The sequence below is a fragment of the Hevea brasiliensis genome, chromosome 9 (assembly GCF_030052815.1).
Source record: "Hevea brasiliensis isolate MT/VB/25A 57/8 chromosome 9, ASM3005281v1, whole genome shotgun sequence".
Taxonomy (NCBI): Eukaryota; Viridiplantae; Streptophyta; class Magnoliopsida; order Malpighiales; family Euphorbiaceae; genus Hevea; species Hevea brasiliensis.
Genome location: NC_079501.1, coordinates 97,644,169 through 97,705,116, shown reverse-complemented (window position 1 = coordinate 97,705,116; position 60,948 = coordinate 97,644,169). Strand labels below are relative to the sequence as shown.

Here is a 60,948-nt window from a genome sequence, read left to right as displayed (position 1 = left end):
TGTAATTAAATAATATATTAAACCAATAATATTAACCTTTCAAAAATAATTTTTTAACTTCTTTCCTGATCAAATCATAATATTTTGATTTAATATATTAAATTCTTAATTTTTTTAATTTTTATTATTATAATCAATAGATTTTTTTTAATTTATTGGTAAAAAAAATTAGATATATATATATATATAATTTTTTTTTTAAATAATATATGAAAATATTTTTTTTGCCAACTAAAAATTAAGGGTGCAATAGATTTTTTTTTTTTTCCTAAATAATTTGGTGTTAATATGTATCCTATTTATCCACCAAAAAATCAAAGCGTCCGACGAAAAATCCTGACCACATATGGACATGAAAGCATGCCACCACTACAAGGCAAGAACCAACCAATTCCAACTGTCTTCTTCAGCTCCTCTAACAGTGTTCAGTCTGCGAGGAGAAGAGCCATGGCATTCTCAATCTCAACACCCACTTACCATTTCAACTGTTTTAGCTCATCAGATCTTCCCTCCTCTCCCTCTTCATCCTTCAGGCCTTTCAAATTCCCTCTCTTCTGGTCCTGGCAAAAGGTATGTCATAATCTCACTCTTTTCCTGCTCTGCAGATACATATATGTGTGGTTGTGTGTTGTAAACGATGAGTAGTAGTAATGGCAATGATGGGCAGGTGAAGATGGGTCCTCTCACTGTCTCTCCAATGGGGTTTGGAACATGGGCTTGGGGGAACCAGCTTCTGTGGGGTTACAAGGAATCAATGGACACTGATCTTCAACAGACTTTCAATTTGGCTGTGGAGAATGGAATCAATCTTTTTGATACTGCTGATTCTTATGGGACTGGCAGGTTAAATGGGCAGAGTGAAAAGCTTCTTGGCAAGTTCATTCGAGAATTTCCAGGTCAGGATCTCTTTTTGGTTGGATTTTTTTTCAGAGATAGATAAAGGATCATTGGATTGCTTTTAACAAATTTTCTCAGGAAAACGGATGCAAGATGACATCGTGATTGCTACAAAGTTTGCTGCATATCCATGGCGTCTTACACCAGGGCAGTTTGTGAAAGCTTGCAGGTAAACTTCCTTTTTCTGTTTTCTTGTGCCTTCCTTTGTTTTTATTAAATTTGCCTGTGATGTGTTCGATCAACACATGTACCATTCTCGGAGACACATATTAGAGAGGAAATTGGGCAAGAGGGAATAAAGAAAAAAGGGAAAATTGCACAAGAATTAGGAAGAGAGAAGGGAAGAGAGACTCGAAGGTTGTGAAGAGAATCTGTTGATGTGTTCACTACTGACATAAGCAGTCTGACTAAAACTTGTAGCTAGCTTAAATTTCTTGTTTTTCAACACCTTCTTACCATTCAAATATCTTCAGATAATTTCTGTGGTATGATAAAATCTGATAAGGAATGGTTTTCCAGGGCATCATTGGAGAGGTTGCAACTTAAGCAAATAGGCATAGGTCAGCTACACTGGTCGACTGCAAACTATGCTCCTCCACAAGAGTTAGCTCTCTGGGATGGTTTAGTGGCAATGTATGAGAAGGTTACCATAATTTACTTTTAATAATAAAATCATTCTTTTCTGCAAATGTTTTTCAGTATGGTTAAAGAGACATTGCAAGTGAATATAAGTCTAGTGAATATAAGTCTATCTATGGTCTTGTTCAAGGAAAAATGAATAGTACTTTTATGTACATATGTTTATATTTTGTTGTAATAATTACTAGTTGATAATTATGAGACCTATTCATTATACCCTTTGGACCATTTCTTTAAAATCCAAGGAATAGAATTACAATATCTTTTCCCCATCCTTCTTAATAAAGAATTTTGTCTTCCTTTGATATTCCTAGTATTGACAAAATACCTTAAGCTTTCCAAATTCCCTTCCAGAATCCGTATGGTTAAACTCATGAATGGCATACTTTAGGGTTTAGTTCAAGCTGTTGGAGTGAGCAATTATGGACCGAAGCAACTTGTAAAGATACATGACTACCTCAAAGCCCGAGGAGTACCCCTATGCTCAGCTCAGGTATTATTATGGATTATCTGGTGATGTATGATATGACTTAGTAGACAAAATTAATTGTCACTCTAACATGCATGCCTGAACTCAGAATGATGGTGGTTGGCATTACTCTATTGGTTATTGTAGATTATTTGCCTATAGCATATATAGCACCATTTATCTGACATTCATGAAGATCCTGTCTTAGGTGCAATTTTCTTTACTAAGCATGGGAAAAGATCAGATAGAAATCAGGAATATATGCGACTCTCTGGGAATTGGCTTGATTGCTTATAGTCCTTTAGGACTTGGAATGCTTACTGGGAAATATACTTCTTCAAGACTCCCTCTTGGGCCTAGGTACATGGATTTATCAAGTTTTTACTTCTTGTAGTTGACAAAAGAGGAAGACAAGTCAAGTATGATATATTTCATTTATTATGGACTCCGTCTAAAAATATTTGCTGTCTCCTATTATTCAGGGCCTTGTTATTCAGACAAATTCTTCCAGGATTAGAGCCTTTACTGAGTTCATTGAGAGAAATTGCACAGAAAAGGAATAAAACTCTGCCACAGGTTTTATTTTACACTTCCTTTTGCCATTCCTTGTCATTAATACTTATTGGAATATTGATGGAAAATATGGGAAATTAATTTCAATAATTATTCTAATGGAGTTTCTTGTCTGATAGAATTTTCATGACATCTAGGATTTAAGGAACTTTGGTTGAAATGTCATGGGAACCGTTTCATACAACAAAATGATGGATGCATTCCCACAGTTTATCACAGTGGGACACACATGGAATTCACCATAATCAAATACTTACAACAGTTATATTAAATAATTTTCCAGAGGAAGCAGAGTTCGACAAGCTGTTTTGTTAAATTTACTAATGCACCTTGTATCAAGCATTTAGGCCCCGTTTGGGGTGGAGATTCAGAGGCCAAAAAACACTTTTGAAAAATCAACATTTTAGATATTATTGAAAAAATCAGTTTGAGAGAAGATGTTTAAAACATGTCAAATTTAACTTTAAACCAATTTTTAATAGCCTTCAATTGACATATTTAAGAATGTGGTTTTATCAATAACAGCTCTAACAACAGTGTCAAACAGATCTTTACTCTCTGCTAAAGGTGTAACCTGCCTCCAAGCATTAGGCACTTTAGTTTAACTGGTTCTTTATGTTAAATGCTTCAGACATTCATTTAAAACATTGTGGTAATAGGTTGCTATAAATTGGTGCATATGCAATGGTACCATTCCAATACCTGGAATTAAGACTGTAAAACAAGTAGAGGAAAATTTGGGTGCTCTTGGTTGGCGATTGAGTTCAGATGAGTTGCTTCAGCTAGAATTTGCAGCTCGCGAGTCTCCCCAGAAAATGATCCAGAACATTTTTCAGACAAGGTATGCGTGCTATTACAATTGCCATTCTATAATCAACATTTCTTGATTAACCATGACTGGACAAGCATAATTTTATTCAATTGTATTGCCATTCTTTTGTATCCCAAACAACAGATGACTCTGGGATTACAGCTGCATTGTGGGAATCCTTATGACAAGAATCAAAGACACAGGATTTGAAAGATAGTCAATGTAGGAGGTGAAGATGAGCAGAAATGACTTGTTAAGCTCGTTTGCTCATCTGGAAAACAGTGGGAAAAGGTTCTTGATTATGTCAGCTGCAATGGACAAGAATCTTCATTGAACGATATCATTTTTGATAAATATCAATCAACAAGAGCTGGCTGAGAGAATCCTTTCAGTCTTGGCCAGTGTGATTCTCACAAATTTTTTGGACTCTTTATTTGTAGAATTCGAATGTAGATATTTACAGATATCCGCATATTACTTGAACTTGCTTTATTTTATCTATTTTTTTGATAATTTATATAAAAATATATTTTTAAAATTTTATATTTTAAAATGTAATGATCACATAAATTTTTAAATTTTATTTTTTAAAATACAATATTTTAAATTTTATAATTAAATTTATTAAAAATATATTTTATATTATTATTCCTAATCCAAATTGAAATCCTCTCAAACTCAATAATGTACTTCTTATTAAGATCTAAAAATATCAATATCATTGCTATTCCTAACAATACCCAACTAGAGCAGCTTACCGTTTTAATTGCGCTTAGATGAAACAACACTCTTACTCTATATATTATAATAGGAAAAGATAATTAATTTTTTTAATTCGAGTCTAATCAAGCTTTATTTGGGATCCTAAACTTTTAATTACAATCAATTGAGTTGAATTGAGTCTAAAATTTTATTTACTTCATAGAAAATAATTTTTATATAAAAAATATTTTTTATAAAAATAATTTTTTATTAAAATATTTTCTATAAAAATTATTTTTTAAAAAAATATTTTCTATAAAAATTATTTTTTAAAAAAATATTTTCTATAAAAATATTTTTATTATTTAATTTCAATATTAAAATAATAATATATATTTATATTATACATATAAAAATATTTTATTTTATTATACATATAAAAACATCTTAGTTTTCTTTTTAGCTCATTTTTTAAATATTTTTATCAAAAACATGTTTCGCAAAATAATATTAATAGTAAAATGTAACTTTAGTTTGGATCATTGAGGTGGTGTTAGACGTTGAAATTCGGGACTGAAAAGATAATAATAATAATAATAATAATAATAATAATAATAATAATAATATATTAAAAATATTTATCAATAATAATATTTAATTTGAGAAGAGTAGGAAGAACCTTCTAGTCATATTTTATGTGATACCTCAACTTGTTTCAACTTTAGTATCTCAGTCTTTTCTTTCTGTCAGTTTAGTTAATCTAACATCTTCTCTATTTTTATCTCCTTCTTGTAGAAGAAGTTTGTCTTGCAAAATAGATAATCTTGTTAAGATATCTAACATCCTTGAAGGTGCTCAAGTGGAAGAATATTTTTTTCCCCTTTTAAACCCTTATAATATATACATAAGATCTGATTCTCGCACCAGAAATATTTGGTCTCTTATCTCTTGAAAAAGATCTGTCACTAAAGAATACATATAGACTTCTCCTCTTGACCATTGTGCCCTCAGATCCACTACCGCCGAACAGTATGTTACTCTGGAGATTTCTTCCCCTTTTATCCCTCAATGGAAAAGGCAAGGGTACACTCACCTGCACTTTGGAGCAGTCAAAATAATTCTCACTCTACATGGATGAAGAGGACTACCAGTCACTGTCAGACTCTCTTTATTGGATGTCAAATTCCTCAAATATGAACATATTGTGATTGATACTTGCATCTCCACTCTCCATGCTGGGAGTGTGGTACTTATCTTTTTCTCCAATTACAACATGTCTCTGCAAAGATCCAAATCTTCCCACAGTCTTAAAAGTTCAAGTTTAACTAGTTGGAGCTGAGCAGACGGTATCCTCCATGGCAGCAACTCTACATCACCAAATCATTTATCACTTCCAAGATCATGCTATTAATTTGTCCCAACCAGGAGTCTCTTCAGATGCTCTATATATCTTCTCAGACACAGAATCGACTCTCACAATTGTTCAAATACCGCGGCAGTTATCAAGAGATGAGTTGGTAAAGCTAATTCCCATAAAATGGCTTACCAACTATGAGAAACTTCACAACAATTTTCATCCTGTATAAGCCACAAACCATCATTCCATAGAATATTTGATGGAATTATTAAAATAGTATTCAAAACTCTAGGAAGCTCTTCTAAATCTTCATCAGCAGTTTTTCACACTGATGATCTCTCCTGTTATAGAAAAGAGAGACAAGATTCCTGTGCATGCATTTATAACAAATGGAACACCTATTTACACTAATAAAATCAATGGTCATTTTATTTGGGATGTCCCTAGATCGGAAATGTGTGATGAAAGTTGCAACTACATCCATGAAATTAAAGAATATGATAAGTGCCTCCACAAAAGAAGAATAGTGCCAAAAAGATTCTCTTCATGTAAGACTTACAAACCATGAAAAGATTCTTCTTCAGATTCTGGTCCATGGATCTACATTAGCAAAGAAATACAATGGCATAATCCTTTGCCAATTTATGAAATGGCGTTGGAAATTTTAAGGAAAGAAGGAGAAAAGAAAAATAAGCAAGAAATTGCTCTACCTCCTGCACTTCCTTTAGTCTCTCCTTGCATGATGTTCTCCCAAGAAGACTTTGAAAAAAATTTTCCTCCTTTACACTATAACATTGATTCCATCTAGAAGTTGGCTTCTCGTCCTTTGTTTCAATTATCCACCATTGATCAAGAAGGCCAGTCAAAGCCCTTGTCCCAAGCAAAAGAAGTATTAAATTGGCAGACTTTGAATGCTAAGGCCCAAAATAATTTCCTTGAGAAGATTGATTCAAAAATTGACTTGGTGATTAATCAAACTCAACTAATAGAAACCAAGGTTGATACTCTGTCAACCCAAATTCATCAATTGTATATGAACCTCCAATCCCAGATTAGTCAGCTTGACAAAGATCTCATAGCTATGATCCATCAAAAGAGATTTGGACAAAATTTCATGCAAAAGGACTCAGAATCAAAAGATTAAAATCTCATATTGCTCAAATAGAAGCAGACTTAGCTTACCATAAACAAACCCATACACTTGTTAATAATATGTTTTCATCCTATAAACTATCTCCTTATGAGCCTAAGCCATCAATGTCTTTTGGACCTTCTATTTTTGATACACCTCCTAAATTATTCAAAGAGACTTCCACACCTAAACAACCATCTTTTCATCCCTTTCAGTAACAATCCCAACCATCAAAAAGTATTTCTTCTTCTAAATTAATGGAAAAAGCAAAGCCTTTACCAAAAGACCATAAAATTAAAATGCCTATGTATCCTCAAGACTCACCTCCATGATTTAAAACAGAAGAATCTTATGAATCTTCAAAGGAAGAATATTTTGATTTTGACCCTGAAGCAAACCTGATAGACATTATCAATCTTCTCATGGTTACTTCCACTAGGTCTAATGGAAATGAGATCCCTCAAGAAACTATAGAAGAAGAAACATATCCTGCCAAAATTCAAAAGTCGGATCTTATGCTCGTCTAACTGTTGGACCCTGGTTTACACTTGATGATGTTTCTCCATCAAAATGGAGAGAAAGGATGCTTGAATTTGGAGCTTGAAAGCTAACTAAGCCTGATGCTCAATTATCGATAATCCTTCGAGAATTTGCTGCTCGAATGACTGGATCACTCTGAGATTAGTTCTCTTTCTTGGGACAATACATACAGCTTCAATTTTACCAAATGCCAGATACTTGAACTTTATTAGGAACTATCCATTCAGAGTTCCTTGGAAATATAGACTTTGTAAAACAACAAAAAAGACAAGATTTTTTTGAAATGAAGGGCTATTCCTTAGAAAAGAAAGATCTTGAGTCTTACTATCAGTGTATGTCCCAACTTTTTTATAGGCTCGATGGACTGAATAATGTTAATCTCAAAATTACATATATTGCCTCTCTCATTGAGTAGATACAGTCTAATTTCTATTGAACAATTCAAGTAATTTGTAGGAAATTAACATGAATTTCTATTAGAGAAATTCACTAATTGACCCCGTCCATTCTTGACAAACTATGTGAGCATAAAAAGTTATTCAAAAACATCATAAACAAGACCAAGTCTTTTCCATAAAGCCTGCAATAAGTCCCATCTTTAGATTAAATGCTGTAGAAAGAGATGATTCTCATATATTTCAATTAATCTGTACATGGGTATTTATATACAATTGATTCCTATAATTGTGTTATACTAATTAGGAAGAAATCCTAAATAAGAAATCCTAAATAGGAATACAGAATACAGAATATACACAGAAATAATATAATGATTGACTTTCCATAACACTCCCCCTCAAGGTGGATGTTAGATGTTAATCATGCCCAACTTGTTACAAATGTAGTCAATCCTAGCTCCATTCAGAGCTTTTGTGAAAATATCTCCTAACTGCTCTCCAGTTTTGATATGTCCTGTTGAGATGATCTGTTGTTGAATCTTTTCACGAATAAAGTGACAATCAATCTCAATATGTTTGGTCCGCTCATGAAATACCGGATTAGAAGCAATATGGAGAGCAGCTTGATTATCACACCACAATTTCGCAGTAAGTGGGGTCTTAAAACCTGTATCATCTAGTAATTGAAATATCCACATTACCTCACATACCGATTGTGCCATGGCTCAGATTCGGATTCAAAGACTAGATCGAGAAACTACACTCGCTTCTTGCTTTTCCAAGACACCAAATTTCCTCCAAACAAAACGCAATATCCAAAGAGTTGACCTCCTATCAACCTTAGATCCAAATTTCATCGGCATCTCAAAAACATTCAACATTTAAATGCCCATGATTACCATATAACAAACCTCTTCCCGAGCTCCTTCAAATAGCACAAGATTTGTCCCAAGGCTTCCCAATGAGCAACGGTTGGGAAGACATAAACCGACTTACCACACTAACGGCATAAGCAATGTCAGACGAGTGACAAGAAGGTAGTTCAATTTTCCTACCAATCTCCCTGTATCTCTCTGGATCTTCAAACAACTCACTATCCCTGCTAACAGTTGTAAATTTGGAGTCATTGGTGCACTACAAGGCTTAGCACCTAATTTTCCTGTCTCTGTCAATAGATCAAGGACATATTTTCTTTGAGACAAGAAAATACCCTTCTTACTTCTCATAACTTCAATACACAAAAATACTTTAATAATCCCAAGTCTTTGGTCCAAACTGGTTTGGAGGAAGGTTTTAAGAGATGAAATACCTGCAGAGTCACTCCCAGTGATGATAATGTCATCCACATAGACTACCAGGAGAATTAGACCAGCCTCAGATTGCTTATAAAATACTGAGTGATTACACTTACTCTTTTGCATACCAAATTCCTGTACTGCTTCACTGAATCTCCCAATCCAGGCCCTAGGACTTTGTTTCAAGCCATAAAGAGACTTCCGAAGCCTACAAACTTTACCCAACTCCCCCTGAGCAACAAACCCAGGTGGTTGCTCCATATACACCTCCTCCTGAAGATCACCATGAAGGAAGGCATTCTTGATATCCAATTGGTGTAGGGGCCAATCATATGTAGCTACTAAAGAGATAAACAAGCGAACAGAAGTAAGTTTAGCTACAGGAGAAAAAGTGTCAGAGTAATCAACCCCATATGTCTGAGCATATCCTTTTGCTACAAGGCGTGCTTTTAATCTAGCCACAGAACCATCAGGATTTACCTCATCAGAATACCCATTTTCAACCAATGGCTTTCTTTCCAGTGGTCTAAGTCAACTGTTCCCATGTTCCATTAGCATCTAAAGCCTCCATTTGCTCTTTCATAGCAAAGACACCAAACAGATGAGACAAAGGTGCCTCACCAATGATTAGGGATGTGAATAGAGTCTAAAGAAGTAACAAAACACCGAGAACAAGAATACAATTGATTATAAGAAACAAAAGAAGAGATAGGGTAAGTACATGAACGTTTACCTTTACGAAGAGCAATGGGTAAGTCTATATCGTAATCATGATCGCATGAGGCAGGATCTCCCAACGAAGTAGCCGGTGGAGGATCTCGAGTCAGAATCTCCAATCTCTGGAATAAACATGAACAACGGAGGCCGAGTAGGTCTAGAGACGGAAGAAATAGGTCGTGAGAGAGGACTAGACATTGGTTGGACAAGATATATTAAGATATCATCTTCCTCCCCGACTCTCATACGGATGATTGAGAAAAAATGGAGTGGACTCAAAAAATGTGACATCTGCAGAAACAAGATAACGATTAAGAGTAGGAGAGAAACAACGGTACCCTTTTTGAATCCGGGAGTACCCAAGGAAGACACATTTGAGAGACTTTGGATCCAATTTAGTAACCTGCGGACGAACATCACGTACAAAACAAGTACAACAAAAAATACGGGGTTCAACGGAAACAAAGATTTTGTAGGAACAAAGCAAGATAAGGAATATCCCCATTAAGAATGTAAGAAGGCATACGATTGATCAAAAAACATGCCATAGAAACTGCATCCGCCCAAAAGTGTTTAGGAACTTTCATCTGAAAAAGAAGAGCACGAGTTACCTCAAGAAGATGCCGATTTTTTCTTTCGGCCACGCCATTTTGGGATGGGGTATCCACACAGGAAGACTGATGAAGAATGCCATTTTGTGTCATATAAGACTGAAATTGTGCTGAAAAATATTCTTTAGCATTGTCACTTCTTAATATGCGCACAGAAATATTAAATTGAATTTTGATTTCATTACAAAAGGCACAAAAGATAGAAAACAACTCAGAACGATTCTTCATTAAATATAACCAGGTAACATGAGAGTAATCATCAACAAAAGTAACAAAATAACGAAATCCAGTTTTAGAAGTAATAGAACAAGGACCCCAAACATCAGAATGAACTAACTCAAAAGGGGATGAAGCCCGTTTATTGACTCTAGACACAGAAGGCAAACGATGATGTTTTGCAAACTGACACGACTCACATTCTAGTACTGATAAAGACTGAAACTGAGGACACAACTTCTTCATGGTAGACAAAGAAGGATGACCCAATCTACAATGAGCTTCAAGAGGTGTTAAGGTACTGGAGCAAACAAGCGATCGCGGTACATGATTTTCCAGAATGTAGAGACCACCTGACTCACGTCCTCTACCAATAATCTGCTTCGTCGTAAGATCCTGAAACAAACACTGATCAGAAAAAAAAAGAAATAGAACAATTTAAGGTACGAGTAAGTTTACTAACAGAAAGTAGATTAAAAGAGAAATTTGGTAAACACAAAACAGATGACAAAGAAATTGACGAAGTCGGATTCGCAGTTCCAGAACCCATGACACAAGAAGTAGAACCATCAGCTAAAGTAACAGTAGAGGAAGTGGGATTAGACTGAAAAGTAGATAGAAGACTAGAATTACCTGTCATGTGATCTGTTGCACCAGAATCAATAACCCATTTGGATGAGGAAGACACAAGGCATGTAGTGGATTTACCTGACTCAGCAATCGCAGTGATAGGGGAACTGGTAGGCTCTAGAGATGCCTGATACTGGGAAAACTGTGCAAAATCCTCTGCGGATACCAAAACAGTTTTCTCAAAGGAAGATACTGTAGAATCCTCTGCTGCCATATTTGCCATATGTGATCGCTGATTTTTCCTCTGAAGTTGCGGACAATTATATTTTGTATGGCCAGGCTCATGACAATAATAACAAATGACTCCTCTTGAGTCCTGATTAGAACTAGCCTCTCCATTATGCTGATTACTTCTGTTGCCTGTAATTCCTCCTCTACTTCCTCTTCTATTACCCTGTTGTCCATTTGGATTACGGCTAATAAGAGCACTACTGGCAGGCTGTGAAGATTGGGTACTCTCTGCTGTGAAGGACCCGTGTGAATGTTTCATGCAAAGAGGAAATCTCAGAACTGGAAAGAATCTGAGATTTAGCGATCTCATACTCAAGGAAGGCCTGCAAGAAAACTCATAATGACAGTTGCTCGTTGGGCTGCTGAACTTTCACATCGTAACTAAAAGGCAACAATACATTAAGTTCCTCATATACCCGCTTAAAATCCATAAAATAAGCCGTGAGAGACTTATTCTCTTTCTCAAAGACGGTAGAATGCCTTACAAACATCATAAATACGGAGATATTCCCTTTACTGAATACGTAAAATCTAAGTAATCCATCAATTCCTTAACAAATTCACAGTGATTAATTAAACTAATTACCTCACTGTGAATCGAGTTCCGAAGCTGCAAAAACAACCGAGCATCCTCCCTTAGCCAAGTTTGTTGTGTATCATCAGTAGGTGGATCTTTAGTAAGGTGATCATCCTTATCAATGTTACGCAAATAGACCCTAACAGTCTTACTCCACTCCAGATAATTCGAACCATTAAGTTTGTGTTCCGTGATCTTAGTCATCATCGGAATCACATCAGAAATAATATTCTTATTGTCTGCCATTTGTTGAGACAAAGAAAACTAACCAAACGCTAATCCAAAGTCTTAAAGAACAAAATAATCCAAAATCACAAATCAAGCAAATACCGAAATAGGATCCGAGAGCCAAACCTCGAAGTCCTTTAATGGTGTCTTGGATCGTGCAACAAAGACACGGTGGTGGAATGAGGGGATTGAGGCGACACCGGCAATGTTGATCGGAGACGAAACGGCGGCCATGCCAAGGTCTCTCCTGAGCTGGGTGGTGAGAACAAATAATCACCCTAGATAGATGACCTGCTCTGATACCATGTAGAAAGAGATGATTCTCATATATTTCAATTAATCTGTACATGGGTATTTATATACAATTGATTCCTATAATTGTGTTATACTAATTAGGAAGAAATCCTAAATAAGAAATCCTAAATAGGAATACAGAATACAGAATATACACAGAAATAATATAATGATTGACTTTCCATAACAAATGCAAAAAAAAAAAGAAAAAGTTTCATTAGAAGAAGTATACGCACAAGCCAAAGAAAAGACCCAAAAAGAAGGCTTTTCGATTCTTCAAGAAGAAATCCATTCAAGGCAAAACAAAATCAAACAGATGTTTCTTCTATTGAAAGAATGGCCATTTTTCTAAAGATTATCCTTAAAATTCGAAGAAGGTAGCAAAAATGATTCAACAAATTCATCAAGGCACTCATTTGGATTTGGGAGACACAGATATTGAATCCCTATTCTCAGAGCAAGATGAAGCTGACAAAAAAACTATCTTTTCTCTTGAGATTGCTAAACCAGAATCTACATCAGTCGATGATACTAATACGAATGTCTCTAATATAGACTTTATAAGTATCCATACTGCTTCTTTATGCTCTTCAGCCCAGCTGGTTATTCCAACTCCTTTGGTCCAGATTCATGTTCTTCTATCAAAGCATGAGTGACCTATTTTTTTCATTGGATTCATTGATACTGATGCTCATAAGAGCATGATAAATCTTACAGTACTTATTAAGGAAGCCTGGATCCCTCATTCTGAATGCTTTCATGTAGCAAATGAAAAGATATTCAAAACTGATCTTATTACAAAAAAATTGGAATACAGTTTTCCACTAACTATATTATCTGGATAAAGGTAATCGATAGAGATCTCCATGACAAAGACTTGCTAATTGGTTTTGATGTAAATCAGCAAGCTCAAAAGCTTCAGATTCTACCTACTTTGTTAAAATATAAAAGGCTTTTTAAACATTTTACCACAATTCAAAAGATGTTCTCACTCTCTGAAGCTCCTCTAGACTTTCAAAAATATAGAGATCTTTTAATGCCTTCTTGTGTGGACTTTTATGTAGATTTTTCTTATTAGTTCTTTACTAAGCTTCCCTTTAAGCTTAATGAAGACCTTAATCCCACAAAGGCAACGCATCCTAGAATGACTCCTTTAGATCTCTCTTTGGCTCAATAGGAATGCCAGCAACTCCTCCAACAAGGTCTCATTGAACCTACTGACTCAACATGGCCCTATCAGGCCTTCTGTGTGGATAAAAAATTAGAGGAAAGAAAAGGCTTGTGATTGATTATAAGCCTTTGAATCATTTTTTAAGATATGACAAATTTCTTCTACCCAAGATAAACTCTATGCTCACTCATCTGCAGGAGGCTCACATCTTTTCTAAGTTTGATCTTAAAGCAAGATTTTAGCAATTGGGTATTACTCCAGAAGATCATTACAAAATGACTTTTTTCATTCTAAATGCCCAGTACCAATGAACTGATATGCCATTTAGACTTAAGGTGGCTTCTTCATTATTTCAAAAGGCTATGATTCGAATTTTTGAATCCATCCTACATAGTATCTTATTGATGGCATTCTGCTATTCTCAAAAAGCGTCTTGGCCCATAAAAAACTTATGGCCTAGTTTCAAGCTCTAGTCTAGGAGTATGGGATCATGTTATTGGAAAAAAAAAAGAGAGTCACTTGGCCCAAACCAATATTGAATTTCTAGGAATGCAATTTGAAGATGGAAAGTACCATCCTGGATCCCACATTACTCAGGAGTTATTAAAGTTTTTAGATAAGGATTTGGTAACCAAACAAATCCAACAGTTTCTTAGAATTATCAATTATCTGAGAGACTTTATTTCACATGTGTCTAGATTCACATCCCTTCTATAAAAAATGCTGAAAAAAACAAGCCCCTCCTTAGAGCACTGCACAAATGATAGTTGTCCAAACACTGAAAAAAATCACACAGGATTCACCTCTCTTAAAGATTCCTATCACAGGAAAGAAGATTCTGTAGATTGACATTAGTGATGAATATTAGGGAGCTGTTTTTCTCGAAGAAATATAAGGAAAACAACATATATGTGATCATGCAAACAAACAGTTCAAGGACTCTGAAAAACATTACCACACAGTCTATAAAGAAATCCTGGTAATTAAAAATGGAATAAAAAAATTTGAATTTCATCTCATAGGCCACTGCTTTTTGATCATCATGAACAACTCATCCTTTTCCAGGGTATTAGAATTTAAAAACAAGAGTCTTCTTGAACCACATCTTTTGATATTAAAAAATTGATTTTCCAAATATGAGTTTACTATTCAGCATATAAAAGGAGACCTTAATCTGGTTCCAGATCTCCTCACCAGACCACCTTCTATCTAACTTCTTACTTCTCTTTACTTAATTCCTCTCATCTTCATGGCCAGCTCCTCCAACCCCTCAACTCTAGGAATCTTTCCTTTTAATTCCTGCACTTGTAAGTTTTCCACTAGGATGCAATGCATCAATGACACTTGGCGAAAACATTAAATTTGCAAAAAATCACCTCTTCCATTTCCAAAACCTTACCAATGTTCTCAAACAAAAGCAAGAAACACACTCTATGTTTCGTCCAGATGCTCCATTCTTCATCACCTTATGTCTAAACCTCCAAAAAGATTTGCTCCAGGAAGAAATTTGGTTTTAATGGTGCATGGTCACCTTATACACCATCGCTTTTGAAGTTCTTACCTTAGGGCTCTATAATTTCCTTGGAGATATGAAAAATCAACAGAGTCTGACATGGCGCTTCCTTGAAAGGTTTGCCCCTGCTTCATTATAGCGTAAAAGATTAAAGATAGCCAGTGAGAACCATAATCTTCACCATAAACCTCTACCAGAAGCCATAGCAGCCTGCTCTATGTTCATCTTACACAAGCTTTTTTTCAAGAATTCAAAAGGATTATTATGGACTTAGAACCAATTCTACGAATGGAAGACCTATTCCAGAACTACCAGGACAGGACAAAGCCTTGCACTGCAAAAAGAAATCACTTCCCATCTATGTGAAATTAACAACTACAAGCCCAGGCCCCAAATGATGACTTCCACTTCTATTGAACCAAAGGCTCAACCAGAAAAAGTTTTAGATTTTCTTTTTTATTATACTAATCCAATCTGGCAATATTCTCAGAACTTCACTAAGGCAGAAAAAGAAAAACCGATAAAAGTGCATCTGCTTCTGAACAAAAAAACAATCCATGTCCCTAGTACAAAAGCTTATATGACAAGGAATATGATTCTGATGACTTAGATTATTATCTGAGTCCAAGCCAAAACTCCATGTGAATTAATAGCAGACTATCCCTCTAAAGCTGGAGAAAAATATATCTATATAATTAATTTTCATCAAAATAAGTTATTTGTCTTCATGTATAACTTAGTTAGGCATGAGTCATGTATCCACCTAACTAGTTCCTATCTTATTAGATGTCCTTAACTAGCTATTAGGTAGACATGTGTTTGTATAAAAAGTAGTTGTAATAATTTCAGCTTTCCTCCTATAAAAAGGAAGCTTTGATTTCATTTATAGCAAGAGTTACCAAAAAATAACATTTTAGCTTCTTTATCTTATTGCTTTCCAAATTTCTCTCCCTATCTTGAAAGTCAAAAATTTTATCTTATTTATACCATCCTCTATTAAAATATGAGCATGCTTTACAGTTGCTACTCTTAAATAGAAAATAATTTTAAAATATTATTATAATAATATTATATACTAGTGATACCAATGAAATTTTCTTTTATAGAGGATGCATGTGAGGTTTATTGTGAAATTGATAGCCATGTTTGAAGCTCTGCTTTGGCCCGCTCGTCTTATCCTAACGCATTTTTTTCTTTCTATATTTTTTATAAGAGAATTCGAAGGTATTTAGTTTGATTATTTATTTTAATTTTTCATTTAAAATATATTTTTTAATTTAAGTTAAATTAAAAATAATTAGGTAATTATTTAGTAAAATTATATAAAAAATAATTTTTAAATAGTTTAAATATTTAATTAAAAATTATTTAAAAATAATTTAATTAGTTAAAATTACAAAAAAAAAGATATGTAATTAAGTGTTATAGTTGTTAAAAAGAGGACAATATTAATATTTTTAAAAATTATTAAAATAATATAATCTTTTACTTGATTAAAAAGTAATTTAAAATAAATAAATAAATAAATTATAAGTAATATATTTTTACTTATAATTTTTAACTTATTTAAAAAAAAATTATTTATAAGTTAAAATAAATACTAATCTATTTTTATAAATCAAACCAAACACTCACTTTGTACTAGATTACAGGGGAAAGGAAAGGAAAGAAAAGACAATGGAAGCGAAGGGAAAACCAACTAGGGGTGGCCACGGTTAGGTTTCGAACTGGAACCGGTTCGATCAAAATTGGACCGAAACCGGTCAAAACCGGAACCAATTTCGAACCGGACCGAAACCGTCCTTCTACGGTTTGGTTCAGGTTCATATTTTTTAAAAACAGTGAACCGACGGTTCCGAACCGGATTGAACCGACAGTTCTAAATCGGACCAAACTAGTGATTTAAATACAAAAAAATTCAATAAATACCTCACTCCACTCCTAATTCATTTATATATATCATTAATTCTCTACACAATTATTCTCTATACTTTCTTTAATTCTCAATACTCTTTTAATTTCTCTCAAATTTTCTAAATAATTATTTTCTATACTCCTTTTAATTCTCAATACTTTTATAATTCTCCTACTTTATTATTTTATATGCTCACTAAAATTTTTAATGCTATATCAATTACTCTGTTATTATTTTATATATTCAATAAAATTTTCAATACCCTCTATTTTGATTTTTTTTTTCTTTTATATTTTTTTAATTATCAATTATCATATAATTTTTTAAAAGAGGGCAAGTAATACTCGACTCAACTCAATTCAACTAAGCTTTTATCCCAAAAATTTATTGGGGTTGGCTATATGGATTTTCTTTCTCCACTCTAAATGATTTTAGGTTAAATCATCGGAAATGTGTAATACTTTTAAGTCATATTGTACTATTCTCCTTTAAGTTAGTTTAGGTCTACCTATTCTTCTTTTCTTTCTATTCTCTAACCCAATGTACTTTACATGTCTAACTAGAGTTTTCCTATGTCTATACTTCACATTACCAAACCACCTCAATCTCTCTTCTCTCAACTTATAACTGAAATTTTTGATTCATCTAAATCCTAAAGGGATACATAGGCAAAATTAAGTTCATGCACATTTTTCTAATTTTTTTTAAATTAATTTCATCTCTAGTTTTTAATAAGTTCAAGTCTTTGCTTATTAAATTTTTCTTAAAAATAAGTTAATTTTATTTTTTTTATTCTTATTTTATTTTGATTAAAAGATTTCTAAGAAAAATTAAAATATTTTTACAAATATAACTTAAATTATAAATCAATAAAATTTTCCTCTAATTTTTTCCTTTAAGTCGCTCTTAAACCGCTCCAAAATCGCTTCCAAACCGTCCTTCAAACCGTTTTGAACTATCATTTTTTGAATCGTCTTTTAAACCGTTTTAAACCGGGGCTCGAACCGGAATCGACGGTTCAAGAACCGTTTTCCAAATCGTCCCATGACGGTTTGGTTCAGGTTCATGATTTTATTAAATCTGAACCTACGATTCAGGAACCGTAACCGGCGGTTCCTGAACCGTGGCCACCCCTAAGACCAACTATGTAGCTATAGCTACTCACCCTTTCTTGCTTTAGGAACGCAAAATAATTTCTCCTCTTATTAAACTCCTCCGCTCAAATTGAGATTTCTCTATAGTGCTTGAAATTGACCAGAGAACATTAGTATGGAAAAAGATGGAGATTTAATCATTATCTTCTCCACCATAGTCCTACAATATCTCATTATAACAGTCACACCCAAACATCAACTACTGCTTGGTGCCGCTGATATTGCATTTCACATTCTAGGAGGCAATAATTGACATCAATGGAAATGCACAACACAACAACAAAACTAAAGTGGGACCTTTCACCAGATTAACATTGCTCCTTCCTTTCTCCAGGCCGCCCTTCAAAGCATCTCTCTAGTTTTTGTGATGGTTACTACAATATTCAAACTGCAAACAATGGCACTCTTACCACAATTTGCATAAATTACTAAAATGCCTAAGGTTCCACTGCAGTCGTCTAGATGAATAATATGTAAATGTGAAATTTCTACTGTGAAAAAGAATGGGATAAATGAGAGACACCAATGCATATTTTAAGTTAGTGTTCTCTCGCAATACCCGTCAAGACTTGGGCTCCATAATTACCCTTAAAACTTACAAGACCTGCTCAGCTTTCCAGCGAGGTTAAAACCTGCAATGAATTGATAATTATGTTGCCAGCAAGTATAACAAGAACATGTGACTGTCAACATTGACAATGCACATGCGATGCGACTGTACCGTTCCTCCCTTACTTCCATCACCACCGTTCACTCTCGCTACTTTCTAACCATCTAGCGGCTATAAATAAACCCACTATCCACTCCCTCTAATGGCATCTTCTCCTCTCCGCCGCTCTCTCTCTCTCTCTCTCTTTCTCTCTCTCTCCATCATCTCAGCCTCTGTGCGAAGACTGCGTAGACCCAACGCTCCGCTAATCTCACCCCAGGCAGCATTTGACCTCAAGAGACTCGATTGCTCCACCGGATTGGGACCAGGGGCTTCGGCTGTCATCGGACGGAATCCAGGAGTTCTGATTGCAGAACGAAGGCGTCATCCATGGCTGAAATTACTACTGCGAAGACTGCTGGGAAGAAGAAGGAGGTGGAGGTCTTTGACTCGGAGGAGGCAGTGGCGGTGTCTCTGGCCAAGTATACGGCTGATCTATCTGAAAAGTTTTGTAAAGAAAGAGGCTGTTTCACTGTCGTTTTGTCTGGTGGTTCTCTCATCGAGTCTCTCAGGTAATTTTTTTTTTGCTTCCTTTTTAAAAATAATTTGTAATGATAAGAAACTTAGTGAAATGAATGAAATTGGAATTGGGGATTTTTCAGGAAGCTATTGGAACCTCCTTATGTTGATTCGATAGAATGGTCGAAATGGCATGTTTTATGGGTGGATGAGAGAGTTGTCCCTAAGGATCATGTTGACAGCAACTACAAACTTGCATATGATGGATTTCTCGCTCAGGTATTTTTCTTGATTTATTTTTTCATTTGCTTTACTGATTCATTAATATTACTATTACTATTAATATTAATATCTTTTTTGGTTTTTTCACACCAATTGATGTTACTAGGCAAGTCAAAATTGTAATGACTTGTTCCTTTGCTTGCTTAGAAAAAAATAATTTATTGTAATATAATCTGAATTATTTATTTATTTTTTAGTAGGGGATTGGGAGTAGGACTCAAACCTGAGTTTGTCCGAGTGAAACACCTTTAGTTACTTGCCAAACCTGGCTAGGCATATAATGTGAATTATTAGGCCAATCATTACATAATAAATCCTAGATGAAGATATTCAAATTCAATACAATTAAGCAGAGAAAGAGCAATTAAGCTACTCCTCGACTGGCTTACCACTACTTTGGTTAATATAAGGCTCACTACATATGAAAGTATGTAATTAATTGTGATTGCTTCGTTTGTTTCATTACTTATTTTTACTTCCATCACTCCACCACCAGAACCTTATACTATCATCACCATCCTTCTCCCTATCACTTCTGCCGTGAACCAGCCATTGCCACTGTTGCTACCCTTATCCTTCTCCCTTCTAGCCGTTGCCGCCACCCTCCAGCAACTACAAACATCACAACCACTTCGTTGTCACCATCACTATCAAATAAACTAAATATAGGAATGAAAATTTTTGGTCCGTTCCATTACATTTTTCATTTTATTATATATTTGATTACATTACGTTCAACTACATCTTACCAAATATAGCCTTAATTAGTAAGGGATGCCATCTTTCAATTTCCAATTGGTTCTGGACAAAAACTCCGAATTTTTGAAAACCTCGTTACTTTCTTTTTTTGAAAACAGAACGATAAACACGTCTAATGCTGAACTCCACAGGTTTTTCCTTGTGATTAACCCAATGTGAAATTGCTTAATGAAGAAAATTGAATATAGTCACATACATACAAAAGAATATTCTTTGCACTTCTGGAGGAACATTGATATTTTCTAACTAAGTAATTTTGGAATAAGACATAGTTAAGCGAACTAATCTGTTGGAACTAATTGATACTGGATTGTTTACGATAATTAATGCTCATACTTTCTTTTTTTTTTTCTGTGATGCTGGAAGAGGAATTTCTCTGGTCTTGTTGATTGTGGGCTTATGAATAAAACTAATAACAGACACCTTTTTACTCAAGTAAATAAATCTTTTTCATGCTTAGACTGCATATCCATGGTACCCTCAGCTTTTTCCCTGTTAAATTAGCAGACTCTGCACTTTCATATGTTACATGTGCAAATACGTTTGTGATTCAAGCTAATATGACACTCTGTAATAAAGGGAAGGTTCTTTTTTTCTTGCCCATTCTTTCGCAGGTGCCAATTCTTCCCGGTAATGTTTATGCCATAAATGATGCCCTATCAGCTGAGGGTGCAGCTGAAGATTATGAAACCTGTCTTAAACATTTGGTTAATATGAAGGTGATAGAAGCATCATCAGTGAGTGGGTTTCCAAAGTTTGATCTCATGCTTTTAGGTATGGGTCCAGATGGACATGTAGCTTCTCTTTTTCCTGGGCATCAGCTTTGTAATGAAAATGAGAAATGGGTTACCTGCATTAAGGACTCACCAAAACCACCTCCAGAGAGAATTACCTTTACTTTCCCTGTGATAAACTCGTCAGCATATATTGCCCTTGTGATATGTGGTGCAGCTGAAGCTGTTGCAGTGCAAAGGGCATTGGGAAAGGATCAAAATTCTGATGTGCTGCCTGTTCAAATGGTTTCACCTGAAGGGGAGTTGAAGTGGTTTTTGGACAAAGATGCAGCTTCAAAGCTGTAGGAAGGAAAGCGTCTTCGTCCAAGCAATAATTCTGATGCAATTTGTGTGTTTTATCAATAGATGAACTACTAGCTTATGTAATCAAGGATTGCCAATCTTTCCTCTATGTGCAAATTGTGAGCCCATAATAAATATTTTATGGATGAATGTATCTCTAGCCCATTGAATGAGGTCTAATAAAGCAGTGCTGGGACGCCATTATGATAGAGTAAAGAATTTGGATAATTTTTTTTATTTATAAGGATCAAATATTTAATTTATTTAAGAAATATAAAATTATTTATTACTAGTGTTAATCCATTATTTGAAATATTTTTTATGAATCTTAATATCTATATTATAAATTATTTAATATTTATATATTGTTATAACTAAAATAATTGTATATTATAATTTTGTGCGTGTAAACATGTATTTACAAAACTAATATTTAATAAACAATTTAAATTTTTTAATATTTAATTACTTTAAAATTGTGAATAAGATGGTTAATTAACACACTTGAAATAAATTCAATCATAATTCATTTCAAATTTTGAATTGTATTAAAATTGAATTAAATTAATTTATAAAATTAAAATAGTTTAAAATTAATTAAATTGATCAAAATTAATATTAAATTGATTGACGACGGTAAGTTCAATTCAGTGTAACAAATTTTTTATTTAAAAAAATAAAATTTTTAATCATGAAAATTTATTAGAATCGAATTGAAATAGGATCTGAGATTGGTTAACCCAACGATCCGCCTTAATTTGAAATCGGTCCGGACCGGCCACCTGACTGAAAGGGTAAACACGCGTCCTTCAATGGCCGCCCCTGCATTGTTGTTAACGCTTACTCATCACACCAAAAACTCCCACCCCACCCACCGTTCCTCCCTTACTCCCTTCATCACCGTTCACTCTCACTATTTTCCAACCATCGAGCGGCTATAAATAAGCCCACTCTCTACTCCCTCTAATGGCATCTTCCTCTCTCTCTGCGTCCACCTTCTCATCCTCTGTGCGAAGACTGTGTAGACCGTACGCTCAGCTAATCTCACCTCAGGTAGCATTTAACCTCAAGAGAGTCGATTACTCCACTGGAGTGAGACCCGGGGCTTCGGCTGTTCTCGCAACAGAATCCAGGAGATTTGATTGCAGAACGAAGGCGTCGTTCATGGCTGGGATTACGACGGCGACGACCGCTGGAAAGAAGAAAGAAGTGGAGATTTTTGAGTCGGAGGAGGCTCTGGCGGTGTCTCTGGCCAAATATACGGCTGATCTATCTGAAAAGTTTTGTAAAGAAAGAGGCTGTTTCACTGTCGTTTTGTCTGGTGGTTCTCTCATCAAGTCTCTCAGGTAAATTCGTTTTTTTTTTTGGTTTTTTTTTTTATTTCCTCTCTTTTTATTGGAATTAAATGAAATGAAATTGGAAGACAATGAATTGGGGATTTTTCAGGAAGCTATTGGAACCTCCTTACATTGATTCGATAGAATGGTCGAAATGGCATGTTCTATGGGTGGATGAGAGAGTGGTCCCTAAGGATCATGTTGACAGTAACTACAAACTTGCATATGATGGATTTCTAGCTCAGGTATTTTTTTCTTGAATATTACTATTAATATTACTTTCTGGTCACACGAATTGATATTGGGCAAATGAAATTGTATTGACTTGTTACTTTCTTTGGTTGAAAAAAAAATTATTGTAATGTAATGTGAATTATTAGGCCAATTAACAATTGATGACACACAATAAATCTTAAATGGGTAGATGGAGTGATTTGAATTCGAAACAAGTGGGTGGAAAAAGGGCAATCAAGCTACTGCTTATTTGCTTACCACTACTGTGTGTGTGTGTTTGTGTGTGTGTGTGTGTGTGTGTGTGTGTGTGTGTGTGTGTGTGTGTGTGTGTGTGTGTGTTTTTAATAATACCACTACTTTAGTTAATATAAATATATAATGCTCATTATATATAAAAATATATAATTTATTATTATTACTTCATATGTTTGGTTGCTTTTTTTACTTCCATCACTCCACCACTAGACGTGTGAGATTTCAGTTCTGGTTTGAGGTCTGTTTAGGAAATCTGGTACGGTTTGGTTATTCAATGTTTGAGTTCCGGTTCTAGTTCAATATTGTTTTGATTCAGGTTTTGCTTTTTGAACAATTTTTAAAAGTGGTATTTAAGCATTAAAGTTAGTTATTAATACACAAAATATCATATAATATATTTTTTAGTTATTTTTAAATAATATAATATTAAACTATAAGGTAGATATATAATTATACAATCTTTAACTATAAGATACATATATAATTATGAATTAGTTATATATGTAGTGTGATTGTACATTTATAATTAAGAATTACACGGTGATTTAATGTATTTATATCTAAAATTATTTAAAAAACGTAGAGAAATAAAGATAAGATTAGGTAATATGCATATAACAATCTCTTTTTTTTTTTTCTTTTGGAGCAAATATATATGAAACAATCTTAATTGCATGTAAATATTTAATTTTATTGAAAGTATATAATACATATAAAAAGTTATAGAAAAATCCATGTATAAAATCGGTTATCAGTTTGGTTTCGGTTCGGTTCATAGTGAAGAACTAGAACTGAAGCAAAACATTAAAATAAATTCAGTTCGGTATGGTTCTTTGGTTCGATTCGGGACCCCTGAGAACCGTGCATAGCCCTAATCACCACAGCCTTTTACCATCATCACATTCCTTGTCCGTATCACTTCTGCAGTGAACCAGCCATTGCCACCACTGCAACCCCTGCCCTTATTGCCATTAGAGCCACCATCTAGCTGTTGTAACCACTCACCACCCTCTAGCTACTACAAACATCACTACCACTTGGTGATCAACACCATCACCACTATCAAATAAACTAAATATGGTAATGAAATTATTTTTCCATTCCATTGCACATTTTTCATGTTATTACATTTCAATTTCATCCATAGTCTTATTGTTATTGTCTGTTCATTTTATGTGAATAGCTTTGAAGTTGTCAATGTTCTACCTCTTTGCTTCATGAGTTTAGAAGTTTATAATTGTCCTTGTGTTTAGACTATTAACTTTAGATTCATGCTTTAGACATTGTTAAGTTTGGTCAATTTGATTTTAAAAATGGTGTTAATATTTTGAATTTGTTATGAATTTTAGGTCTTAATTCTGATTTTTTTTCTTTTCAAATTTTATATTTTTGTGCTCGACCTAGGCTTTGAGACTCCTTCCCACCTTACTTCCTTAATAACTTTGTGCATCACCATTTGATTGTGATGCTTGAATGAGGGATTAAAATTTGCTTGTTAGGGTATTTGGCAATCTGCAATTATTTATTGTAATTAAACACTATCCCCATGTTTGGAATCTATAACTTTACAAAAATTGAATTCAATTGATTTTTTTTTTTTTTTTGGTCAATTCTCATATTTAAAATGAAAGAATTCCATTCTTTGTAACTTAAAAAATTTTCATTTTCAAAGAAATAAAAATCAAGTATGATTGTATGAGAATTCATTTGAATTCTTTGCTTTCAAATGATTTATTCCAAAGAAAGCCTATATGTCTTTCGCAATAGCAGAGTTTCATTATTTGGTCCAATTGATATTAATATCTTTAGAGAGAGAGAGAGAGAGAGAGAGAGAGAGAGAGAGAGAGAGAGAATGAGAGAGAGAAAGATGTTCCAACTTTTGATACAAGTAGTTAATTTGAATCTCCATCTCTGATGCTCCACCAAATTAATAAATTGGTAAAGTTCACTAAACTTATAAGGGGATAAAAAAAAGGGAGAATTTTTCACTGAAAACAAGCATTACTATCTCATACTTCAAAGACAAACGTCTTTTTAAAATCAATAAAAATGCTATGGATTAATTAATAAGAGATGCCATCCTTCAACTGTCCTAAATGATGCATCTTATATTCCAATGGAATTGTTTTAGATTTATTTCCAATTGGTTCTGGACAAAAACTCTGAATTTTTTAAAACCTCATGACTATCTATTTTTGTAAAAAGGGAGGATGAACTTGTTTAATACTAAACTCCACTAGTTTTTTCATGTAATGTAGAATCCTTAAAAAAAAAAAGTAGAATTGGCTAATGAAGAAAATTGAAGCTTCCACAATGCTTAATGTATCAATGTAGTTACATGCATGCTAAAAATTATTCTTTGCACTTCTGGAGGAACATTGATGTTTTTGAAGTTAGTACTTTTGGAGTAAGACATAGTTGAATTGAATTAATCTGGTGGAACTAATTAATACTGGATTGTTTATGATAATTAATGCTCATACTCATGTTTTTCTGTGATAATGTCTTTTGTTCTTTTTTTTTTTATTTTGGGTGGTTTGGCCAAAAACTATTGGCATATCGGTAATAATCTCTTATAGGTAGAGCAGTTTGTGCTATACCACTTTTTGGGCAGTTTGGAGGGAATGCAACATTAGGCCTTTGAGGAAGAGGAATGCCTCTGGTCTTGTTGATTGTGGGCTTTGGAATAAAACTCATAGCAGACGACTTTTTACTCGAATAAATAAATCTTTTTCATGCTTAGACTATCCATGGTACCTTCAATTTTTTCCTGTTAAATTAGCGGACTCTTGCATGCTGTTACATGTTACTCAGTGGATGTACAAAATGCTTTTGTGATTCAATCTAATATGACACTCTCTAATAAAGAAAAGATTCTTTTTTTCTCACCCAATTTTTGGTAGGTGCCAATTCTTCCTGGTAATGTTTATGCCATAAATGATGCCCTATCAGCTGAGGGTGCAGCCGAAGATTATGAAACCTGTATTAAACATTTGGTTAATATGAAGGTGGTAGAAGCATCATCAGCAAGGGGGTTTCCAAAGTTTGATCTCATGCTTTTGGGTATGGGTCCAGATGGACATGTAGCTTCTCTTTTCCCTGGACATCAGCTTTGTAATGAAAATGAGAAATGGGTTACCTGCATTAAGGACTCACCAAAACCACCTCCAGAGAGAATTACCTTTACTTTCCCTGTGATAAACTCGTCTGCATATATTGCCCTTGTGGTGTGTGGTGCAGGTAAAGCTGATGCAGTGCAAAGGGCATTGGGAAAGGATCAAAATTCTGATGTGCTGCCTGTTCAAATGGTTTCACCTGAAGGGGAGTTGAAGTGGTTTTTGGACAAAGGCGCAGCTTCAAAGCTGTAGAAAGGAAAGCGACTCAACATTTTGAGTTTGTCCAAATAATAACACTGATACCATTTGTGTGGTTTATCAATAGATGTACTACTACTATGTCTTGTAATCAAGGATTAGCAAGCTTTCCTCCCTGTGCAAACTGTGAACCCAAAATAAAAGTGTTTTGAATGAAATGTAGTTTTCTGATGGAATCGTTGGCCTGTATGGTATGGATATTTTCAATTTTTGATTTCTAGTCTTTGTTGTCTAATTGTCAAATTGAATAATATTAAAATACGTACCTTTTTGTTAATCTCAAATTTTTGGGATAAAAGCTGAGTTGAGTTGAGTATACCATTTTGCTAAGTGTTTTAAAATAGAAAAACAGGCTTCTACAGCTAATGAAAATCAACGAAAGTGGTTTTTACAGAATAAAATTGATACCAAAAAAGCATGCAGATTTTCTTGTCTTCCCCTTTCTTCGTTTTGGCATTTTCTTGTTTTTATTAATCTGAGTCATCTTCTTTTGTCTTTGCCTTGCAATCAATTGCAGATTACTGTGCTACTAACTTACCATGGTAGTTTTTGGGATAAACCAGGATGGTCATAGTTATCTGATTTCATGCACCTAACTTGGATCGGTCAATTTTCTTGTCTGCAGCACTTATAAGGATGAATGTGTTCCTGTGGTCCAAGATTTTAGTATATCGGATGACATATTGAGACGTATATCTTGGGTTGATGTTGAAAAGAAGCCTTGTGCAAAGAGGGTAAGCCTTCAAATGCAGAATTTTACCAAGGTTTTCGGGCCAGGTAAAAATTCTTCAAGATATTTATGAATTTGTGAACACTCCAATACGTTCGTCTTTTCTTTCAGTACTGAAATGATTGTGTTAACCATGTACTGTTGGGAATTAGTCCTTTTCATTATTATGCTTGTTAGGTGTTGCAGGAATTACAACAATCATGTTAAATTTGTCAGTGGTGAAACATTTATCATCTGGTAATTGTTGACTCCAAATTCATCAATCATCATGAACCAACTGGTCAAGAATTCCCACTAATTGGTGCTATTATTTTATAGCCCAAGCATCAAACATGGTGGGGATTTTGGGACCAAAATATCTTGGAAAAGGGGGGGAAATTTATGTCAAATTCTTTGTTGCAAGGTGTCTGTATATTTGATAGGAGATTGGCACATTTTTGTTTTCTTGAAAATTACAGAGACATAATTATTGAACTTTATTCATCATACAATGAAACATATGAAAAAATAAAATAAAATATATGGAAATTTTAAGATGATCCATGGACAAATTACCATGTTTTAATGTAATATTTCATTTTAAATATCTTTAACATATAATAAAAAGGCATTTTAATCACGATTAAAAAAATTTTAAAAAATAGTGAGAATTTGAGGCATTTTAAACAATAGGCATGGTCATGAGTCATAACTTTCAAGTTTCCATAATTGCTTTCATTGGAATAAATTATTTACCAGAAAAGAATCTAATTAAATTTTCATACAATTATATTTGATTTTTATTTTTTTAAATAATTATTTTTTTAAATGAAGAGGGATTGAATTATTTTATTTTAAACATGAGAATTAATTGAGAAAAAATAATTAAATTAAATTTTTATAAAATTTTAGATTCTAAACTGAGTAGATATTTATAAATATAAATTATAAAAAAAAATTTTTGTCATTATTATATCATGTAATTTTTATATTATATTACACTTTAATTTCTAATTTTGAGAAATAAATTATTTAGTCATTAGATTATGCATTATATTATACTTTAGTTCCTGTAATTTTAATATATAAAATAATTTAATTCTTCTATCAATAGATAAAATTGGTGCAAATATTAAAAATTATGGGAACTAAATTATTGATGAAATTGGTGTAAATATAAAATGAGGATTAAATGATTCTATATATTAAAATTAAAAGATTAAATAATTAATTTTTAAAATTTAGGGGCTAAAATTTAATATAATATAAAATTTAGAGACTAAATAATTAATTTTTTAAAATTTAAGAATAAAAGTATAATATAGGATAAAATTAAGATATCAAATTGTAAATTTCTCTAAATAAATAGAATCAATTAATATGAAAATATAATTAAATTCAAAATTAATAGAATTTAAATTTAATTAAATCCAACTTTAATTACTCTTATTGGAAAACAGTACATGTGGTACGTGGAATTTCATCCAACCAAAATGTCTTTATAATTTTATTTTAAAATTATATTAATTGAATATATATAATTAAAATCAGTAAATATAACTGGAATTAGGTTTGAAATGATGTATAATAAACTCACCGCTGGGAGCAAGATGTTGACCTTATACGTTGGTGTAGCTCATCAAGTATCAAGTATTGGTCTACAACTCTATTTTATTAACTCTTTATAATATCTGAAACTATGGATCAGTGCTTCCAGATTTTAATGAATATATTTTATTGATTGAAATCTGTTTTATTCTTCATGTAAGACTTACAAATCACAAAGAGATTCTTCTCTAAATTTTGATCCATGGATCGACTTCAGTAAAAAAATATAACAGCGTAATCATTTGTCAATTTATGAAATGGCATTGAAAATCCTGAAGAAAGAATAAGAAAAGAAAAATAAGTAGGAAATTGCTCTACTACCTGCACTTCCTTTAGTCTCTCTTTGCATGATGTTCTCCTAAGAAAAATGAATCTTACAGACTGATGCTAATGATGAATATTGAGGAGCTGTTCTTTTTGAAAAAATAAAAAGAAAATGATACTGTTTATACTGATAAAATTAATAGATATTTCATCTGAGATGTCCTTGAAAAAAGTCTGTAGGTATTTTTTGGTAATAGATCTTCTTTGAGAGATCAGGGTCATACAAGCGGACAATTCAAGGGAAGCTTAATAAAGAACTTTTTATTTTTTCATAATGGTATAGAATGAGAAAAAACTGCATAAGAGTCAGTATAGAAAAATTAAATCATACATAAAGATAAATAACTTATCTTATTAAAGTTATTTATAAAAATATATTTTTTTTCAGCTTCAAGAAAACAGTCTATTGTTAATTCATACGAAATTTTGACTTAAATTTAAATTATAATTATAATAATTTAAGTCATTAATATTATATTTCTTATTATATAGGCTCTTTTTTAATACCATTAATTAATAATCTTTATAATTAAAGAGTTGGTTGACTAAACTGTTATGCTATAACTATTTTAATAATTGTTAATTAATAAAATTAATGATTAATTATTAATAATTAAATATTTATATAATAATTTAAAATATAAATATTTAATAAAAATAAATATTAAATTAACTATTAAATATAAACAATTATATTTATCTCATTAACCTGGTCAATGTTAATGAGATAAAGCTGAGCAAGCAATTAAAAATCTCCGCATGTTTTAATGAAACATATTGTCTTTTGATTAGTTGCTATCAATTTTGTCTGCCTTGTTTCGTTTCTCTTCTTTTTAGTTTTTACTTTATTATTTTCCCAATTCCAAAAACCCCAGCCAGCCTTTGTTGTCTTTTATTTTTTTTCGTTACTCAAGCAGTTTTTCTTTAATTATTCTTTTATTTTTCACTTCTTAAAAAAAAATCTTCTGGCTGCGCAAGCTTTGCAACTAAGCTAATAACTAAGGTTGGTGGTTACCTCAGCCAATCGATAATGTTTTCCCCTAGAGGAATTGCTCAGTGCAACTTGTACATATACATTATGTTTTTAAATGTACGAGTCTCATTTCTTTAAAAATAGATAAATTATATAAATAATATCTAAATTTTAAATTGCATCGTGAAATTTTTTTATCTTTAATTTAACTGATATAAAATTTATTATGATTTTCAATAGCTAATTTTTAAGTTATTTAAATTGATGTAATTTAAGAAAAAAATTCTAAATTAATAAAGTTTCCATATGTGACATGCTTTAGAAAATTGAGGTTGTGGGTAGAAAAGAGGATAGGAGAAAGAGAAAATAGGGAGAAATTAATTATAAAATATTATTTTTAATTACTTAAAATTTTCTAATAATTTTAAATTAATAAAAAAAAGTATAATTTTTTTAATAAAAAAATACCATATCAATTACTGACGATTCGAAGGAAGCTTATGCTGCTTAAATTAAAAATTAAGAATTTTATATTATAAATTAAAAAATATATATATATTACAATTATAAACCCTAAATTGAGATACCATCTATATAATTTGCTATCCAAAATTCAATTAAAATTTTGTCTTGTGTTATATGCTATTTTTATATATTATAAGTGTTTTGTTATTCAACATTTAATTATATTTTTTTTTATATTTATATATATATATATATATATATTGAAGTTAAAGTTTCACAGTTGAAAAATATATGCAATTGATTGCAAATTATATTTGTTTGGGGATAAAAATTATATATTTAAGAATAATAGTTTATAATCAAATATTAAGAATTAATAAGTGATAATTAACAGTTAAAAATGCAAATTTTTAGCTTTATAAATATAATTTTAAATAATTAATTATTGAATTATTATTTGGTCTAGTAAATATTTCAAAGGGGCAAAACAAATACTTAATTAAGAATTAAAATAAGAGAATTTGATTTTTTTTAATTGTTAATTTTAAATTTTATTTAATTAGTTTTAATAAATTAATTGAATTGATTAAATGCATCAATCTTATATAATGGATTGATTCATTGGTGGATCTAAATTATATAATATAACGGTTTCCAACCACCAGCAACTATAATGCAATCTGATAACCCCACAACCAACAACCCATTATTCAATGCTTTCTTTTTTTGCTTGCTCTTTTATTATTTTCATTGCACCTCCAATTACACCTAGCCTGTGTGAATCGGTTTGGTCTGATTTCAGATCGAAATCGATGATTTTCATATCTAAAAATTTAGGATTTGAGACTGCATTATAAAATTTCTCGAAGTTAATTTTGGCTTAATTTTTATTTTAATTCATCCTATTTCATCTAACTCTGTAATTAAATTTTGAGAAAATTATTTTTTCATCTATGAAGTATGGCGTAATTAATACTTTTCCCATCTATTTGCAAAATCAAATGGTTAGGTTCATGTGTCTTTTTCCCCTCCCAAACCCAATACTTCCGTCCGTAATTTTCATCCAGTCAAAGGGGAAAAGGTGTTAGACGATGAGAGAGAATATTTTTAACCCGAAAATACCCTTACCTAATGTAATAAAAATTGGATAAAAAACACTTTAATCCCTTAAAACTTTTCTTTGCGTTCTTCTCCCTCACCATTTATGCTCCTCTCCATTTCAGCTCTACACAACAAATCTTCATGGATTTAGGGTGAGTGAAAAATGTCTACTTTGAGTGCTTCGGTTGATGAATGAAAAATGTTAGGAATGGCAACAAGATGAGTCAATGGCGAGATCTACCCCTTTCCCTGTCCACTAGAGTTTGGGGTCGGGGCAGGAACTTTCCCACAAAAAATGGGCCAAGGTGGATTTCCTCGCAGAATTTTTTTTTTTTTTAAATTATTAGTATATAATATAAATTTATTATAAATTAAATCAGCTTGATTTTGATTTGAATTTAAACCTAATCATGGTAAGGTCTACCCATTATGAGTGATCATTATATTATACATAATTACAGTGTCGAATTCCAAATTTTTATGTTAAATTCTACTCTTAAATAATTATTATATATAAAAGGAGATCAAGTATGGGACAAGTCTTAATATTTTGTTCTATGAAATTCAATCAAGTTTTTTTAATATAAATTTCTTTAGTCAATTATGCTATAATACCGTTTGAAAATTATATAGAGTATTACATATTTTTTATTTGATTTCTCACCAGTGATATTCAGGTAAAAACTTTCTAATAATGTCTACTTCAAACTTTGAATCTCAGATATTGCATATAAAATTCATCTGAAATTTGTAGAATATTATATATTTAAAAAAAATATGTAATAGCATTTTCTTTAAAAAAAATTCACCAATAATATATATTGCACAGGAAAAAGTAATATTAGGACAAAATTATGGAAAAATGTGTAATTGGCTTCCACGATTAAGACAAAATTATTAGTATTGTCTAAATCAATATAATTTGACTTGCTTTTAATAGAAAAGTTATGTTGGTCACTGCTTATTCCTTGTAAGTTGTCGCAATAAGGATATTCGATTAGAAATGGAGCACGCTCAGTTTTGGTTATAATTCTTAAGTTTATATTTTATTCTTTTTAAAAAATAAAATAAAATAAAATAAAATAAAATATTATTTTTTAATTAAAACTAAAATTTTAGTTTTATTTTAAAATTAAGTAATTTCGATTTAACTTGATTATGATTTTAATTTTTTTATTAAAAATTTTAATATTTTTATATTCTTTTTAAAAGAATAAAATAAATAATAATATTAACATATAAATAACAATACTAAATTAAAATGTATTATGCACCATTCTTAATAAATATGTTATTTTTTTTAACTATTTATTAAGTATATAATTTTTTTAACTATAAGATAAATATATAATTAAGGATTAGAAAATATATTATATAATTAAAAGATGACTTAGTTATATAATTAATGATTATAAATTGATTTAATGCATTTGTGATTAAAATTATTAAGAAAAAGTTAGAAGAATAAAAAATAATATTAAATTATATTCTTATAATTAAAATAAATTATATATATATATTTTTTAATTCAATTTAATATGATTTTTCAATTTGATATTGCTCCAAATAGCAAAATCAGTAAAGATAAACTGGAACTAAAATTCTTATTTTTGACCTAAATAAATATTTTTAATTTAATGAAATTAAATAAAATAAATTAAAATAATAAAAGGATAATGTGAAGTACTTTCAGGAAGATTTTGCTAATTTTTTAGCACAAGTAATAATTTCTGGACTATAGTGAACTCTATACATTTGAGTTGGATTTTAGAGAATGGAGTTAGATTAGATTGTTTTGGTAGATCTCAAGTGAGCACTGTGAATAAGTCTTGTGGATATGAGCCTATAAAATTATTGTACATATAAGTTGTATTTCCTTGCAAGGAGAGTAGGAAAAATTCTGCTGAGTTGAATATTAATTTTGTTTTTATAATTTTAATATTATTATATATATAATGATGTAATTTTATTAATTTATTTAAATATAATTATTAATAAATTAAATTTATTTTTATAAAAATTAAAATTATAATAAAAACTTTTTATATGAGCAGCATCTTTTTGAGGGAATATTAGCAGTATCTTTATTTTATCAAATAAACGTATGTTTGATATTATTATTATTAGAAATAGAAAAAGTATATTTTTTTATAAATATATTAATTATAAAATATTAAAAAATAATTTAAAATTAAATTTAATAAATTTTATTTAAAATAATAAAATAATTTTTTTATATATAATATTACGGAAAAGCTTTTGCTCGATGTTACGTGTCTCGATCGGAGTAAAATAAAAAAAATAAAACACTAAAATAAATAAAAATAAAGGGCCCGCGGTTAATAGAAGAAAGAGAAGAAGACTGCCGAGTGTGCCAATACTAGCATAAGCGTTTCCCAAAAGCAAGGCCTTGCAATGCGCGTGCAAATCCTCAAACGCTGGTTTCGGTCTTCTCTCATCTTCTGCTTATTCTCAGTCTCCATAGACTCTACTCTCTGAACCCAAATCTGGGTTGCTGTTGAAGCTTCTACTCTTCATCCCTTGCTAACCTTAACCCTTTCCTCTTTCAAGACCCCCCACAAGGAGGAGGAGGAGGAGGAGGAGGAAAGTTCACTTCTTTCCGGCGATTTCTCCGATCCGGCAGCCCACTCAATGTCCATCACCGGAAACAACAACATTCCCCATGGAATCCCTCTCTCCAGCGGCGGTGGAGGATTCTGGTGGGCGGTAGCTGGTCCTAACTCCAGAATAGCTTTAGCCGTCACGGCTTTGGCCGGAATCGCCGTGTTCGCCGCCCTTTTTTACACTACTAGTAGGTAATCAATGAGGGGAAAAAATCATTCTCCTTTGCTTTGTAGGTAGCAAGTGAGAGAGATAAGAGAGAGTTAGATTTTGCAATTCTTGTTTGTTCTTTTGGTTTTGTGGGATTTTTAAGTAGTTGTCAGGAAAGTGAAGTAAATGAAAGCTTTAAGACGAAGTCATACTTCGTCGTCGTCATCAAATTCGTCTTCTCCATCATCTTCATCATCAGGGTCGTCTTCGTGGATTCACTTGCGTTCTGTTCTTTTAATTGTTAATTCTTCCTCACCAGCGTCTTGTTCCTCTTCTGATCGGTGAGTTCTCTCTCTCTCTCTCTCTCTCTCTCTCTCTCTCTCTCTCTACCTCCCAATTTCCGTGATTTTTCTTTCTGATTCATGTGGGTTCTTCGATTTTTGTTTTCCAGATCCGATCTGTCATGTTTTCAGTATCTATTTCAGTTCAATGCACTTGCTCCTTTCTTCCACTCAACTAAATTTTGCTACTTGATTTCGATGTTATAGGATGTGAAAAGTAGGGATTTTGTTGATTTGTAATGTTTCAGATAAAAGATGTGGCTTTTGGCCTTGTAAATCCTCTTGGGTTCTTTGACATGGGTTATTGTTCTTACTAAGTAACTTCATCTATAGCTTGCAGTGGCTTTAATCAGTTGAATTTCAAATTTCCTCCTATCTTAATTCCAACGAATTCTGTTTTGGGACATAGGATACGGGCATATCTGTTTTGGGAGGCCACACTTCATTGCATATCATGATACTGCTTGCAAATAATGTCGCAGTCTAATTTGTTTGATTTAGACAAGATTAATTAAGAAAATTTCTTTTTCTATGGACAGTGGGACTTGATGCCATGTTTAGGGAAAAAGGCCTATTTGTTGGTGCTTGTTCGTAAATGATCTGTTGTTATTGTTTTTTTTTCTTGTTTTTGTTCTTTTGCAAATCTACTTATGTTGGTTTACTAGTTGTTGTGTATTATAAGTGCTGGCTTCTTGGTTAAATGCTGATATTTTTGTTTTTTCATTTCAGGGGCCATCTTAAGTCACCATGGTCTCGCAGGAAAAGAAAACACGCCCTTACTCCTCGGCAATGGGGGAGATTGTTTACACCAGATGGGAAACTCCATGATGGTGGAGTTAAATTTTTGAAAAAAGTTCGGAGTGGAGTGAGTAATGATTTTAATTTCTGTATTTGTTTTGCTTTGCCATGATTATGGGAGTGTTTATCTCTTGTATTTCTCTTGTAGGGTGTAGATCCGAGTATTAGAGCAGAGGTCTGGCCGTTCCTCCTTGGAGTGTAAGCATGTTTTACCTTGTTTTATTCCTAGAAATTTTTATTGTTATGTTTTGGCATTTGGAAGGATTATCCTATCTATTGGTTTATTCTAATTAGCTCTGTTATTCTCAATGATATGTTTGATGGTTAGATTTCTACACTGTATAACATGGATTTGCACACACGCATTATCATGCCATCCATCTCAGCAGATTAGTTGCAATTCGTGTTTTGTGGAAGCTTGATGATGAATCTATTTTAAGTACTTAATACTTGATAAATGTTGGCTCATCCTTTCACATTTTTGCTTAGAGAACACCAATTTAATGATGATATTTTTTTCCCTTCCCTTTAACAGGTATGAGTTGAACAGTTCTAAAGAAGAAAGAGATACTATAAGAACCCAGAAAAGGTACCTGTGCCTAGCTCCCCAAAAAAATCTAACTTCTTCCTTTAAGCTATTATGAATCTTAGATAAGTAGATTGGTGTTTTCGGCTCTAGAAACAGTGTCTTGTTCCTCCGTCTTTTTTGTCTATATTCTCATCATTCATTTGTGAAAATCTGTGGGTACAGAAAGGAATATGAGAAACTCCGCAGACAGTGCCGATGGCTCCTCAAACACAGCAATGAGAGCTTTAAGTTGAATGGGAGTAGCGAACCAAGCGGCAATGTGGATAGCGGAAGTCTTGTTCAAGATATGGACTCTTCTAGTTATGAAGATGTGGTTAGTGCAAGGGAATCCCTTTCCAGTGAGGAAAGGAGTCTAGATGTTGAGTACTCTGATGATCCCTCTAGTACACTGTTGGAAGTTGATGATAATTCAAGACAGCAGATGACAAACACTGATGCCTCTGCACTGAACACTGAGTCATCTGACTCAGACTCCTCTGAAGACCCCGAAGCAGTTATTCAGGCTTCCTCTTCTTCAGGACAGGAAAATAATGGTCCTGATGAGCCTTCCAAAGAGTTTACTTCTCCCTCAAGGACTGAGCTCCACTCGAGTGCACCTGCTGCTGAAAATTTTGCTACTTGGCAGCGGATAATTCGTGTAGATGCAGTGCGTGCCAATTCAGAATGGATACCTTACTCTCCATCTCAGGCTTCAGTATCAGAGGATAGAGCACGCTGTTCTGCAGAGGCTGTTGGGTTAAAGGACTATGAACATCTGGAACCCGGCAGAATTTTCCATGCTGCCCGATTAGTTGCTATTCTTGAAGCCTATGCACTCTATGACCCTGAAATTGGCTATTGCCAGGGCATGAGTGATCTACTTTCTCCGATTATTACTTTTATTACAGAGGATCATGAAGCATTCTGGTGTTTTGTGGGTTTCATGAAGAAGGCTCGCCATAATTTTAGGCTCGATGAAGTGGGAATTCGAAGGCAATTGAATATTGTTTCCAAGATTATCAAATGCAAAGACTCCCACCTTTTCAGGCACTTGGAGAAGCTCCAGGCTGAGGATTGTTTTTTTGTTTATAGGATGGTGGTGGTGCTGTTCATGAGGGAGTTGACTTTTGAACAGACAATTTGTCTCTGGGAAGTGATGTGGGCAGATCAGGCAGCCATAAGGGCTGGCATTGGCAAGTCAGCATGGAGCAGGATAAGGCAGCGAGCGCCACCAACAGATGATTTATTGCTTTATGCTATTGCAGCTTCAGTATTGCAGAGGAGAAAATTAATCATAGAAAAGTATAACAGCATGGATGAAATTTTAAGGGAGTGCAATAGCATGGCTGGGCAACTCGATGTGTGGAAGCTGCTAGATGATGCACATGACTTGGTGGTCACCCTGCACGACAAGATAGAGACATCCATCTGATGGCTGCATTTCAGTTATGTCCGCTAACTCATGTTAATTCTTTTTCTTCTTTGGGATATTTGAAGTCTCCTTGTCACAACTTGGAAAAAGCACCACAGTGGCTATTCATTCTCAATTATGCTAGTTAGTTCTCAAATGGCATACTTGAGAAGATTTATTTAGGATTGTTTGCATCTAATTCTACCACTCTTTGGAACCAGAGTCTCCAAACAGGTAGGGCCTGTTATTAAGATATGGAAAATGTGATTCTCAATATTGGATTCTCTTTGTAACTGGTTGTTGGCAGAAGCAGGATTAGCTGCTTTAAGCTTCTTCTAACAGCTGAATAAGATTGTCTTGAATGATTTTAGTACTGAATTATGGTGTAGCAAATAGCAATGCTATAAATTCTTGAAGAGAGATTCCTTTCCAACTAAATTATGTCTATGCTGTGCTTTTCCTTGGATTTTCATAACTTGCAGATGTAAAATGTAAAAAATAATAAACAAAAGAACTACCAATTTAATAAAATAAATGAATTATCCATTCAGAGTTGAAAGACTCCTTCCTAAATTTTACACTTTTGCTTGTAGGATTGGCACAGAAAAACATGTTGGATTCTGGATTCCTGATCTCAGCAATTGAAACCAACAATTTCGACTCAGAGTTGGACCCTCTCATCATCATTTTTTCCTAGGAGCTTTTTTTTAACGAAGCACTTGTCCAAATTGCACATCTAATTCAATTCATTTGGACTGTAATTGACCTTGTTTTTTAAATAAAAAACTGGGCATCCTTGCATCTGATTTGAGTTTTTTTTTTAATTGTTTTTATCTTCAATTCATGAAACGACGGTTTAATATTTTATTTTCTTAAAAAAAACTATTATCTTTACGGCTCCATTACTTATTTAAGAGTATTTGATTCAAATATTAAATATAATTAACAATTGATAAACATCTTTAATAAACTCTTTAAAATAAAACAACTAATAATTAATAAAATTCGCATAATTTGTAAAACACTGCTACTCTCCAACCTCACAAGTGTGCCCGATAAAAAAGTTTCCTATCTATAATTTTTTAGTAGTTAAGTGTTATTTAAGCGAATTTTTCATCGATTTTATTTAATTTATTTTTTGAAATGGGTTATCCATCTTTCAAACATAATTTACACTCACAAAATAAATTATATTATATATACCTTTATTAATTATCATATATATAATAATAATACTTTAACATAATTTTATTAAAAATTTAATATAAATTAACTATTATTAATTATTAATTATAACCTAACAGAAACAATTATCAATTATCGATTATCAGTTATTAATAACCTGTCAAACCAAACATGCTATTATTTCCCCACTAATAACCAAGGACTTCAGCAGTTGGCTTCATACTTTACATTTATTTCAATTCAGCTTTGGTGATTTTTTTATTTTCAAAGATTTCTTTCTTATTCTGGCTTTTTTTTTTTCTGTTTAATTATTAAAATAATTATATAAATCAAATATTATTATTTATATTTTTTATTATTTTAAAACAATCTTTCATACAATACCAAATAATAATTTTTTGGAATGGAAAATATAATTAATACTAAACACACTCTAACTAATGTTATTAATTTGATATTAAACGTCTTTTTATTGTGATATTTTATATTTTTTTTTTACAAGAAAACTTTGTATAAAAAACATGTTAAATAATAAAAAGAGATTTTTTAAAATATTTTTTTATAAGAGAATCAATCATAAATGTGATCCATCGCCAATTCAACATCATTCTTAGTGCTAATCATTGTCATTATTATTATTATTGCCAATTTCTTGGCTTAATTAAAAAAAATAAATTAATGAAAAAATTAAAAAATTATATATTTACTAAATACATTTTAATTATATTTTTATTTTTATTAAAAATAAAAAGAATAATAAAAGTAATTAAAAAAGTTAAACCAAACGCTTCTTTAATGAGCTTTTTCTACATTATTGCCTTAGGAGGTTAGGCTTCTAGAAATTTTAGCCCTGGAAATTAAAATTTATAAGAATTTGATTGGATTTCTTCTTGGTAACTTATCGGCTTTCTTTAAAATAAATCATTTATAATAAAAGAATTTTATTGAGTCATTGTTATTTTATTTTTTTTAAAGGCATAACTATCAAAAAAAAGGTTAAAACTTTTACGTGAAATGTCAATTTTGATCAATTTTTTTAATTAGTTTTAATTAAATTTCAAAGTTTAGTATTTATTTAGGTTAGACTTCAAATTTGGGGATTTGAGAATTGATGTGATGGATGATGTGGATAAAATATTATTATTTTAGATAGTATTGATGACATAATGGCTAACTAAGATAATGTTGTTGTCGTGATAAAAAAATATTATTATTTATATATTTTTGCTAACATGGCATAAACTTTGATAATTGATAAAAATCAAATGTTTTCGATTTTTGTTAATTTTAGCAATTTCTATTCGATTTTTGTCAATTTTGTTTTTGATGAGAGAGAGAGAGAGAGAGAGAGAGAGAGGTGGGTGGAGGGTGGAAGAGAGATGACCTCTTTTTAAAAAATATTTATGTTATTTAGTATAATAAAATAATTTATTATTTTTAGAGAGAGGAGCTCTCTCCCCCACCTCCACCCACCTCTCTCTGTTTATCTCTCTCTAAAAAATAATAAATTATTTTTTAAAAATATGATTTAAAAATAATAAATTATACTAATAAGCTACTTTTATTAGAGAGAGATGGGTGGAATGTGGTGGAGAGAGGTTCTCTCTCTAAAAACTAATTCTCTCTCTCTCTCTGTTTGTCTCTCTCTATATCTCTCTGTGTCTGTGTGTTGCTCTCGCTATGTTATTTTTTAGAGGGAGGACCTCTTTCCCCACATTCCACCCACCTCTCTCTCTCCCTCTAATAAAATTAGTTTACTAGTATAATTTATTATTTTTAAATTTTATTTTTAAAAAATAATTTTTTTAAAGAAAGAGATAGAGACAAAGAGAGCGACAAACACATACACACGTAGAGAGAGAGAGAGAGAGAGAGAGAGAGAGAAGTGGGTAGATGGTGGGGGAGAGAGGTACTTTCTCTAAAAAATAATATAAATTATTTTTTATTATGCCAAGTAACATAAATATTTTTTAGAAAGAGGACATCTCTCCTCTACCTTCAACCCACCTCTCTTTGTGTTTCTCCTTCCATCCAAATAGAATTGGCTAAATTGCCAAAAATTAAATAGAATTGACAAAAATTAACAAAAATAAAAAAAATGTTTGGCCTTTTCTATTATGAAAGTTTATGCCACGCAAATAAAAATATATAAAATAATAATATGTTTGCCATGTCAGCAACAATATTTTAGTCAACCACCACGTCCATAATATCATTTAAAATAATAATATTTTAGCCACGTCATCCTCCATATCAACCTCCCAAATCTCAAATTTTGAAGCTTGACCAAAACAAAAATACTAAACTTTGAAACTAGGTCAAAATTGACGAAAAAAGAAGAATTGACCAAAATTAACAATTAACATCAGATATGGCAAATTTTTTTTTTCCAATTTGATCTTTTTAAAATGAATTTTTTTAATTAAAAAATTAAATTCTTTTATTACAAACTAATAAAATATATTTTTAGAAAATTCTATTTTAATCCTTAAACTAATAAAGTGAATGACGAGCGGCAAATAATAGTACTCTCCAATGGCGTTGTCCGGTAAATTTGCTTGTGCAATTTCTAGATGCAATATGTCATGACCCAAAATTTTATGTCACGACCGGTGTACAATTTAAGTATTCTTAAATCATGCAAATCTTATCAGAGTATCTTGAATAAATATATTGTCACTTACTAACCCAAAAAAATAGATAAAATCTAAATAAACAAAATACTAAATAAACAACATAAATATCCCATAAGTAAACTGTGTAGTTTCTACAGATTTCAAATAAAAACTTAAACTGTTCAATAAACTAAACAAATTATTAGGCCGAAGAAATATGAATTCGGGCATACCATGAGAATAAATCAAAGATTGTCCCTCTCCAGAAAATGGACTGAATATTTGGATTAGCTGCAGAATTCTACTGATATGAAACTGATAACAGATAGAAAAAATGTGGTTTGAGCTAATGCTTAGTGAATGATAATTATAACACACAACGGAATAGGAACAGACAGACGCTTGATTAATTTCATAATAAAATTTATATTCAATAAAATCATGCTTATGCTATCTAAATCATTAGTAAAATAATTTCATAAAACATATATATAAAAAAAATTTATTCAATAAAAATTTTATGGTACAATAGATGATACCCCACATCATCAAAGGCTAGATGGTAAGTGCGCTACCAGATATTAGATACTTTCCTCCTCATTCACAGATATCAATGCGTATGATATTAATGCAAACCATAAATTGCAATGATATATGACTCAATATTGTAACCTAATACCGTGATAGTTCACACGGTGGGGCTAGATAATAGATACAAATACTGGGCACAAGTACCAATTCAAAATAGAAAATCAATTTGTACAAATCAATCAAATCATCAAAAAATTTCAGATAGCAAATAATAACTTATAGTGTAATTCTAATAGTTTATTTTAATAATTTCAGAGAGTCAATAAGATTAAATCAATCTCAAATAAATTTAATGTAACACATCGGTAAATTTTATAGTTAGATATCAATCAATATAAAGATATTAAAGGCCTATTCCCGGAATCCTAATGGCTCTAATACAGAGATAATTAACAAAATAAATTATTTAATCAAAATTAAAATAGAATTCAATAATAAAATAAAACTCTAGAATATTACATGTAAAATAATTATTAAAATATTAATTTAAAATTTCATTTAATAACAATTTCAATGCTAAAAAATTCAAAAAGGAACTAAAACAGTGCCATGTACTATAATTACTACTTACCTAAAACCTTCAAAACAATAGTTATATTCAATAAAAGAGAGACAATTTCAGCTGACAGATTGAATATTCGAATCTCGTAAATATCCAAAATATAGCAAAAAAATTGATCAACTAAACTAATATGACAGACCCATAGTATATATATAAAAAATATTTTATTTTGAAACCAAAGTTAATAATAATAATAATAATGAAATTAATAAAATATATATATATATATCCGGACGATATCGGATGATCAAGGATGACTGTCAACATAGCCTACACGATGTCCATCCAGACGATTCATATATATATAGCCGAATGGCCTATATATATAATCTAAATTTAAGGTTATTGTCCCATAATAATTATGATCAATCCAATTTAATATCAATGATCAAAGAAAAAAAAAGAATTTATAGAGTAATTGTAACAATGCAAGAAAAGAAAATAAAATCAAATTCACCCATTATTGAACAAGGAAATGAACTTTTACCTTGAAAACAGAATCGAAGGTGATGAATAGAGAAGTAAAATTAGGAATTCTCTGTGCACATCATATTATAAATCGTAAATTTATATATATATATATATAAATGAAGGATGATGAAAATACCTATCGAGAGTATTTGATAGAAAAAGAAGGTAATAAACAGATTTTTGATAGCACAGTTTAGCAGAAAGAGATGATTAAGGTATATATATATTTCAAGAGTTTTATTAGGTATAAAATGGAATAAGAGTTATTATTGAACTGGGTTGTTGAGATTACAAATATATAGTTAATTTTAAAAATAATATATATATATATGTAGGACATTCAATAAAATATTTTTTTTTATAAATATATTAAAATTTTATTGACTAATTAAAATAAATAAATAAATAAAATATTGTGTTTTCACACTATATGCAAGTCATGCGCATAGCTTTGTAAATTAATTACGGCTTTGCAATTACCATTGAATCCTTTTTCGGTTTACATTTGTTATTGTATTTTTTTTTTCGAGGTACTTGTTTCATGTTGGCTCCAGTGCATGTTTCTGATTTCCATCATTCTTCTTGGGAAATTATTTGTTTTAATCTGGTGCTAACACTATTTATTAATTTAATTTTTCATTAAAATTTGTTTTCTTCTTTTAGGCATTTGGTTAATGGTTACTGTATTTGATTATTGTAAAATGAAAATTATTTTGTTTTGCTGCTTTTGAAGCCATGAAATTGGTTGCTGCAACTTTTTCTTGATTACAGTTTAGCACTGAATCGATAACTTTGTCTTGCTTGGGCTGCTGTTGATTTGGTCACTGTAAAATGATGAATCAAATCGAATTAATTTATGATAGTTTTAATTCAATTTTAACTCTCATTTGATTTGATTTAATTTAAATTTCTAGTAAATTTAATCTACTCAATCTGAGTGGTTTGATTCAATTTTGAATCAATCCAACCAAATGCTTACCCTTAATTTAGAATCTATAAGGATATTGAAAATTAATTCACAAATTAAATTTTAATCTGAAAATAACTCGTAATTTGCAAATTAGTTCAAAATTATATATATATATATATATATATATATATATATATATATATATATATATATATAAAATGACCTAATAAATAATTCGACTTACTGATAATTCAAATAATTAAAATTCAAATAACTTGAATTCATAAATCCATCCGTATATATTTAATTTTATATATTATTTAGTTGTTTATAATCATTTTGTAGATGTTGTTTACAAATCATAGCAATAGAGAAAGAAAATGAACAAGAAAACTATAAGAAGAATATCAAATTGCACTCTTTCACTCGTTATTTTAAAGGAAACTAAATACAAATCACTCGAGAGAGATGAGCATAAATACCACACTGAATGCACTTTCAATAGTTTAAATACAATCACATCAAATTATTTATACTAAATCAAAGAGAAAAAAAAATCAATATCCAAAGATGAATTATTCTTGATAAACATATTTACCATATATAGAAGCATCCATAGGTTGAATTTCCCCTATGGCTTGCTTTTATGAAGAGGAAGCGAGAAATAAGTTTGAACAACAGTAAAAAAGAGCGTAATAAAAGCACCGACTTTAAGCATAGTCCAATGATATTGAGAGACTTTCATCACAGGGTTTCCATTTTTTCTTGTAATGCTCTTAGATTTCATATCTGACATTGGCATATAATTGACGGTTTGGAACCAATTCATTGCCTAACCCTGTGAAGAGTTGAGCTATTTCTTGATCACTGCCAAAAGGATTTATTATAATGCCGGCTCTCTAAGCAGCTTGACATCATCAGGATGATCAATGAGCGAGTCCAGGAAGCATATGTAGGAGGTGACCTCTTTATCATTTAAAAAATCTGGACAACTTTCGTATGATGCTAAGCTCAAGACCATGGGCAAAAACAGCTCATCGAATTTGACGGGAGGAAGTCGTCAGGTTCCAAAGAATTTCCAAGGATTTTGCGTGAAAGAAATGTCCAAAGATGTTTCATGAGATCGCTTAAACTCGATCCCTGATACCTTGAGCTGTCTAACGTTGTGAAACGTGGGCGATGATTCACGTATTTTTTCTTTTTTTTAGTTTGGCAGAGGCGATGTTGCAGTTTTTTCTTCCTTTTCTAAGGTTGGCAGAGTCGATGTTGTAGTTTTTTCTTCTTTTTCTAAGGTTTGCTGGGGCGATGTTGCAGGATTTTCTTATTTTTCTAAGGTTGGCTGAGGCGATGTTGCAGTTCCAACCTCTCTTAATAAAAGAAAATTAGAAAGAACAAATAGTTAGAATTGAAAAAGAAAATGAATATTTTAAATTAATTGAAGATAATTTCTGGAACACCTCTTGCATATGGTGCAAGAGGATAAAAGTGAAAAGAGAGGCTAAGGAGCATTTTGAAAGGAAAAATACAAATAGTATAATTTAATTTTTATTATTTTTATAATAGATAAATACTAGTCATTATTTATTATTTTATTTTAATAATATAAATTTATACCTATTTTTGTATTTTATATTTTCATAATTTTATTATAAAATTAATTATAATTTTAAGTGTGGATAAATAAATATATTGATTAATATATTATTTTTTAATTATGAACATAAGCTAGCTAGGATCTTTATGCTTTCTAAAATTAAATGATTTCAAACTCTAAATCTTTTATAAGAACATCTATTATTTAAAGCACAATATATACTTAAGAACATAAATAAATGAGATTTGACAGACGGTGATCAAATATAAACGTTAAGATTTGAAAAAAAAAGTATAATAATATAAAGAACAATTAAATTACTGAAATTAGTCAATAGAAAAAGAGAGATTTAAAGAAGCACTATATTCATTATTTAATATGCAAAAAATGTGAAAAATAAATTTATTTTCTAGTATTAATATATATATACATTATTATCGGATTCAAAAAAGTAAAATTAATATTTAATATTTTTTTAATCTAAATTAAAAAAAATTAAAAGTATAAACTAACTTAAGTCATTATCACCATACCTTTATTTGTATATCAATTAATCAATATCTTTTTATTACATGACATATTAATTAATCAATATTTTTTATCAAGTGGGTTTTTATGCCGGTTAATTTATACAAATTAGATTGATAAATGACATATTTTTAAGTTAATTATTTAAAATGGTGACTTTAATTTGTAAACTTACTTGTATGATGACCTTAATTTGTAAACTTATTTGTATGCTTCAGCTATATATATATTTGTTATTATTTATAAATTTTAAATTTTTTACTGACGTCATTAACTAAAGAAATTGTGCCTACTAGTTAATTTTTAATAATAAAAGGCAAAAGACTCTTATTATTGCTAATGTACATAAAGAAGCGATGCTGCTTGCTAGATTCGTCTTTCTCTAAACCTGTGGCATGCTAATCTCGCGATCTGGAGAAGGCTTCCTAGAATCTCAATGGCGCTTTGCTTTCGTTCTGTGCAAGGTTTGGTTTCACTTTGATTTGGTGCTGTTCTACGCTTTTAGAGCTTGAGATTTTGACTGATAAAAATTTCCTTCTCATTGTCTTTCTTCCCTCTCTCAATCGATCGTCAAAATTGTGAGTGATTTGATTTTAATCGCTTGATTTCTCTCAGATTTTTTTATTGCTTTTATGAATATGAGTTATTGTAATTTTAATTTTACTATATGATTTTTTTCTTGGAGGATGTGTGAATTTGGGTTTCTATTTTTGTTTGGTTGGTTAGAATCTGTAATAAGAAATGAAAATTAATTTGCAAATTAATAGTTTAATCTGAAAATATCTCTTAATTTGTAAATTAATTCAAAATTATTTATATATACTGATCTAATAAATAATTCATAATTCAAAATAATTAAAATTCAAATAACTTAATCCATTAATTCAATCTGTGTATATTTTTAAATTTTTATTTATTATTTTTGTAAATGTTGTTTACAATATATCTCATTGTAAAAGAGAAAGAAAATGAGCAGAAATCAATAAGAAAATCATCAACTCAACTTAACTAATTATTTATCCCAAAAATTTATTGGGATCGGCTATCTGAATTCTTTTTCTCCACTCTAAATGATTTTTAGTTAAATCCTCGAAAATGTGTAATATTTTTACGTTATGTTGTACTACTCTATTTTAAGTCAATTTAGGTCTATCCCTTCTTTTATTTTTATCCTCTAATTTAATGTATTCTACTTGTTTAACTGGAGTCTCCATATGTCTATGTTTCACGTGACTAAACCATACATGACTAGATAAATTCCGTAATGAGAGTATTAAAGAAAAGGTATGAGTGGTGCCAATTGAGAATAAATTGAGAGAATGGAAATTGATGTGAAAAACCATAAAAAGAATTAATCAAATTATACTCTTTCATTCATTATTTTAAAAGGAACTAAATACAAATCACTTGAGAGAGATGTGCATATATAGGACATCGAATGCACTTTCAATAATATAAATACAATCACATCATTTTTTCTATATCACTATCACATCAAATTATTGATAATGAAGCAATAAAAAAAAAAAATCAATATCCAGAGGTGAATTATTCATGACAAACATATACTTACCATATATAGAAGCATCTATAGGTCGAATTTCCCCTATGTCTTGCTTTTATGAAGAGGAAGCGCGAAATAAGTTTGAACAACAGTAAAAAAGATAGTAATAAAAGCACCAACTTTAAGCATAGTCCAATAATCTTGAGAGACCTTAATCAGCTGATATATCCGGGGTCTCCATTTTTTCTTGTAATGCACTTCGATTTCAAATCTCAAATTGGAATATAAATCAGGGTTTGGAACCAAGTCCTTGGCTACCATTTTGAAGAGTTCAGCTATTTCTTCTTCACTGCCAAAAAAATTTATGAGAATGCCGGCCTCTCTAAGCACCTTGACATCATCAGGATGCTGAATGAGCGAGTCCAGGAACCATATATAGGAGGTGACCTCTTTCCCATTCAAAAAATCTGGGCACTTTTCGTATGATGCTAAGCTCAAGAACATGGGCAAAAACAACGACTCATCGACTATGACTGGAGGAAGTCGTAAGATTCCCCAGAAGCCTCGCTTGAAAGAAATTTCCAAGGATGCTTCATAAAATGGCTTAAACCGGATCCCTGATACCGTAAGCTGTGTCGCGCTGTGAAACGTGGGCGAATCTCCAGTTATAAACGGTCTTGCTTTGTTCTCTGCTTTAAAATCGACCCCTGTTGCCTGCCGCAGAAGACCCAGAAGATGGCAGGTTGGAACCTCTCTTAATTTTTTTGCTGATAAACGTTCTGTTAAAAATATATTGCAACCAGAAATGAACTTGTCGATTGAATATCTGATTATCTCCTGCTCTGTTTTCTGGACGACCGAGCTAATCAATAGCTCGAGGAGTGCGTAAGGAAGTTGATTCTCGAGCAAGAGTATATCCTGTGTCGCAAAAACCACCAGCTCGTCAGTGATATTCATTCGCCGGAACTTCTCGTAATTTTCAAAACAATGCATGAACTGCAGCGTTGCACATCCATCCACAAGAAACATCCAGGCGAGTTCATGATCACTGTGTTTCCCTAACACATCTTCCACGTAACACATTTTCAAATTTCCCAAATCCTTCATAATCATCATGTAAAGATTTTCTGCTACTAAAGCATATTCTTTCATGAACTGTCCTGCTAGTATACGCTTCATCCTCTCACCATACTCGTACTGCACCAGATGTCACCAATAGTCTCTTCCCATTTGCATCCAAAACATGAGAGGCAAGATTGTAGCTGTGTAGTAGAGGCATGATTTGTGCATGCCAAAGAAGATAATTGCTTGAAGCAAGTTTGATGGACAGAATTTGGGAAGCATTGGGAAGAGTAGGGAGAGAAGAGTTTGATCATTAGAAGTAGCATTAGACATGGTGCCGCTAAGCAATTTGCTCTCACACCACGTAGAAATGATAGACACCAGTAATCTAATCATATTGTATTGAATGAATATATATGGTGTACAAGAGTTTGTTACACAAGGGACTGTTACAACCATAAGATAAATACAAAGATAAATACACTAGACCCACCTCTCTCATAATTTTTCTCTCATCAAACACCCAAATCCATTTTTCATTCTAATCTCGCGCCACCCAAAAACCCATCCCATTGCCCATCACCATCGGTGACCAAGAAGGAAGGGGGGACCATCAAAATCAACGGCAAAGGAGGAGAGAATAAGTGGCACGCGGAGAAAAGCAGATCAATGGCAAGGAGGAGAAGGAAATGAGAACCATTCTGGATGTTGTTTACATTGCTGTTTTGATGGGTTTTGCAGTCTCTTTTCCTCCTTCACTGCAACCCACAAGAGTTCGTTTCTTGTAATCATTGTTGGTGGATTAATTATAGTATAGGTTTGTAGTTTTGGAAATCAAGCCAAGAGATAAATTATAAGGATTTTGTCGAGATTGCTTGACTTTTTACAAATGGAGCGTATTTGGTGTAGAGATAATTTATGCTTGATTTTAGTGCTTGATTTTAGTGATCTGTTGGCTTTTTTTTAGTAATCTTTGTAAAATAGGAATTTGTAATTTGAGTCCTTGATTGTAGGATCAATAGCTAAAAATTAGCTCCTACCAATTTTTGTAACTTAGCTATATATACATGTACAGATACTTGGATATTGATCAGAATATAAAAGAATTATTACTGCCTTTTTTTGAACTTGGTATCAGAACTTGGTTCCGACATAGAACCATGAGCAAACCAGATGCTGAAACCTCTGGAGCCAAGTCTGCTCCAATTATCATTTAATCTGAAAGTTCATCTTTCAATGCAAGGATCATTTTGAATGAAACAAATTATGATATGTGGTCTCAAATTATAGAGATGCATATTGCTGAAAGAGAAAAACTCTCATTTATTCGTGGGAATACACAACTACCTACTTAAAAAGATGAAGGATACGAAAGGTGGTACACAGACAATCAAAAAGTTAAGAAATGGCTTTTGATGTCTATGTCTCCAGAGATTATGAAGCGATATATTCGCCTACCCACTGCTCGGGATATTTGGAGAGCTCTATCAAAAGCCTTTTATGATGGAGCGGATGAACTACAAGTCTTCATTTTAAATCAGAGGGCCTTTTCTACCAAACAAAATGGTAGATCTCTTTGTGTCTATTATGGAGAATTAATTGAAATTTTTAGTGAATTGGATCATCGTGACAAGGTGATTATGGAAAGTAAGAATGATGTCGCTTCTTACAGCAAGTCTATTCAACGACAAAGGGTGCACATCTTTCTCGCTGGTTTAGATGGTGAATTCGAACAGATTCGTGGTGAAATTTTAAGAAAGGATCCTATTCCAGAATTAGAAGAATGTTACTCGATGGTCCGTCGTGAATCTGTTCGACATGCAACAATGAATGGAGAACTTGGAAAATCTGAAGCGGCAGCCATGGTCAGCAGAAACAGATCAAATCAGAACCGGTCCTCTCAAAACCAACAAGATCAAACAAAGTCTAGGACTTCTACAGGTATCAACAAATCCACTTATAAGTGTACACACTGTGATCAACTAGGGCACATAAAAGATCGCTGTTTTGAAATTGTGGGATACCCAAAATGGTGGGATCATAACCGTGATTCAAGAAAGAGAAATGCAAGCAAAGCTTCTCCTACTGGAGCACCTGCAAGCAAAACCTCCACTGTTGCAATTGTAGAAACAAATGTTGAGGAAGATGTTGCCGAAAAATCAATAGCCTTTGTAGCAACGAGAGGTAATGGTGGTAAGGTTTTAAATTCATCTGCACTTGTTTCTAATAGTGCATGGAAAATTGATTCCGGAGCTACGGATCATATGACATTTGATTCTGAACAGGTTTCATCTCTTAAACCTTCCTCACAAAAATTTTTTTCCACTGCTAATGGTTCCTCAGCACCTGTCATTGGAGAAGGGTCCTTGTCTCTCATGAATAATTTGAACTTAGACTTTGTACTAGTTGTCCCATCTTTGGATTATAATCTTTTGTCTGTTTCTCAAATTACCACTGTTTTATCTTGTGTTGTGATTTTTTGGCCTGAATGTTGCGTGTTTAAGGACATCTAAACGAGGCAGACGATTGGTTATGGTACTAGACGAGGGAAGTTATATTACTTGGACTTGGAATCACAAAGCTCAAATCATTACGTCAAGCATTATCGGTGGACAGTTCTGAGGATCAAACAAGTTAATCTGATATTTGGCTATGATATCGACGATTGAGACATGTTTCCTTTGGCTATCTTCAGAAATTATTTCCTAGGTTATTTGCAAAATTTGATGGTTCTAGTTTCAAATGTGATGTTTGTGAACTTGCAAAGAGTCACCGTGTGTCTTTTTCACCAAGTATGAATAAAAGTTCAATTCCTTTTATGGTTATACATTCTAATGTTTGGGGTCCATCCAAAGTGAATACCTTAGGTGGATCACGATGGTTTGTCACTTTTATAGACGATTGTACCAGAATGACTTGGGTGTGCTTGATGAGGTTCAAATGTGAAGTGAATGTGTTGTTTCAAAAGTTTCATAAAAGGATTTGCACACAATATAATGCAAAGGTAAAAGTTCTACGCAATGACAATGGGGGAGAGTATTCCAGCTTTGAACTTCAACAATATTTGGAAGCACAAGGAATTATTCATCAAACAACTTATCCTAATACACCCCAGCAGAATGGAGTAACTGAGAGGAAAAATTGTCATTTGTTAGAAGCTATCCGTACTTTATTGATAGAAGCTCATATGTCATTATCTTATTGGGGAGAAGCACTCGCTTGTGCAGCATATTTGATCAATCGGGTACCTTCTAGCACCATTAATTTTCAAACACCATCACAAGCTCTTTCTGAAGCAGTTATTACACCAGAAGTCTCAAATTTAACTCCTCATGTTTTTGGTTGTGTGGCATATGTACATCTTCATAAGCACCAGCGAGATAAGCTAACTCCTCGTGCATTGCGTTGTGTCTTTTTGGGATATGCTGCTCATCAAAAGGGGTACAGATGCTTTCATCCTCCAACCCAATGAATGTTTGTTATAATGGATGTTGTTTTCCATGAAGCTTCTATGTATTTTTCTTCTGAGCCAAAACTTCAGTGTGAGAGCCAAAAGGAAGTTTTCTCTTTAAATTATGAAGAAGTGGGACTTTCTGTGCCTAATAACCAGGTTATAAAAATCTATGGTGGTGAACATCAAGATTTGGAAGGTAACCAAGATATGGTAGAATCAGATTTGGGTATTTCTGAAAATCAAGAAATTGAAGTAGTGAGTTCACTATCGCCTGAATCCCTCACACCACAAGCAACTGATGTACCAAAAAATTCGTCGCCAACTGAGGATGCTCTTGAGTTTGTATCTGAACCAACAAGGAAACAACTACCACCACGACACAATAGAGGTACCCCTAAACCCACTTATGAACCCGAAATTCCTAGTAAAGCTAGATATCCAATGAGTCATTATGTGTCTAATCATCGTTTATCGGAATCAAATCAGTCATTTATAAATCAATTATTTGTTGTGTCTATTCCTAACAATGTGCAGGAAGCCTTAGCTGACCCGAGGTGGAAAGCAGCTATGAATGAGGAGATGAAATCCTTACAGAAAAATAATACATGGGAGATTGTTGATTGTCCACCAGGAAAGAAAACAATTGGATGTCGATGGGCGTATACAATCAAGTACAAAGCAGATGGTACAATAGAATGCTTTAAAGCAAGATTGGTGGATAAGGGATATACTCAGATCTATGGAATTAACTATACGGAGACATTTGCATCGGTTGCCAAAATCAACACGGTTCGGGTTTTATTATCTTTAGCTGCAAACTTGGATTGGCCATTACAACAATACGATGTGAAGAATGCCTTTCTACACGGTGAGCTGTCTTACAAAGTCTACATGGATCTTCCTTCGGGGTGCATGATACCAAAAGCATAAGATCATAAAGAATGCAAGTTAAAGAAATCACTATATGGGCTGAAACAATCTCCAAAAGCATGGTTTGGAAGGTTCACAAAATCTATGAAGGCATTTGGCTATAGTCAAAGTAATGCAGATCACACTTTGTTCTTAAAGAGACAACAAGGTAAGATCATAGCACTTATTGTGTATGTTGACGACATGGTGGTGACTGGAAATGATCCTGAAGAAAGGAAAGCTCTTCAAAGCTACTTATCTAAGGAATTTGAGATGAAAGACCTTCGTTTATTAAAGATTTTCCTTGGGATTGAAGTGTCTAGGTCAGCTAAAGGAATTTTTTTATCCCAAAGAAAATACACTTTAGATTTGTTAAAGGAAACTGGTATGACAGCTTGTCAACCAACTGATACACCTGTTGAAGAAGGTTTGAAATTGTGTATTGAACCTAATCAAGTTCCAGTTGATAAAGGGAGATACCAAAGACTTGTGGGAAGGTTGATGTACTCAGCACATATAAGACCAAACCTTGCTTATGCCTTAAGTGTTGTAAGTCAATTTATGCATAATCCCGGAGAGCAACATATGAATGCAGTTATGCGTATTCTGAGATATTTAAAATCTGCTCCAGCAAAGGGAATTTTGTTCACAAAATTTGCAGACCCTCAAGGCATAAATGTATATACAGATGCTGACTGGGCTAGAGCTATAAATGATAGACGATCTACTTCTAGTTATTTCACTGTTGTGGGAGGAAATCTTGTTACATGGAGAAGCAAAAAACAAAATATTGTTGCATGCTCAAGTGCGGAGGCAGAATTTAGAGGAATGGCACTTGGAATATGTGAAGCATTATGGTTGAGACTTCTCTTAACGGATTTGGGTTATCCACCTAAGGAACCAATTCAACTATATTGTGACAATAAGGCTGCATGTGATATTGCTCATAATCCGGTTCAACACGATCGTATGAAGCATGTGGAAGTAAACAGATTCTTCATTAAGGAGAAATTGGATGAGAAGATACTGGAGTTACCTAAGATTCATTCAAAGGATCAATTGGCTGATGTTCTTACTAAAGCAGTTTCTAGTCAAGTGTTCTCAAAGTGGTAAGCAAATTAGGCATGTGTGACATCTATGCACCAACTTGAGGGGGAGTGTAGAGATAGTTTATGCTTGATTTTAGTGATCTGTTGGCTTGTTTTTAGTATTCTTTGTAAAATAGGAATTTGTAATTTGAGTCCTTGATTGTAGGGTCAATAGCTAAAAATTAGCTCCTACCAATTCTTGTAACTTAGCTATATATGCATGTACAAATACTTGGATATTGATCAGAATATAAAAGAATTATTACGCCTTTTTTTGAACTTTTGGGACTTGAGATTTGAGCATATTTGATTTTTACAAAGTAATTCCAATGATTTTTATTGTGGATTTTAGTGGTCATAGTTACTTATCGTCTTCCTCTACTTTATTGGTTTAGACTTTCGATAAGGTTGAGGGTCACTGGGTAAAGGAAATAAGCTTCCATGTTCGAGTAATCTTGCTGGAATTCAATAGTAAGTTGTTGTATCATTAATGATTATCTATTTCTCGTGATTTTCCTTTGCATTTTAAATCAGTAAATGGATAAATTGCAATTGTATAATTGATGAATTGGATAATTGTGGTTGTGGACAGAAATTAGAGAAGTAAAAAATTGCCAAAAATGAGGTGGCATTCTCATTTTCGACAAGTTGTTTAATTGTTATAGGCTATAGTTGTAGTGGCAGGAGTGGTGGAGATGATGTCAATTTGGTGGGTGGAGGTGATGGGGGGGTGGGGTGGTGTTCCAGTGGCTATAACCTGTCGACCATGACAATGATTTATGAGGGAGGTGAGAGTTTGAGTGTGTATGTGAATAAGGGGATGAATGTTGTGGGTTCCAGGTGACCAAAGCAATTTGCTATCCCAATTGCTTGAAAAGGATTTGAGAACGGTGAGCTTTTAGTTTTACAGGTTTGATTTGATTCAATAAAAATGTTTTCATGGGTCAAGTTCTGATAGGGAGAAATAGGGGGAGAGGAGATATAAGGACGGGGCAGCAAGAAATAGGGGACGAGAGAGAGAGAGAGAGGGGGGGGGGGGTGAGAACAAGGGGAAATGAGAGAGAGAGAGAGAGAGAATGGTGGATAGAGAAAGAGAATCTGTAGGGGGAGAAGAAAAAAAAAGAGATAGAGATAATAGAGAGGAGTAATATAGTCATTTAAAATTTCTCTCTTATGACCATTGAAAATGGGGAGATATTCATGATAGAATCGATGGAGGGACTTGCATTTTTTAACAAAACAAAAGTCAGGGACTAAAATGTTCAATTTCCAAAATTTAGGGGCCAAATTGTTATTAGGGGTAAAAAATTAAGGATCAAACAGTAAATTTTCCTAAAATTAATTATTTAGTTTTAATATTTTTAAAAAATATATGATTTACCCCCTCACATTTGATTTCATTAACTATTTAATCCATCCATTCATTTTTGTCGGTTTAATCCTTATTGAAGGAACTAAAAGGTAATTAATAAGGAATAAAAATGTTATTAATGATAAAAACTCATGGACAATAATATTTATTATGGTAAATCTAAGATGAACGCATTTAACCTTGACAGTAAAAGTTTGAAAAAATAAACGAAGAGACAAAAATGTATGATGAAATTAAAATTTAAGAACTAACTTTTTTTTTTTTAATAAATATAAGGATCAAGTTATTAATCTGGTTATAATAGTAATTTTCTCTTTTTTGTTATTAAAAAATTCACTTAAAAAAATTTAAATTCATATGTGGCGATAATTATATATATATATATATATATATATATATATATATATATATATATATATATATATATATAAAAGTGGAATCTGCCAAAAACATAATCACATTCAAAAATATTAAATTGTACTCCTCTTTTTATTTTTCACTTCTAAATGATCTCAAGTCCCCTGAGCACGCTTCATAGAGATTAGCCTCTCTTTTCACTTTTGTCCTTCTGACGCTATATATATGCAAGAGATGTTCAATCTCTATTCAATTAATTTAAAATATTCCTTTTCTTTTTCATTATATCCATGTGTGATGCATCATTTTTTCTTTTTCTACTTTTTGTATTAAAAAATTATTTTAAATTCAATAAAATTATGATACCAAACTCTATATCGTGGTAAAGTTAAAGAGATATAATATTCCTCTCATTCTAAAATTTCCATGTAGTAAGTAGTAAAGCTTATATATATATATATATATATATATATATGATGTCCCAAAATATGTCCAAGAGGGGGGTGAATTGAACTTTAAAAACAATTTTCGGTTCTTGCTCAAAACCTTTGAAAATTGCAGCTAGGTTCAACTTAATTGACTAATGTGAAATATGAACAATATAGCTCTATTGACAAGTTGACTCAAGGTTAAGCTATATGCAATTAGTATACTGATATAACAGACTATATAAGCATTCAGTAAATATATCAGTAATCTGAATACGTTTTTAACACAACGAAGCGAGATACCAAATATTCCAACTGACAGCAAATCAAACAACATGCAGATTAAATCAGATATCAGCAGTTTTAGCAGTAAAAGCAGATTTAGCAGTAAACTAATTTTCTCAGTCTGCAGTAAGATCAACAGCTTATGATATCAATTTTCAAATCAGCAAAAGCATATCAATCATAAAGTTAAATTGCATAAATGTAAAGAGCAAGGGTTGAGAAAATGAACACTGGAATTTTTATAGTGGTTCGGCTTTAACTAGCCTACATCCACTCTCTCAAAGATCCCACTTTGAGTCTTCACTCCACTATTCTTCTCTTTTCAAGGCAAGAGACAAAGCCCTTTACAAATCTTCTCAACAAAGCTTTTACAAGTAGCTTCACACTTCTACCAAGTGTTATCCCAAACACTTATCACAACCAAGTTTCAATAGGTGCTTGAATAACCTCTCACAAATGATAATAATGTGTTAAAAACTCACTCTCACTCAATTACAACAAAATCTATAAAGAAGAGTTGAATAAATAAGCCAATGATGAGCAATAAATCACTTTGAGCACTTTGAATGAAAGCTTTAAAGATTTTGAACAGTAGAGGGACTTTCATTAAGTGCAAAATGGCCAAAGGAAGGTGTATTTATAGCTTTAGAACGTTTTTTACCATTGCAGAACTCATTTGAACGTTACAGATACGAATTTCAAGAAAATAGCCGTTATTTTGTCGTTTTCTGCGATGTTGTGCAGAGTTGAGACAGTTAGCATACTTGAGAAAATAGCAAACCAGTTAGCATACTAAAATAAGTAGCAAACCAGTTAGCATACCAGGAAAACTTTTCTGCATAACTTTCAAAACTATAAAACTTTACACCAAATCATAGTCAAACACTTTTTAGGCCAATAATGATATTTAAAAGAAAATCTTTTGAGGGATTAAAAATAAGTATCATTGACTTTTACTCCTCAATTCTTTTCACAAGAGATCCTAAAAGATAAAATTAACTTCTATACTATATGTACCTTCAATTCTGATTTTCAATGCAGCCTTGGAAGGTAACATTTTCTTCTTTGATCTCCTTTGATTCATCCTGTGTTATCCTTAGAATGTCATCTTTTCTTCAGAAGCACGAATCCATCATGAAATCCTTTTGTCCTTTTTCTTTGAGATACACAACACTTAAAACAATGTTAGTTTGATTCTAGTTGAGTTTTGGTATCATCAAAATCTATGCTCCTTTGAGCTTGTGGGGTCAACAATCTCCCCCTTTTTGATGATGACAAAACTCAATTGAATCACCATGTAAATATTGATAAGTGTGAGTATGTGTATGAATGTATATGAGAGAATAACTCCCCCTATGTATGTGCTTATATCAACAATTAATCACAAATAACTCCCCCTTAATACTTTCAATAAAATATTCATAAGCATTTTCTTAAGGAGTCAAGTGTGACTAAAGATACTAACTAAGTATGCACAATATACACACTAATCACAAACTGTATATCATTCACAAGTGATATCAACAATATGCACACCATAAAGTTATATCAACAATATACTATTCACAAACTATATCAACCACAAGTAATATCAACAAGATTACTCATTCATTACTTTTCTCCCCCTTTTTGTCAGCATCAAAAGAATATGGGAGAAATCATGCATGTGTGAATAAGTCAAAATTCAGTTTAAGTGCAGTGAATAAATAGTCAAAACAGTAACTGATATAGCAGACTAATTTAAAGTTCAGAAAAACTAAAAGTAGCAAACTAAGTAGCAAACTAACAGACAGACTGTTAGACAAAATTCAATCAGAATTCAGTTTATCCTTTCAGCCTGGAACTTCTCCTTATTGGTTTTGGAGCACCCATTTTCAGCTTTTTGGGCTTGACAGGTTTGTCACTCAAGGTTTGAAGAATTGCAGCAGCCAATTCAGTTCCGGGTGTCAAAGGAACAATAGGCCCAGCTGGTAGCTCGATGGCAATGATAGTACGCACTCAGCTGCAGACTTTTTGCCAGTTTTAGTCTTTTTGCCAGAGGGTTTACCAGTTTCCTCCTTTTGTTTGCTTCTTTGGTCCTTTTGAGCTGTTTTTCCTTTTCCTTTTGCAGGAGCAGCAGGAGCAGGTGTCTCGGGTTCTGCCTCAGACTCTGAGTCACTCATATCCTTCCCACTACCTTCTTTGCTGCCTCCATTACCATTCTCATCATCAGATTCATCTTCATCTTTTTCTGCTTCAGCTTCTTCCTCTTCTTCCTTTTCTTCCTCTTTCTCCTCTTCTTCTTCTGTTTCTTTCTCTTCCTCTTCTTCTGTTTCTTCTTCCTCTTCCTCTTCTGTTTCTTCTTCTTCCTCTTTTTCTTTCACTTCCTCCTTTTCTTTTTCTTTCTCGGTTTGAGGAACAGAACCGATGTGACCTTCTTGGTTTCTCCAGCCTCAGTGGTTGAAATACCCAAATGGACTTTGATTTTAAACAATTCTTCCACAATCTTGTACATCAACATCAAAGTTCCATCAACTTTAGAGTCAAGAGCATTCATAAGAACAGTTTGAAAACTTCTAAATTTCTGTAGCTCTCCAAGTTCCATTTCAACAAATTCTCTCAAGTTGTTTACTTCCTCCAAAATACCTTCAACATTGAAAGTACCACTTGCACTATCTTTGGAGCTAGCACCTTGCTCAAATCTAAGCTTTCTACCATCATCATCTTTTTGCAAACTAGTGATTGGGATCATATTGGTCCTAAGTTTCTGGTTTCCAAAGGTATCCCAAAATCTCTAAACAGACCATTTAGAAGATGGGCATATGGTAGCTTATAGGGTGGCTTCCATTTCATGATTTGCTTCAGCATAAAATAGGCAAGATTAAATTCAATTTGGTTCACAATATGCCAAATTATGCAGAGGTCAAGGGTACTCAAATAGTTGGGACTGCCAGTTCTAGGATTCAACACATAAATGATAAAACTATGAAGAATTTTGATGTGTTGATGAGCATGGGTAATGCTAGTTTTATCCTTCACTTCCCCTTTAAACACTTCACCCTCAAAATCTCTTTTGTTAAATCCACCAACAGCAAAAACATCTTTGTGGGAGCAGATTTTGTTCCCACTGTTTGGAATTCCTAGGGCTTTAGCTAATCTAGCTACTGTCACTTCATAAATTGTCCCTTTCATTTTCACCTTAAAAGACTCATCTTTGTCAGAATCATCAACCCTCAAATTTTTATAGAATTCTTGCACTAAATCCACATACACTCCTTCAGTGTCAGAACACAGTTTATCCCATTTTTGATACTCAAACAAGGATTGCAAAGGAACAGAAACTTCAATAAAAGCAGGCCAGTGAATATACCTTGGCTCATGAATAGCCCTCTCCATATGTACAACTGGAGCTTTTGAAGTCTTTTTCTTTTTCGTTCCCTTTTCTTGAACTGGCTCACTGGTTCTTTTCTTGGGTGTTTCTTTTGGTTTACCAATTACCAGAGGAGCATCTTTTTGCGGAGGAGGTGACGCAGGAACACTTGCGTCAGTTGAGTCCGATGATGAATATGTGGGGATTTTGGCTTTCCCTTTTCCTTTGGCTCGCGCCATAACCAATCTCAGAAGCAAAATAGGCCGTAAGGACAGTGAAGACTGAGATTATAAATTCAGCGATGTGAGCAGCCAATATATATTTATATATATAATCAATCGAAGCATATCATCATTCATTTAGCACAACAGAGTGCAATGGCAAAAAAAAATTAGAACAGACAGCAAGAGATATTTGAGTTCTTACGAATCCATGGCAATCAATTTATTATTATATACCACATTTTACGAAATGTTAATGCCCAAAAAATTAACAACTGAGCGCTAAAACAGAACAAACAGGCGAGAGCAAATCAAGCAGAATAATAAAAAAAAATTATCAGCATATTGCGAAAGCAAATAAAACAAGCATAGACAAAATGTAAAACATGATTCCATTAAGTTTTAGATTTTATACCTGAGATATACTGAAACAGAGAGTGCGAATCGATTCAGGCAAAAGAAAAATATTCAACAGCAAATAATTTCTTTCGGCAGATTTAGAGAAATATAGGAAACGAAAAACTTTAGGGATTTTTTATCTGCAAACAATCGATTTAATCGATTCACTGCCAATGGGTTTCGGAAGTATTTGAGAACGATGAAGGGAGACGATGGCTTGGAATGGTGCGACTGAAATGGGTTTGCAGGTGGAAAGGAAAAACACAGCCGTTCGGGTTCTGGGAGACGGAGCGACGGAAAGAAATGAAGTTTTGAATTTTAAAACTTGAAAAGACACAACTGTAGGTTTTTGCAGGGAATAGGTAGCGTGTAGCAGAGGAGAGACGGCGAGAAGACTGATGGTTCAGAAGAAAAATTGAATCCCGCACAAATCAAAGTG

The 60,948-nt window shown here is 32.4% G+C and overlaps 6 protein-coding genes and 1 long non-coding RNA gene across 10 annotated transcripts; 5 read left to right on the top strand and 2 right to left on the bottom strand.

Moving 5' to 3' along the window:
* Window positions 1-254: 254 nt before the first annotated feature.
* On the top strand, window positions 255-3,881 carry LOC110638061 (pyridoxal reductase, chloroplastic). 2 transcript variants are annotated; one of them, XM_058154073.1, is made up of 9 exons: window positions 255-570; window positions 668-896; window positions 976-1,066; window positions 1,417-1,540; window positions 1,928-2,029; window positions 2,214-2,365; window positions 2,488-2,581; window positions 3,238-3,419; window positions 3,534-3,881. In XM_058154073.1, the coding sequence occupies exons 1-9, from the start codon at window positions 289-291 to the stop codon at window positions 3,535-3,537; spliced, it is 1,260 nt and encodes a 419-aa protein (XP_058010056.1). In that variant the 5' UTR covers window positions 255-288; the 3' UTR covers window positions 3,538-3,881. The 2 variants fall into 2 exon arrangements, with proteins under 2 accessions (XP_058010056.1, XP_058010057.1); XM_058154074.1 differs by having other exon boundaries at window positions 319-570; window positions 649-896.
* Window positions 3,882-18,867: 14,986 nt separating this feature from the next.
* Window positions 18,868-21,509, top strand: LOC110638034 (6-phosphogluconolactonase 3, chloroplastic). Its single transcript, XM_021788433.2, is given in 4 exon segments — window positions 18,868-19,063; window positions 19,066-19,291; window positions 19,382-19,517; window positions 20,894-21,509. Coding segments are annotated over 4 exon segments (1,008 nt in total). The 5' UTR covers window positions 18,868-18,882; the 3' UTR covers window positions 21,359-21,509.
* Window positions 21,510-22,178: 669 nt separating this feature from the next.
* LOC110638032 (probable 6-phosphogluconolactonase 4, chloroplastic) lies at window positions 22,179-26,731 on the top strand. Its single transcript, XM_021788430.2, has 3 exons — window positions 22,179-22,701; window positions 22,802-22,937; window positions 26,085-26,731. Exons 1-3 carry the CDS (start codon window positions 22,322-22,324, stop codon window positions 26,547-26,549), a joined length of 981 nt encoding a protein of 326 aa, XP_021644122.2. The 5' UTR covers window positions 22,179-22,321; the 3' UTR covers window positions 26,550-26,731.
* Window positions 26,732-26,858: 127 nt separating this feature from the next.
* Window positions 26,859-27,759, top strand: LOC131183322 (uncharacterized). Its single transcript, XR_009151449.1, has 2 exons — window positions 26,859-27,332; window positions 27,463-27,759. It is a non-coding gene; the product is annotated as an uncharacterized LOC131183322 (long non-coding RNA).
* A 6,331-nt stretch (window positions 27,760-34,090) lies between these two features.
* Window positions 34,091-38,431, top strand: LOC110673046 (rab GTPase-activating protein 22). 3 transcript variants are annotated; one of them, XM_058154071.1, is made up of 6 exons: window positions 34,091-34,551; window positions 35,578-35,713; window positions 35,795-35,844; window positions 36,182-36,235; window positions 36,398-37,659; window positions 38,219-38,431. In XM_058154071.1, exons 1-5 carry the CDS (start codon window positions 34,388-34,390, stop codon window positions 37,644-37,646), a joined length of 1,653 nt encoding a protein of 550 aa, XP_058010054.1. In that variant the 5' UTR covers window positions 34,091-34,387; the 3' UTR covers window positions 37,647-37,659; window positions 38,219-38,431. The 3 variants fall into 3 exon arrangements, with proteins under 3 accessions (XP_058010054.1, XP_021691723.2, XP_021691724.2); XM_021836031.2 differs by lacking the exon at window positions 38,219-38,431 and having other exon boundaries at window positions 34,092-34,551; window positions 36,398-38,063; XM_021836032.2 differs by lacking the exon at window positions 38,219-38,431 and having other exon boundaries at window positions 34,093-34,848; window positions 36,398-38,063.
* Window positions 38,432-47,687: 9,256 nt separating this feature from the next.
* LOC110673047 (uncharacterized) lies at window positions 47,688-48,764 on the bottom strand. The gene has a single exon (XM_021836033.2). It carries the CDS (start codon window positions 48,762-48,764, stop codon window positions 47,688-47,690), a length of 1,077 nt encoding a protein of 358 aa, XP_021691725.2.
* A 9,722-nt stretch (window positions 48,765-58,486) lies between these two features.
* Window positions 58,487-60,128, bottom strand: LOC131182986 (uncharacterized). Its single transcript, XM_058152559.1, has 2 exons — window positions 59,890-60,128; window positions 58,487-58,724 (listed from the first exon to the last, which is right to left on the bottom strand). The coding sequence occupies exons 1-2, from the start codon at window positions 60,126-60,128 to the stop codon at window positions 58,487-58,489; spliced, it is 477 nt and encodes a 158-aa protein (XP_058008542.1).
* Between the last annotated feature and the right edge of the window lie 820 nt (window positions 60,129-60,948).

Bases quoted from the DNA above. Each gene is read 5' to 3' on its own strand.
- LOC110638061 (XM_058154073.1), top strand. From the start codon at position 289: ATGTATCCTATTTATCCACCAAAAAATCAAAGCGTCCGACGAAAAATC. The intron at 897-975 runs GTCAGGATCTCT...AAATTTTCTCAG, and splicing joins GTTCATTCGAGAATTTCCAG to GAAAACGGATGCAAGATGAC. The intron at 2,030-2,213 runs GTATTATTATGG...ATCCTGTCTTAG, and splicing joins TACCCCTATGCTCAGCTCAG to GTGCAATTTTCTTTACTAAG.
- LOC110638032 (XM_021788430.2), top strand. From the start codon at position 22,322: ATGGCATCTTCCTCTCTCTCTGCGTCCACCTTCTCATCCTCTGTGCGA. The intron at 22,702-22,801 runs GTAAATTCGTTT...GGGATTTTTCAG, and splicing joins TCTCTCATCAAGTCTCTCAG to GAAGCTATTGGAACCTCCTT. The intron at 22,938-26,084 runs GTATTTTTTTCT...AATTTTTGGTAG, and splicing joins ATGATGGATTTCTAGCTCAG to GTGCCAATTCTTCCTGGTAA.
- LOC110673046 (XM_058154071.1), top strand. From the start codon at position 34,388: ATGTCCATCACCGGAAACAACAACATTCCCCATGGAATCCCTCTCTCC. The intron at 34,552-35,577 runs GTAATCAATGAG...TTTTCATTTCAG, and splicing joins CTTTTTTACACTACTAGTAG to GGGCCATCTTAAGTCACCAT. The intron at 36,236-36,397 runs GTACCTGTGCCT...CTGTGGGTACAG, and splicing joins ACTATAAGAACCCAGAAAAG to AAAGGAATATGAGAAACTCC.
- LOC110673047 (XM_021836033.2), bottom strand. From the start codon at position 48,764: ATGAAGCGTATACTAGCAGGACAGTTCATGAAAGAATATGCTTTAGTA.
- LOC131182986 (XM_058152559.1), bottom strand. From the start codon at position 60,128: ATGGCGCGAGCCAAAGGAAAAGGGAAAGCCAAAATCCCCACATATTCA. The intron at 58,725-59,889 runs GTATATTCACTG...TAATGGAGGCAG, and splicing joins AGGGCTATTCATGAGCCAAG to CAAAGAAGGTAGTGGGAAGG.